General features: G+C 41.6%; 1 pseudogene; it reads left to right on the plus strand.

Moving 5' to 3' along the window:
- The first annotated feature begins 53,211 nt into the window (after window positions 1-53,211).
- Window positions 53,212-53,311, plus strand: LOC127220511 (uncharacterized; annotated as a pseudogene).
- The last annotated feature ends 18,778 nt before the right edge of the window (window positions 53,312-72,089 follow it).

Here is a 72,089-nt window from a genome sequence, read left to right on the forward strand (position 1 = left end):
TTCAGAGGTTTAGACCATTATCATCATGGTGGGAATCTTGGTGGCTTGAAGGCAGACATGATGATGGAGAAGGAGCTGAGAGTTCTACATATTGATCCACAGGCAGCAGGAAATGAATTCTGTATCACACTGGGTGTATCTTGAGCATATATGAGGCCTCAAAACACACCTCCACAATGATGCACTTCCTCCAACAAGACCACATCTAATTGTGTCACTTTTTTTTTTTCATATCACTGTGTGGTTTAAAGTTATTTTTTGGCTATTTTTAGCAATTACTTTGTAGAGTATCATATTTATTGAAAGGGTATTTTATATGTTTTTGTTTGTTTGTTTGCTTGTTAGGCAGGTCATGGTTCCCCACACCTCTTTCCTAAGGGGATTTGAACACATTCCATGTCTTGCTCCTTTCTCTTCTGCCCTTGATACTCCTGGTTGCAAAGGGCCTTTTCAGTGCTGAAGGAGAGTGCTATGCTGTAGACAGCATGCCTTGTGGGGGGCCCAAAGATGGATTTGGACAGATGTTAGCAGCCCTAGGATCTCAGGCCATACGACAAGCTTGAAAAAATGGCCTGTCCTCCTCTTCCTGGATACCAAGTTTTGCTGATCATCAGTGAAACCTTCTAGGGTTGCTAATTTTGATTGTCAACTTTATTAGGTCTGGAATCAACCAAGAGACATGCCTCTGGGTTGGTCTGTGAGGCTGTTTCCAGGAAGGTTGGTATCTTCCCATTAGAACCCAGATAGAGCTTCCAGGAAGATCAGTGCTTTGAGAGCATCTGTTCCTGCTGTTGGCATTCCTGCTAGCACCATCCTCCACTGACATCAGAATTCAGCTTCTCCAGTCTTCTAATGTGGAGCGAAGGCCAGCTGTCTCCAGTAACCCTCCAGGACTTCAGCATCCATCAGATCTGGACTATGGGGCAACAGGTTTGTGGACTGAGTGGCAAGGTTTTCAGATTCTCTAGTGTGGCTGCATTGAACTCACAGAGATCTGCCTGCCTCTGCCTTCTGAGTGCTGGGATTAAAGGCATATGCCACCACCTTATTCTTAAGCATGCCTCTGGCTGGGATTCTTTTATTCTACCTGGATAAGAATAGTGGGTAAGCACAATTCTTTTATGGAAGTGTCAATCTTGGTCCTATCAGTGTCAAGGCCTAGTGGCTTGACAGGCAGAACTAGAGGTTTTTAGCTCCAAATCTTGATGTTTAGAGACTTATTCCTTCAGGCTTTAGAAGCCAGGAACATGTGGTACTTAGGTTGGAGGCTTGTCAGTGCCTCAAATACTTGGCAGCTAGTGAAATCCTCAGCTTTGGCCCATAGTGAGTGATGACAGAGTACCTGCTAGGGTTACAGTTCTCACACAGGCCTCAGGTGCTGGGACTTTCTCAGTTCTCAGTTGGCATCCTCAGTTCTTAAGTGGCCTTAGGGTCTGGAATCCTCCAAGCTACTAGGGTCCACTGTCTCTTATTTTCAGCTTTTTCCAGCCTTCATTGTCTCTGGTCGTCTATTTCTGCCCTGACTGTTCTCTGGAACTCTTTACTATTGCTATGGGTTTGTGGCTCCTTCCCTTGTCAATCATTTGCCACGATCTCAGCCTGCCCTAGTGTGGAGGTATGAATGAGGACAGACCCCATAGGCTCATATATTTGAATGCTTAGTCATCAGAGAGCAGCACTATTCGAAAGGATTAGGAGGAGTGGCCTTGTTGGAGGAAATATGTCATTGGGATTGGGCTTTGAGGTTTGAAAAGCCCACACTAGGCCAAGTCAATTAGTCATTCAGTCTGTGTGTCTGTGTGTCTGTGTGTCTGTGTGTCTCTGCCAATGAATCAGGATGTCTCTCTCAGCTATTGTTCCAGTACTTGTAAGCATGCCACCATGCTTCCCAGTGTAATGATCATGGACTAAACCTCTGAGCCTGTAAGCAAGCTCTCAATGCAATGCTTTCTTTCATAAGAGTTGCCTGGGTCGTGGTGTCTCTTCCCAGCCGTAGAACAGGGACTGAGATAGCTAGTAATGATGCAGACCAAAAACCAGGCGGGAAAAGACCACATGTGAGGAGCCTTTTATTGAGCATAATGTGGCAATACCAGTAGACAACAAAAGGTGTCTCCTTGAGAGCCAAATAGATCAGTATGTAAGAGTGTGGTAAGAGTGCACCAATCATGGGCATTGTTCATCAAGAACGGGCCGTGTTTGTACCATTCACAAGACTTCCACTGGGGGCCACAAGGGAAGTGCTCCTTCCTTGGCCTAGGTGGAAATGATGGCAGACTCACATGCACTTTACTGGGTTGGTGATGGCAAGATGTCCTTTCCTGTGGTTAAGATAGTGTCTTCAGTAGTCAGAGTTGTACAGCAAATAGCTGTAGTTTCTGTACAGCTCCCTCGAAGTGTCTGTGAAGTATTCAGAGCAGCTAACACTGGCATGAAGGTGGTCCATTCCAGCAGTTAAAGCACCAGGGTGGGGTCTGATAGTTGTCAAATTCCCAAGTCTTACATTTTTAAAAGGGAAAATGTCATTTTAGAAGTGCTTGCAATAAAGATCGGTCATCAACAGTGATTTAACAGTGTTTAAAAGTGTCCCAAGAATGCCTATCTCCTGCCTTCCTGCCTGGGGAAAGGTGGATCTGTTAACAGATCTCACTGTTATTGTCCTATGTAAGGCCTGTGAATGACTCTATGAGGATCTCAGGGGGAGAAAAAGTTGCTCAAATTCAGTGTGAGTACATAGCAATAGCAGATGATTTCAGTGCCAAGCACATGTAGGTACAACAGACATTTACAAATTTTAGTGGATAATTTTATGTTCCCAGAAACAGACTTGCAACTGAAACAAGACCTAGAAGATTTAAAAATAAAAATTCCTTTAAAAAAGTATGCCAGTGCTACATTGCTGACATTTTGGATACTTCCAGCACTATTTGTAGAAAATAGGAGATAATGTCACTCATGTTGGAAAATGCATTTTTATACAACTGTAGCCCCAGTGTTTAGGAGGCTGAGGCAGGATGATCGAGGCTAGCTTAGGTTTTGTTACATTGTGTTCAAGGGTAGCCTGGGTGAGAGGGTTAGCTCTTATGTCAATAATTATATATGCCTTCATACCTATGTATTACAAATATTTAAATCCAACAATGCATGTTATTCATATATAAATGTCTTGACATGAGCAAATACAAAAATGACTACTGGATGTATACTCTAATTTAAGAGACCCAATATTAGCCCTTTTAATCATTTATCCTGTCCACTGCCAAAGATAACACTAACACTACTTTTCTTTTTAACATTCTATTGCCCAAACTCTGTTCCAAGCTGCTATTAACATGAGTCAGACACCATTGGGCCAGTGTCAGGAGGGGACAAAGTGTGCAATAATCTTTCTTATATACCTACATCATTGTCCCATCAGGGCTATGTGGGAATCACCTTCCTCTATGTCATGGTGATGTATTCTGATCCCAGTGACAGAAAAAATAAATTGACACGAGGGCCAGGAAGGACTTTCAAGAGAGACTGGTGTGTATCTAAGACTTGATGAGGAGTCAGTGAGATGGCTCAACTGACAAAAAGTTTTCACTACAAAATTGTGAGGACCTGAGTTTGATCCCTGCTAGCCACAGTAGGAGAGAATTGACTCCTGAAAGTGTCCTTTGACCTCTGTATACATGTGTACTTCTGATCCTCCCCAACCCCCCGTCTCTCAGACACCACCACCACCGATAGTGTAGTAGCTGACAAGTGATATGTACTCAACAAACATTGCTGGCTGATGGGGAGAGGGATTCACCCCTTCCTTCCTGTTAAGTTACTTTCTTAATGAGACCAGAGGATCTTCCCAGAATAGCAGCTGGTGGCAGTGTGGTTCAAGGTTAAATTCAGTGCAGCTGTTTAGTGAATGAATGAGCGAGAAGGATGGTTTTCCATGAAAGGAGAGCAGAACATGATTCCCCCAGCTTGTCTTCCTGACCTGCTTGGCTTCAGCATGATCAGTTACAGTAATTATCTAGAGTGGCTGAACTCTTAATTCACTTAGGGACCCGGATGAGTAACAGGCTGAAAGAAAGACAAAGTTCTTCCTCCATTTCAGACCCCATCTTAGATTACTGACAAAGAGAATCTCTCTTCCAGTTTGCACCCAGTAGACCTGCCCCACCTGAGTTAATTTTTAGACTGACCTTCCCTTTCTGTCAGTTGTCAGGGGAAGGTGGTTGCGCCCCTGTTGACTTTCCGGTTGTCTGGATTTTCATCGAGTCTCAGCACAGTTTCAGTTGGTTCTCATTCCTATGTTAAAAGTTTAGTAGAAAGAACCACAAGTTCTAGAGCAGGGTGCTAACCTCCCCTCTCAGATGCTGTGGGCTGTGGGCAATGCCAGACTCTATCATCGCCGATCTATATGTATCAGCTTGTTCTAGCTGTTATTATAAAGGTGACTTAAACACCAGATATGCATTTTCTGACAGTTTTAGAGGCTGAAAGGTCCTGGCAGCGCTGGTTTCTGGTAAGGTCCCCCTTCCTGGCTTGCAGATGGCCGTCTTCTTGTCATGTTCTCACTTTCCCGGAGAGAACAATCTCTACCACTATGTATAAGGGCACAAATATTATTGAAATAGGGCCCCACCCTTATGATTTTCTCTGTGGAGGTTGCATCTCCAAATACTGTGTTAAAATACTGGAGTGTTAAAGAGACACTGGGATAGCTCGGTGGAGGAACACGGCCTCCAACTGAATCACACACATTACAAAACAAACTGTCTTGGATTCTTTTGTGTTGCTGTGTTAAAATACCACAAAGCAAGCAACTTAAAGGAGACAGGGTTTATTTTGTCTTACAGTTCCAGTAGGACACAGTGGACCACGGCAGGCAAGACACGGCAATAAATGGGGAAGACAAGGTGGCGGGAGCAGGAGGTTGGCTGCATCTTATCTGTACCCAGGAAAGGGAATGAGCAGTGTTGTGGAATATTATTTTAAGATGTGTTACATTTGTTTCCCCTGTGGAATATTTGCTTAAAGATGTGAAGATGTGTTGCATTCTTTTATGTTGCATTCCTTTAACTCTATGAAGCTGTGTTACTTTGCCTGTTTAAAATACCTAATTGGGCTAGTAAAGAGTTGAACGGCCAATAGCAAGGTAGGAGAAAGGACAGGTGGGGCTGACAGGCAGAGAGAATAAATTAGAGGAGAAATCTGGGGAGGAAAAGATGAGGAGCAAGAAAAGGAGGAGGACATCAGGGGCCAGCCACCCAGCTGCATTGCAAGCCATGGAGTGAGAAGGAAAGGAAGGATATACAGAAATAAAAGCCCAGAAGCAAAAGGTAGACAGGATAATTTAAATAAAAAAAAAAATCTGGTTAGAAACAAACCGAGTTAAGGCTGGGCTTTTATAAGTAAGAATTAAGTCTCGGTGTGTGATTATATGGGAGCTGGGTGGTGGGCCCCCAAAAGAGTAAAGAGTAAAACAAATGACTACAGAACAGGAAGTGGGGACTGACTATAAAGTCTCAACTATTAGCCCTAGTGACTTACTTCCTTTAGTGATGTTTCCACCCCTCCCCCATCCCCCCTGCCAATCATTCTAGAACCTTCCTGAACAACACTGCCAGCTGGGAATGTCATATATTTGAACATCTGGGCTTATGGGAGACATTTCACATTCAGACCACAACATAAATAAGTGCTTCCCCCCTTCCTGCTAAGAACCTGTGCAGTGATATTTGTTGGACTACCATGGGGTATACTATTCAGGACCACAGAGCTAGCCATTGGGATTACTGTGATGCAAGCCTAAGGTAGGAGAAAGAGACTGAGCTCACAGCTGGATACAGCATGGCTGAGTGGGAGTTTATAGTCAAGGAGCAGAGTCAGGAGGCAAGGATAAAAGGAATTCTGGCTAAAGACCCAGGCCAAAAGTCTTGCTGAAGATTAGCCATCACTATGGGAATGTAGGAGATGAAACACCCAATCAGATATTGCTAAGGTTTGAATCAGTATTCCCTAAAAGTTTGTGTGTTGAAGGCTTGGTCCCCAGCCCGTAGCTGCTAGGAGGTAGTGAAGCCTTGAATAAATGAATAAATCAGTCTTCTGGTCATATGGTGCATGCCCCTCTAGAGGGAATTAGAACCCTGCTCCCAGCTCGTTCTCTTTGGGTTCTGGCTGCCATGATGTTGGCAACTTTACCAGTCTCCCACCATGATACTCTGCCTTTCTATAGTGCCCAATGCAATCGTGCCAAGTGGCCATTGGAAACTCTGAGAGCATAAGACAAAGCAATCCTTTCTTATTTTTCTCTTTTTAAAAAATGTATTCTTCTCTCATACATCCTGATCACAGCCTCCCCTCCCTCCCCCTCCCCTCCCTTCCCCTTCCCCTCCCTTCTTTCCCCTTCAGATCCACTGCTCCTCCATTTCCCTTCAGAGAAGAGCAGGCTTCCCAAGGATATCAGCTGAACAACCTCTCCTAATATTAAGTTGATAACCTCAGGTTTTTTTTTTTTTGTTTGTTTTGTTTTTTATAGTGATCACTTTACATGCCTTAGCCACACAACCCTGGAAGGCATGGACCTACCTAGTTTGTGCTTCTATCACTGTGATAAACACCATGACCTAAAGCAACTTAGGGTTTATTTGGTTTACAGGTTTGGGCCATCCTTGAGGGATGCTAAGGCAGGAACCTGGAGGCAGGACTAAAACAGAGACTATGGAGGAGCATTGCTTATTGGCTTTTCCAGCTCCTTTTCCAATTTATCCCAAGTTTACCCGCCTAGGGATGACACTGTCTACGTTGGGCTAGGCTGGGCCTTCCAACATCAACCAAGAAAATACCTCACAGACATGATCATGATCACAGGCCCATCTGACAGTGGGAATTGTTCGGCTGATGTTATCCCTTCCAAGGTGGCTCTAATTTGCATCAGGTTGACAAAAACTCACCAGCACAGACACATAGTACCTAACTCTAAGAACCTTATCCAAGGACACAGAATTAGTAAGTGACAAGGCTGGGACCAAACCTTGAGCATATGCTTTGCAATCTGCATATTCATCCACTGTGCTGGTCCATCCTGATGATTCAGGAAGATTGCCTGCATCTAAGATAGATCCACTATATGAATCAGAGAACAATTTTGGAAAATATCTGCTCTAAATGTCAAAAAAAAAAAAAAATGTAAGGGGATATATTTCCTCTGAGGAAGAGGAGGAAGCTTTTAGGGGAAAATATGTGAAAAGCCCAAGAAAAGACTCAGTAAAGCTAAATATAACAACTAAAATATACGAGGCTGGAGGCAAAAATAATGTACTCAAAGACACAGAAAAGAGAAATGACAGATGTGAAAATGGTTCAGCCGCACAGCTTCCAGGAATAAGATATCAAAAGTGGTGTGCTAGCTGTTGCATGAAATGCTCTGGAGATCCCAATTCTTTGAATAATAATTATTCTGCAGGGAAAAAATAATCTGACAAAAATATGGCAAAAGGATAGTCAAAGAAATAAGAAAGATGTCATTGTTTCTCAGCAAGTTTTTAGCCTAAAAATAAACCAAGATGGTTGCTTAGCAGGACTAACACAATATCAAACTACTCACTAACTACTCGTGTTTATACCCACAGACAAAGGTTTCTCTCAGCTGTAAACAGAGCAGCCTCTCCCTGCAGTGAACAGAGTTAAAAAATACAAGGACCCCTGGGTGCACTAGATGCAGAGGACAAAGGAAGGTTGAGGACTCTCTAGACAAGGATTCATAGCACCCTCCTAAGGCTCAGGGAACATTTGCTTGAGAGGGGGTGGGAAGGTGGTAAGAGCTGTAGGATGAGGGAGGGGCTGTGAAATACCACCTTCTAAGCAATACAAGGACATGGCAACCACAGATGCATAGCAGCTATGCATGCTGGCACTGGGCCCACAGAAGGGAGGCCTCCTAACCATCAGCTGTGGAGGGGAAAGGGACTCATGGGACCCTACCCCTTACTGCTGATTTATTGGCCACCAACAGATTCCAGGAGAAGGGAAGGCATGGTAACTAGTTGAGTAGCCACTGGTGAGCCCACCAGATGTGTGTGACACAGATGGCTCTGGTTAAACCCTGTGGTACACTAAATGTAACTAAATAGGGAAAAGAGATTTGCATGGAGGAGGGCAGTAGATGGGAGGAGAATAAGGGAGAGTTAGAGAGTCCCTGGCTCCACTTCGACATTTCCACTTGACTCAACCTGATGCATCTGGACTACAAACATCACCCTAAAATCAGTTTGAGACTGTTTTGCTCGAGACAACTCCTGACTAGCTAGCTGTAATGGTGCACCTTCTTATTACACCCTGGCCAGTGTTTCAAATAGAACTACAGTCAAGCATTTTCTGCCACATAGTGACTAGCTACATATGTCACAGCCAGTTCTGTTGAGAAATTTGGTTGCTTAAAATTTTCTTCCTACAGGATCCCATGGAGCAATCATTGTCCCATTTCAGCAGGAAGTAATCTTAAGATAATGACACCCCCTTTCCCTACTCTTTGAATTCAGGGATAATAGTCATCTTCTTTGGGTTGGTTTTAGTTACTTAGGGTTGGGTATGGAAGGTGATGCTTAGACTAGGGTATCTCTTTTAGACAGGGATAGGGTATGGTTGGGAGGTATGGTTTAGGTAGGATATAGGTAGATTAGCCTATCTTCTTGTGAATTATTTAGTAAGAGTGAGATATTAGTATTATACAGCTTACATTGTTATATATTCTTATTTGTGGTAATCTATATAAAATTAAGTTTATATTCCATTCCCAGAAGAATTGTATATTATATTTTGTCATATTGTTAAAATCTTTCCATTTGTGATGTTTTATGCACATTATCCATACCATATTCTATGTATGTATACTTTTAATTATGTTCAAGACATTTTGTATATTGATACAATTTTAGATATTTTTATGATACTGCACTTTATGGTTCTACCTCTAGTCTAGACATCTCTACTCTACCTCTGTTTTAGGGATTTGCATGTATATATAAATACATAGTTATATTGCTTAGGTATTTGTCTCTGCTTTACTCAAGGAAGTTTCAATCAGTTTTTTAGCTAAGTTCATGTGTTTTACAGATTATCTTTACCCATGTTTCCTTTACTTATGGGGTTAGTCAGACATAGATACTTAATCTTCAATCACTTCATAGATATGCAGAATATGGCATTTAAATGCTTTAATATTAGTACTCCATTGACATGAGACACTGTTGCTCCTGACAGCACCGTGCACTTTCCTGAAAATATGTTGGACACTGTTGTTGCTCTTTCTGGAGTCCATCCTTTCTTTGGCTAATGGCTTCTTGGGAAAAGAACTGCCCCCCACCTTGACCACTGATTTGGACATGCGGTCCTATGTGCTTTCAGGAGACAAACATAGAAGACTGCTGAACCTTGCCAAGTCAAGTCAGGGTAAGACAGCCTTTCTACCTCCCTGCTTTTGTTGTGGTCTGTCAAGTACTCTAGGACTTAGCCAAAACTGGGTGTACCAATGTTGCTGTGAGACCTTGGATGACTGTCCAGGTAGCCTGATGTTTCTGTCCTCGCTGTACCTTTTAGAAGTTGCCCATCTGCACTTCCTGTATTGTTATTTTCTTCTCAGGTCTTGCAGTTGAAGATTAAACTTTCACAACTATTATTCTCTTTTCCTAGTTAGATATATTAGGTACTAGACTTAAGCTTTCCAGTTTAGGACAACTGTATTGTAAACTCAGTTATGCCTTTTCCCTAGGACTAGATACGTAGGTCTTAAGTTTATATGTTCTTGATTTTCCTTTTCTTAGAGCACACTTGTTTTGTATATAGTTTTGTATCAAGCCAAAATCTTTTCTTAGACTAAAAGGGGAATTGTAGTGAGATATTCCCTTTGTCTGCTTCTGTGGGTGGAGCCAGGGGCGGAAGTGACCTGTGGAACTAGGTCTGAGGAGGAGCCTGGGAACGCTCTCTTGCTGGTGGGTCGTGGTGAGGAGAGCATCCAGAGGTATCCTTGGGATCAGGAACCTTCTGGTGTTCATCTGTCTAGGTTATAAGTTATCTCTCCCTGAATAAACATCTGTTTGGTCTATTTGTTTATTCTGATCCTTATTAAACCACGATAGATAGATAGAGAGTGAGTGTGGGGGTAAACTGACCAGAATGCATAGTATACATGTATAAAATTGTAAAAGAACAAAATTTAGTAATAAATGGTGGAATTCTGGGCTGTCCTGTTCCTACCCGAGACTTGACTCCTCCTGTAGTTCAGTGTCCTCATAGCACATATAACCATCCTATTAGTCACTTACATTCTTCTTGGTTATCAGGTGACTGGCTGTCATGGTAATATGATGCTTGTGTTGAAGTCACCATTATTTACTTAACAACAGCCCCGAATTTTGCTGTGATCCTGGCAATTTTGTTGTAGAATATAATTATAATCACTCCATTTTATTTTTAGTTACTCTTGTACTATCTCTCACCGTACCTGATATATTATTTAACTTTATCACTGATAAGTATGTATAAGAGGACACTATGCACAGGTCTAAAACTATCTGCAGTTTCTGTCATCCACTGGGAAGTCATGGAATGAATCCCCCGTGGATAAGGGGGATACTGCAGTTCATGGTTAAAAATAGAAAAATAATGGCGAAATAATTAATAAAAAGACATACAGTGGAAAAAGAAGGCATATTTTGTTGCTGGAGATTCTTCTTGTCCCACCAGGTCCTGCTGCTGCTTTAGTCCCAACTAAACACACAGGTGCAATATTAGTTATAAAACTGTTGGGCGATGGCTAGGGCTCCTTATTAGCTAGCTCTCTTAATTATTAACCCATTTCTATTAACCTATGTATTTCCGGGTGGTCTTGGCTTACAGGAGAATGCCTGGACTTGTTACTCCCTTGTGGTCTACATGGAAACTGTGTTTGGCTGGCTCCCTCTGCCTACCTTTCCCAGAATTTTCCTTGTCTCCTTGCCCGGCCTATCTTAGTGCCTCTATTTGCCAAACAGTGTTTTATTCATCAACCAATGAGAGAAACATGTATACAAGATTTATAGTGTGAAAGTATTGGCTCCCTTATTTCTTTTATTTTCTTTATTTCTTTATTAGGCAGGAGTTTTGGGTTATAAGCAGCAGAAACATGTTATTTTATACAAGTTTGAAGCGTGGGCCAGTCTAGATGTGGCTGATTTAAAGACTTCACAGAACTTAACCCCTCCATTTCTTTCTCATTCTCCTTTTTCCTGACTTGATTATTTCATTTTCAGGCAAGCTTTACCTTGTGACTCTGAGAATAGCCACTGCCCAGGCTCTAGCTCACCCCATTGGATTTGGGGTGTCAATGAAGATGTCATCTCTTTCCCTGTTACTCCACCCAAGTCACAGGGGTAAATTGTTGTGAGTTGGGAGTTGTGAGTCCTCTTTGAACAAAAGAGTAGGTGCCTCCAAATGAAGAATGGCAAGTAAAAGAGGCCAATAATACCATACTATGATGTACTATTAATATAAGCTGGGCACCCTGCTATTATGCACATTCTACTTTAAACCTCATAGAACACTTCTTGTCTTCATGGCACCTGGGAGGAAATGATGAGAGATGAAGCAACTGTTCCAAGGTCTCATAACCAGTGAATCACTCAAGGTAAAGACATACGTTACTTCAGAGTCTGTCATCTTAAAAACTAAAGAGGAGACCACTCATAACTCTTCCATTTAAACATGAAGCAAACGCTTCTGTGTCTTTCTAGTGCCAGCTGCAGTGAGTGCTTCTGTGTGGCTTTGTCACTTAATTATACGTTTCCTGCTGTCCTTTCCTAGTTGTAAATCTTTTATACTAGATTGAACTGGCCCCGTCAAAGGGATTATTCTTTAATGCATCTAATATTGCTCTGTTCCTATGAATTGAAATTCTTTCTGTATATTTTTCTTTTTTACTTGAGTAAATTCTTTCATTAAATTCACTTTCACCTCTTTTTAAAACTAATTCATTATTAGTGTGTGTGTGTGTGTGTGTGTGTGTGTGTGTGTCTGTGTGTATATGCATGCTTGCTTGTGAATGTGCATGCATGTGCCATGGTATGCTTGCAGAGGTCAGAGGACAATGTGAACTGAGTTCCTCATTCCACCTTTGCTTGAGTTCTGGGGATCAAACAAAGGTTGCTAGGCTTTTGTGGCAAGTGCCTTTATCTGCTAAGCTATCACACATACAGGTCTCCATTTGACCTCTTATTTATTTATTTATTTATTTATTTATTTATTTATCTATCTTATTTTACACATTGATCCCTGTTCCATCTTCCTCTCTGTTTCCTTCCCTCCCATGCCCCACGAGCACCCTCCCATCCCATTCCCCCCCACTCCACAGGGAGGGTGGTACCTTCCAGGAGGGGTCATCAAAATCTTTCCAAAGTCATTTGGAATAGGGAGTAGGCCCTCCATCCTGTCTCTAGGTTAAGAGAGTATCCCTGCATGGGGAATGTGTTTCAAAAGTCCTTTTGTGCACCAGGGATACATCCTGGTTCCACTGTCACAGGTCCCTTAGACTTCCCAGGCCTTATAACTGAGACCCATGTTCAGGGGATCTGTGTTGGTCTCATGCTGGTTTCCCAGCTATCAGTCTGGGGGTCCATTAGCTCCTACTTGTTCAGGTCAGCTGTCTCAGTGGGTTTCTGTAGCCTGGACTTGTCCTCCCTCTCTGCATCTGGATTGCAGTTTGTCTCAGTGTTTAGCTGTGGGTGTTTGCTTCTGTTTCCATCAGCTACTAGCGGAGGGCTCTATGATGGTGGATAAATTAGTCATCAATCTCATTATCAGGGAAGGGCATTTATGGTAGCCTTTCCACTGTTGCTCAAATTGTTAGTTGGGGTCAGTCTTTTAAGTCTCTTGTAAGTCTCCATCTTTTATGCTATCTCTCTCTCTCTTCTCTGTCATCTATTCCTCCCCTGACTCAATCTTCCTAGTCTCACGTGCTTTCCTCTCCTCTCCTTCTCTTTCTCCTAGCTCCCACTCCACTCACTGCCCCCCCCCAGATATGCTCAGGAGATCTTGTTCCTTTCCCCTTCTGTGAAGGATCTTGTGTGAATCTCTTATATTCCTCCTTGTATCCTAGTTTCTCTGGTGGTGTGAATTATAGGTTGGCGATCCTTTGTTCTATGTCTAAAATCCATATGTGAGTGAGTACATGCCATGTACTTTTTGTGACTGGGTTACCTCATTCAGGATGGTTTCTTCAAATGCCATCCATTTGCCTGCGAATTTCAAGATTCCATTGTTTTTTTTTTCTGCAGAGTAGTATTCCATTGTGTAAATGTGCCACATCTTCTTTATCCATCCCATTTGACCTCTTTAATGTTTGCTTATGTTAATATTTCCTTTTTTGATAATATAAATTATAAAAACATATATAGCAGTTGGTCTCAACTTTCCTAATGCTATGATTCTTTTATTCAGTTCCTCATGCTGTGGTGACCCCAACCACAAAATTATTCTTTTTGTTACTTCATAAGTATAATTTTGCTACTGTTATGAATGTAAAATTTCTGATATGTGATCCTCAAAGGAGTTGTGACCCATAAGTTGAAAACTGCTGATATATAGGAAAGAAAACACATAACATCTATCTTTAAGTAATAACAGTAGAATTAACATGTATGTGTCCACCCTGTGTGTAAAGAATGTTTCCAGAAATTCTAGAAATTCTATTTGGTTCTTCAAACCTATTTGGCAAATGTCAGTATCCCAACACCCTCCTCTCTCAAGTGGATTAATTTTGTAGTCCAGCCTAAAGATGGTGGATTCCTACTCCTTTGCTGGTAAATGTGGCCATTTGTGATAAATGGAGAGTGGGATTTAGATTATAAATACTAGGAGGTGGCTTCCTGTAGACTCCTATGAGAGGCTGATATATACCTTGCATTTATTCTCTCCCTTCTTCCATCCTATAAGAGGCCATAATGCTGAGATCATACTTGAGGATGATCTCATTGAGGGTGGTTGTAGTTTAGTCCTCCAGAGATGGCCAACTGTACTGCTATGCCTCTGAATTTTTATACTGGAGAGAAATAAACTATCCTGTTTAAGGTATTACTATTTATTTTTTTTCTGCATGAAATCTGTCATTAAGTCCAATTCTGAGGTATTAAGGTTCAGGAAGACTATTTAACTTGCCAGAGCTATGTTATTCAGTAAGAGGTAGGGTAAGGGTTTGAACCGTAGTGCTTTACATTGTCTGAGTAAGACAAATGGTTTTGGATAGCTAAATCACAGCTGTATCAGGTAAGTCCTTCTTGGCTTTTAGAGCTCCCTTAATTCCCCCTCAACTTTACCTATTTATCTATCTTCCTTCCCTCAAGCTCTGTACCACTGGTTTCTTTATGCAGCCTAGAATTCTTATGACCCTTGTTTTTGCTAGTACTGTGTTGGCTTGGATGAGAATCCTCCCACCCCACTACATGGACTCATATCTTTAGATACTTGTTGGAACTGGTTCAGAAGGATTAGGAGCTGTGGCTTGTTGGAGGAGGTGCGTCACTGGGGGTGGGCTTAAAGACCTTAGGCATTCCCAGTTAGTTGCAGATAAAGATGTAAGTACTCATCAACTGCTCCAGTGCCATGCTTACCTGTCTGCAGCCTTACTGCCTGCCACCAGGTCATGGACTCACCCTCTGAAACTGTAAAGCTCAATAAACCCTTCTACAAGTTTCCTCAGTCTTATCATGGCAATTGAAAGAAACCAAGGCAGGTATCATTTATGCTTCTAGTCATAGTTCATATGCCAAACATTCCTTGCAAGACCAAGGAATAGTTCAAGCAAAACAGAGATGAAGAAAGAGAGAGCTGTCAGAGAGAGAGAGAGAGAGTCAGGATTTGGATGGAGAGCTGGACAGCAAGAATAGAAACAGGAGGAGGGTCTATTAATTTCCCCAGTAAGGTGCATGCCCCACCATTCATTTGGGGCCTGGTAATTACATTTTATGTATGAGGGAAACCACATTAACGTTAGGAAGGAGATTGGTGAGCAGACTATTCCTTTAATGGTAATGAAACCTTTCAAGACTCAACCTTACTGGCTTTAAGTCATTGTAAAGGCTATGAAGACAGCACAGGTTACTGTGGCAGCTTTGCCCCCGACAATTAATTTCCTGTTGAAATGGACAGCGGAGCCATGCTGATATGAACTGCTGTTAAAAACATTTTTTTGACTTAATTTTAGCTCCATTTATTACATCTTTTTGGCTTTAAATATTACCACACAATCTATAACTGAGGTTTTAGGCTAATTTGTAAGATTTGAGAGTGGAAGTAATGACTTTGGGAAATGTTTCTTCTTCTTAATTTCATTTTGTCTCTTGTTACTGTTTCTCAAATGACCGAAGGTTAGAAATGTTTAGCTTGGTGATAATGGTGGTTGCCTGGCAGTGCTGAATTCTATAACCCAACTCTACAATAGGTCCATGAGGCTGAGATCATAGGTGTGGACATCCCTGTCTCTCTAGACAGGAAGTAGTGATGGGATGATTCTGAAGACTGTCTTCCTCTAAGAACATGACATGTTCTGCCTGACGAAGGTTCTCTGAAGGAGACAGTAGTGCCAGAAAATGAAGGGAAGGCTAGTAAAAAAGGACTGGCCCTGGAGTGATGACTGGAGAATGCTGTCGGCTCTACCCTCCTTTTAGAGAGTCACAATTCACCTCCACATATTAAGGGCCTGGAAAATTCCACAATCTCAAAGTCACTATTATTAGTTTATATTTTATTGGTTTATAGGTGTCCATTTGCATTTATTCAAGCGTATCTTGCATTCTGACCATATTTACACCATCCTCTCCCCCTTTCCCCCTGCCTCCTCCAGTTTTTTCCTTCAAACATTTCCCCCTCTCCTTTCATGCCATAAACATATTATTTATGTGTATATATATATATATACATATATATATATATATATATATATATATATAGCATCTAGCATCTAAATTGTAAGAGGAAATGTATCACATGTTTTAAACACTTTTATTAATTCTTTGAGAATTTCCCATAGTGTATTTCTCCTTCCCCCCAAATCCTCCCATAACCAATCTCTCTTTATTCTTATCCCTTCCCACTCAACTTTGGGGTTTTCTTCTTCTTATTTTCACTCACTGAGTACTGTTTGAATTGCTCATCTAGTCTTGGGAGTGAGGCCTGCTCTGGTGGATGGATAACGTGCAGAGGGTCACATCACAAACCTGCCCTTTTTGACTTTCTGAACTATTCACTTAGTGTGATGATTTCCAGTCACACAGTTCCCTGAAAATTATGTAATTTTACTCTTCTTTATGGCAAAAGAAAATTTGATTGTGTGTATGCATCACCTTTTCTTAATCCATTCTCTGTTGCTAGGTATCTAAACTGATTCCATAGCTTGGCTCCTCCAAATAGTTACAATAAGTTGGATATGCAGCTAATTGTGGTGAGCTGACTTAGAGCTTTGGACCTATTCTTTTTATTTAATTAAGAAATTTCAAATAAAATATGATTATATCACTTCTTCCTTTCCCTGTCCTCTTTCTAATTCCTCCCATGCCCCCTCCCTCCAACTCTTCCATTTCCTCCTTATTTCCTCTCAGGTCAATTATTATTGTTACACACACACACATATAGATAAATGAATACATGTATAAATAAAATCTGATGAGTCTTTTTAGTGGCTTTTGTGTGTGATTTCAGGGCTGATCAATTTGTACTGGATCACCAGTTAGGGGCTCATCCCCAGTAACATTGTATTGATGACTAGATTTGACCTATGACTTCCTGAGGGTGTAATATTCAGGCTATGGCTGGATCTCACACAACTGCATGCAAGCTGTGTCTTGGGTTTGCAGTCTAATCCAGAAGCCCAGCTGGGTAGAGTCCTTTCCCAATCTCATTCATATGGATGGGGACGAGTCAATTTCTGGAAGGTTGCTAGATTGAGGACATCCGTTTCTTGCTAGTGGTTAGCCAGAGGCCCCTATTGGTTCTTTGCTCTGTGTGCCTTTTCTGTGCCCATCAGAGTAAGCATATAGAAAGGCAGAGTATAAATGAGACAGAAGTTCATCTTTCTTGACCCAACTTTACAAACGTCATCTCATTTCTCTGGCTATGTTTTATTCTCAGGAAGTGAGTCATTAGGTCCAACACAGAGAAGGTGGCTATGCCAGGGGGGTGAACATGAGAAGACAGAGACCATGGAAGGTCACACAGATTGCTGCCTATTACCTACCATCTCCTCTTTTAGCAGCTCACACGCTGTCTTAGTCACTGGCGTGTGAGTGTAGTGAGCCCCTGCTCTTTCCTCAGACGTCAACCAAGGAAGAAAATCAGAGTGTGAGTTGTAGTTATGACTGTAAGCTCAGTATGAGGCCATTTTCTCTCCCTGGCTTGGTTTTTGGAACAAGAACAATTTAATTGTAAGTATATGGAACTGGTGAGCCGTGGAACTTTCTTCACACTCGCTTGTCCTCGGTCCACTCCTGTTTAGTTCTGCAAGTACTATTTTAATCTATGGGAAATAATACATCTTCAGTCTCCTCACCTGCAGGAAATAGCTTTGTCTCCCCTTGCACAGAAAAGTAAGATGTGTTTTTGGTTTGCATTCCCTACCCATCTTCTCTCCCATTTTTCTATTGAGAAGATAGAAAATTATTCCTCCTGTCCTCTTCTCTGGCAAAATTTCCTTCTGTTCTTTTCATACCTTGATTACTAACTTATTACTCATGTTAAGATCACTGAGAACCCTCTAGTAAGGGGTCCATTTTCTTTTTTCTTTTCTCCCTGGATGATGAAAAATTTTTAAAAATATTTCAAAGTAAGGCACATTATAAAGATGCAGGGTCAAATGAGACTATGTCATCAAACTTGACTGTAGGAAACTCAGAACTGGGAAGTCCTAGGAAGAGCTGCCCAGGGAACTTCCTGGGTGGGTGGGATAAAGTTACTGCATGAAGGGGAGAAGGAAAACCATGGTTTCTCTTTTCCTGAAATGATGCAGGGTGGAGCTTAGCCATGGGTGCCATTTTTTATTCCTCGGCTTACTGATCAAATAAGTCACCACTTTCTGCTGAGCTAGAGTAATACAACAGGTTGAAGAAAACTTGAATTCTCATGAACTAAGGTGATTCTCCCATGAGGGCAAAGTTTGGAGTGTTCCAATCCCACGGCTCTTTCCAGCTGTACATTAATGCTATCCTTTCCATCGGTGTCTTTTTTTTAGCCAATTAGTGGTTTCTCTTTTAAAAAATGATTTCCCAGGGTAAGAGTGATTGTTGTATTTCAAATAACTCATATAAAAAGCTCATATAAAAAGCTGGGCGTGGCCTTTGTTTGTGCCTGTAACTACAGTGCTATGAAGGGGATGGTGGTGGAGGCAGGAAGATCACTACCTAACTTCAGGTTCAGAAAGGGACTCTGTCTCAAGAGAATACAGAAGGGAGTAACGGAGTAGGGCAGCCAGCATTCTCCTCCAGCCTCTGAGCATTCATGGGCATGTGCACACACATGCGAGCGCGCGCGCGCACACACACACACACACACACACACACACACACACACACACTGCTCCCTCTAGTCAAAAATGAAATTTCCTGTGTATTCCCCTCCATTTACAGTCACCATTCTTAAAAAAAAAATCAGACTTAAGAATTTGCTTCCTCATTTCCCATGCGTTCCTCATGCCAATGGATGTTGACTTCTGCTGTCATCACTGTAGAAATCGCTTTGGCAATGGCCACTAGTGACTTCTTACTTGTCAAAGCCAATGGGACTGTGTAAGTACTAATTTGACCTGACTGTTCATTATGTATACAGTGTTTTACATGCATTCTGCACACCAGAAGAGGGCACCAGATCGCATTACAGATGGTTGTGAGCTACCATGTGGATGCTGGGAATTGAACTCAGGACCTCTGGAAGATTAGCCAGTGCTCTTAACCTCTAAGCCAACTCTTTAGCCTGATTTCTTTTTTAAAAAATATTTAATCCTCTTGGCCACTCCATTTCTTTAGGAAGGATCACTTATGTATTAGCCAGCGTTTTATCACTATTATAAAACACATGATTAAGGCCAGTTATATGGAAAAGATGTTTTTGTACCTCACAATGATGGAGGATGGCAGATGCTGTACTTCCTGGTGGGAATACACTAAGAGTGAGCAGCAGCATCTTCAGTCAGGAGTAGAGGCAGACTAGCAGCCTACAATTCCTTCCGAGGGCACACCCCAAATGATATATGGGTCTCCTGATTAGCCCCACTCCGAAATGTCCCACATCTCAATAGTGCCATCCTGTGGACCAATCCTTCTGTCACAGTGGTGTCTTGAGGCATTCACACCACACCCCAAGCTACAGGAATGTGAAATGAAGGACCCTGTCATGAAGACCCAGCCTTCATTACTGGGTCCTCTCCCTGCGGTCTCCATTAATGCTCTCTGGGCTTTTCTTTAAGTCTGGGCTAATTCTGTCGGATTCGCTGTCCTCGGCTGAGTGGTTTTCTTGGTGCTCAGTCACCTAGTAGTAGTGACTCACAGATATTCATCTCGAGTCCAGATCTCAAACTCCAGATCTGAGCAGCGCACTGCTGACTCTGACCACTGCCTCCTTTCCCATTCTCAGTTTCTGCTGCTCCCCACGTGCTCAGTGTCGTCTGTTCTCGCTACCACAGACCTAAGCGCATGCGCGGCTGGCTCCCACCGCGGGAACGCTTTTCTCTGTGAGAGGCATACAAGGGCGTCCCTTTTACTTTGTGAATCTGCTTATTGTCACTGTTTTGACGAGACTGTCACTTATTACTTCCATTCTGGTATGGTGGGATATGGATTATTCCTCGAAGGCTCATCTGCTCACCCAGTGGTTCCCAGCTGGGGGCTCAATTAGGGAGATGGAGGAAGTGGAGTCTAGCTGGAGGAATTAGGTCACTGATTGAAGGTTATAAGCAGTCTCAAACCTCTCCCTTTCTTTCTGCTTCTCACCAGTCTTGAGGTGGACAGTTTCCTCTGCCATGTGCCCCCAGTACCAGGTGTCACTGAGTGGAGTAGGCGGAGCCAAGGTCTTCAGGCTGAAATCTCTTAAGCTGTGAGCCAAAATAAGACCATCCTCCTAGTGTGTTTCTGTAGGATGTTTGGCCACAGCAAAGAGAATAGAAACTAACACATGTTCATTTTGTACATCATCACGGAATTTACCACTGTTTGTGGTGGTTTGAATAAGAATGGTCCCATAGACTCCTATCTTTGATTGCTTAGTCATCAAGGAGTGGCATTTGAGAAGGGTTAGGAGGCGTGGCCTTAATGCAGGAGTGTCACTGAGGGTGGGCTTTGAGTTTTCGAAAGCCCATGCTATCCACAATTTCTCTCTCTGTCTGCCAATCAGGATGTAGCTCTCAGCTCTGCTCCAGAGGCATGCCTGCCATGCTTGCTACAATGCTTCCTGCCATGATGATAATGGACTAAGCCTCTGAAACTTTAAGCAAGTCCTCAATTAAATGCTTTACTTTATAAGAGTTGCCTTGGTCATGTTGTCTGTTCCCAGCAATAGGACACTAAGACACCAACAATACACACGCACACACTGAATATGCCTAAAAGAATAGAAAGTGCTAGAGGCTAGAGGGCAAGGCTTTCATATGGGTTGTTCAGTCTGTATCTCTAACAGAGATCCTAGCAATATTTGATGAGTAATTGAATTAATGCTTGCTTGAATCCTGCCTTCATAATTCATCTTCTCATGAACTCCCACAAGCTGGTTTGATGCTGACATACCTGTTTATGGTTATAGCTTCAAATGCCGTCATTTAGGTCATTAGCTCTCAACCTTCCTAATGCTGTGACCCTTTAACACAGCTCCTCATGTGGTGACCCCCAACCATAAATTCATTTCTGTTGCTACTTCATAACTGTAAATTTTCCACTGTCATGAAATGTAGTGTAAATATGTGGGGTATCTGATAATTGATCACCATGAAAGGGTCATTAGACTCTTCCCCAAAGGGATCATGACCTATAGGCTGAGAATCACTGATTTAGGAGCTCCCCCCAAATTAAAAAAAATCTGTTAATTGAAGCTGGGATAACGTTTTCCTTATAGAAGTTCCTTGGCAAGTTAAATACAAGTTAAATCCCTTACACCAAGGCTGCCCCCAATACTTTTACTATGTTTCTGCCATCCCTGGGTTGCACAGGCTGACACTGCAGGGCATCTCTGTCTTCCATCCCTTGCTTTCTGATTTGCAGTTTAGGCTCCACTAGTCCTGCCCTAAGCTTCTGCAGGAGGGACTCTGGTCCTGGGGGTCACACCTTAAGGACCCTTCCCAGGTCTTCCTTTGAGTTTTCCATGCTTCATGAGTGAACAGTTCTTGAGATCAAAAGCATGTAACTACTTGGAGCCCATATTTCTCTACATATATTAATTTTTCCATATAATATATTTTGATTGTGTTTTGTCTGTCACCCATACGCCTTACTTCTAGAATGAATTATGAGATGCAAGACCTTGGCGCACCCCCCCCCCCCAACTTTCAGGCTCCATGGGTCTTGTTCTAGAGCCCTTTGGAACAGTATGTGCTGCTGGCTGTATAGTCACAACTGGGCCAGAAACATCCAAAACATTGACTGTTTCAAGAATCATGATGGAGCTTGGCATGACCTACATTGTCGCTTTGTGTGTGTATCCTGGGCTACTTATAGTGCAGGAAGGAGCTGGGAATGGGAGAGAAGGGTGGGGTGGGCACTTCTTTTTTGTATTTTTTCCAGACAGGGTTTCTCTCTGTGTAGTTTTGTAGACCAGGCTGGCCTTGAACTCAGAGATCCACCTGCCTCTTCCTCCCGAGTGCTGAGATTAAAGGCATGAGCCACCCTCACCCCTTGCTTGGGGTGGGCACTCCTACAGCACGGATTTTGGGAAGTCTGAGGTATCCGAATTCAGGTATATCTATCTGTCAGGGCAGAGCTGTAAACACGTTTACTATTGATGCTAACTGGGCATGCAGCTTTTAATTGGGCAGGTGTGGGACGTGTACAGGACTTCATCTGTACTTGTGGCTGAAGTTTGGCCACTATTAGTGGTGAACCTTGTCTCCGCAACTCAATTAACTGTAGCACCTCCTTAGACTTAGGTCTCAGTGGACACGAGACCCAGTGAGGTGATTACTATACTGTGGAGATGGCGGCTGAGATTTTAGGTACCGCCTTCTCACCAGGGAGCAGTTACAGCAGTAGAATGGGAGATGACTGGCCAGGAAGGAAAGACTTGGAGCTCTGTTTATTCGGGGCTCCTTGCTCACAGCTCTTCCACCCCTTCCTTGGAGAGTTTGAGGCACACTTTGGTCTCTCTGTCTTCACAACAGTTTGAAAACTCTGGCTGTGACTAGGTTCTCACATGGGTGCTCTGTGGAGTGTCCCTGACAGGGATGACACTTAGTCTGAGAAACCAGGCCATTGTGCAGCCTCCTGAGATCTTTAGATTTATTTTCAGTCAGTGTGTGTGTGTGTGTGTGTGTGTGTGTGTGTGTGTGTGTGTACCATTGATCTCATGGCACTGGGGGAGGGGGAGGAGAGGGGAATCTCACTACCCTCTTCAAGAACATATGCTTCATGACCTAAGATCTCTTATCAGCCTCCATTTCTTGATGGTTTCCATACCCTCAACAACTCAAAGCTGGGGCTAAGCCTTGAACACCTGGGATCTTGGGGAACTCTGGGACTCACTGTGTAATTCAGGGTAGTCTCAGTGTACTGTAATTCTCCCATCTTAGTCTTCAATGTGCTGGAATTACAAGTGTGTGCTGCCAGCCCAGCTAACACCCTAGCTTTTGTGGATTTTTAACAGCACTGAGTCCATAGTGTTTGAACTAAGAGTTGGGTGTGCCCTTCCTCCTTCCTTCAGATTAGGACTTTGTGGCATTCATTGTCACATCTTCAGTACACTGTTATGTCATTTAATACTTATGACAGGCAAATGGAATAGTTTCTCTTTGGATGCTTTTGACTTCCATCCTGAACAGAGCTTTAGAAGCAGGTATTTCCCTTTTTTCCCCAAATCTTGAAAGGATTACAGGTAATTGAGGAAGAAGGACAAGGAAGAGAAACCACTAGTGTTTTCATTTACTTGATGTAGTGAGTCCTTAGGAATATGGTGAGACACTGTAAACAATCAGCTGTGCAAGGCATTTGACCTGTTTCCAGCAGATGCCTCCAGGCTCTCACATCTCTAGCATCTTCATCTTGTAAGTCTGTCGGTGTGGCACCATGGGTGCCATGGAAACCCACTGGGGCTCAACACAGAACAAGCTGGGGATAGGAACACTGGAGCTGTGAATTTTGCTCAGTGGGCATTGGGAACTGGCAGATAGATATTTCTCCTGCACAGAGTTTGAAAACATTCTTTTCTTTCCATTCATCCAGGACTCCTGCCTGTGATAGTGTCACCAATATTCAAGGTCACCCATGCTCAAGGTAGGTCTCCTTTCCTCTGTTAAACCTTTCTGGAAATGCCCTCATTGATACAGCCAGAGGTCTGTTTGTACAGTAATTCTAAATCACCTCATGTTGGCAGTCAAGATTAACCATCACACATTGCATTGTTAACTAACTGTTGCCACGGAGTTGTACAATAGAGCCCTTGAACATTCCTCCTGGACAGCTGGATGAGCTCTTTGACTAACAGCTCTCCATTCTTTTCCCACTCTAGTCTCCAGGAACCACTGCTCTACTCTCGATTCTCTGAGCCCAACTTCCTGAAATTCCACATGTACTCAAGGCCCTACAGTGTCTGTCTTCTTATGCCTGACTCATTTCATTTTACCTTCATCATCTGTGATGTCACAAAGGACAGGGTTTACTTCTTGTTTAAAGTTGACTCATACCCCACTTGATTTTTCATTTCTCTTCATCCATCTGTTGAGGTTAATTCTGAATCTTGACTGTCAGATAGCTGTTTAAGACTGAGAAGCCACTAATATGTGGCTGAGGCATTTGACAATGTATGTCTGTGGCCAACCCTCCTTCTCATTGGCTTTGACAGCCACCAGTAACTTTTCCTTGGAACTATGTGTCTCAGAGGAGGGCTCATGTGTGTCTTGGTCTTTGTGACATATATAGAGATGTGGTCTGGCTGCAGAGTATTTCCTGTTCTTCCCAAGGATCTCCTGCTGTTCAATTGGTGAGTCCTTCATGATGACCTGGAGGGGGTCATTGGAGAAGGGGCTGGTAGTCTTGTAGAAAGGGTATTTTCTGACTCTGCTGTGCAGTGCTGTCTCTGGGAGTGGGTGCAACTCGGAGCACACAGAGCATCTGCCCCTCTGTCTGATTAAGGATTCTCATTTCATCAACAGTGTCACAATTATTTCTCAGTCTGTGTGTTCAGGGAGGCAATGTTGTCAGCTCTGATTTGTAGGCTAGCAAGTGGATAGAAACTCATGTCAAACTCCTTTTTGGGGAATTAATTATATTTCCTCAAGATGGTCATTTTCTTGTCTTCAATCTGATTATAAACCTTTCAAAAATAAGCTTGAATTTTTTCAGTTTCGATTCAGTTTTTCCTGGTGTCTCCTGATTGAGAATTTTTTTTCTCCTTCCCATAGAATTTTATGGAAACCTTTATTTTAAAATTTATTACAGCTATTTGCTAACACAAGACACTCAAGGTTACTTTTTCTATCTATATAAGCCTGAGGCCTTGTTCAGCATTTGAACATATACTATACAGAACTGTGACCTGCCCTCTAGTGATCAGTTTATTCTGGAACTTTTTTTTTTGTAACAGATTACCATATATATATATATATATATATATATATATATATATATATATATGAGATCCCATTATAGAAACCAACAGTTATTGTTTGATAGACAATGACAATCAGATCTGACCTTCCTTAATCTTCCTGGAAGCTGAAAAAATTTATTGCTTACAAGAGGAATTTATAGCAATATTAACGAAGTTGTGTGTAACGGGACAGATAATTCCATATTGCTCTTTCCTCTCTTGATTGATACTTCAGAGGCAGACATTAATAAATATCAGTGTCGTGTTTCTAAATAGCATCACAATGTTGTGTGGGATCATCACATATGCATCATTTGCAAAGCTACAGTGACTGCTAAATAACTTCTCAGTGATGCAGACTCTAAATAGACCTTACTGCAGGAGGAATCTCAGCAATCAGTGTGCCTGCACCACACAGTAAAGATGCCGTCTATGAAAGACAAGGCATTTATGGCTGGGGATGTGTGTCAATGGTATAGGGCTTAGCATACTCAAGCCTTTGGGTTCAGCCTTCAGTACCGGGAAGGGGTATGTGAAGATGAAAGCCATATGGTACATAGGCTTGAGGCTTAAAGGTAGGTTTAGTAAGGGATAATTATTATCTTTTAGATTAAGAAATCTGGATGGGGACTGGAGAGATGGCTTAATGGTTAAGAGCACTGGCTGTTCTTCCAGGGGACCTGGGTTCAATTCCCAGCACCCAAAATTGGATGGTTGAGATGGGGGAAGGACAGAGAGGGAGAGGAAGGAAAGAGATATCTTGATTGAGGGAGTCATTATGGGGCTAGTGAGAAACCTGGCTCTAGGGAAATTCCTAGGAATTCACAGCTAAGACCCTAAGCTTCAGTGGAGAGGGTGCCTGAACTGGGTACCTGTATTATCATCATAGAACCTTCATCTAGTAATTGATGGTAGCATATGCAGAGATCCACAGCTAAGCACTGGGCTGAGCTCCCAGTGTCTAGTCGGGGAGAGGAAGGAGGGATAATATGAGCAAAGGTGTCAAGACCTGTTTGGGGATACCCACAGAAGCAGCTGACCTGAGCTAGTGGGAGCCCATTGACTCTGGACTGACATCAAACTAGGCCCTCTGAGTATGGGTGACAACAGTGTGGTTTGGGCAGTCTGTGGGGCCACTGACAGTGGAGCCAAGATTTATCCTGAGTGCTTGAACTGGCCTTTTGGAGCCCATTCTTTTTGGAGGACTACCTTGTACAGCCTAGATATAGGGGGGAGGGCCTTGGTCCTGCCTCATAATAATGTGCCAGAGTTTGTTGACTCCCCATGGGAAGCGTTAATCTCTCCAAGGAGTAGATGGGGAGTGGAGTGAAGGGAAGGAGGAGATAAAGGAGGAGGAGAGGGAGTAGGAACTGGGATTGGTATGTAAAATAAGAAAAGATTGTTTTTAAAATAAAAAAAAATGATTAAAAAAAAAGAACTGTTGATGGACCAAAAGGCTAGTCATTGTTAGAAGACAAAAAACAAAACAAAACAAAACAAACACCTGGGTGAGATGGATAACTTTGATAAGGAAGGAAAAGGTTCGTGCTCCAATTTGACTGACCTTGAAGGTTGAGTCGGAAGAAGCAATCTAAAGGATTCTCAACATTTTTGTATTTTGCTCACCTTTGTGTCACTGAGACTAACAGGTTATCAAGCAGATGGTAGACAATGTGACAGGTGTACAGGATGCTATGGCAGAGAGTCATGGTCTTTGGCTCAAATAGAACTGTGTTCCTATCTTGGATCTCTGGTTCATCACCTGTTTGTCCTTGGGAGAATTGATAACCTATCTCATCTTCAGTAACCTTGTCTCCAGGAAGGAGGATGACACATAACACCAGGTTTCACGAAGACTGAATTAGATTTTGTCTGTAATGGGCTGATAGACAGAAGATGCCCAGTCAACCGTATTTTATTTGCTGAATAAATATTTGATGACTAAATAGAGATCAATGACTCTTTTTCCTGCTGTTTCATATACTCTTGTACAATTTTTGCAGGATAAAGTAGGTATGCAGAATAGCTAGAATAGTTTTGAAGAAGATAATGTGGTGGGGGAGAAATCGCCAGACTTATTTTTAACACATACGAACACTACATAGAGCAAGGCTGTGTGATGCTACAGGGAACATAACAGAGAAACAAAATAGCTTTTAAATAAGAATTTTAAAAAATTGTATAGTGCTCATTATTGAGTACAGGATCTTGTAGATGTGAGCAAGTGCTGTGCCACTGAATTAGAGTCCCGAGCCTCCTTCAGTTTGTGACACAGTCTCACTAAGCTTCCCAAGGGCAACCCAATGGAAGAATGGTTAGTCTTGTTTACAAATGGAACAGGGCCAATTGGGGATCCATAGGGGAAAGAATGAACTTAATCTAAGCCTCCCATTTAAACATTAACTCAAGATGGATCATGAACTTAAATGTAAAATGAAAAGCTACAAAACTCAGGAAACTAGTGGAAGTGCTTTGAGACCTATGTGACAAGCTCATAAGTTTGACACCAAAAGCATGAAAAGAAACTTTGATAAATGAAATCTTATGAGAATTGAAGTCTGCTGTGCAAGAGACCCTGTGACTAGGATAGGAAACAAGCCCTCACTCTTGCAATGGTTCTGGCTCAGAGTAGAGTTTGGAGAATACAGGGGAGGTTTCAACAGTGTGCAAAACACACAACCCAATTAGAAATGGCTATAGAGATGGCACACAAGGACCCACAAAGGTGGCCAGTACCAAGGTGCACTGGGAAATGAAAATGACAGCCCAAAAGATCTTAGTGCATTCTTCATAGGATGGCAAACTAAGAGGACCTCTGATACCAGATACCCAACTGTCAATTTCTTCAAGCACTAAACATACATTTACCAGAGGATCCAGCGATTGCACTTTCAGGCATGCATCTCAGAGGAATTAAAACTATGTTTAGTCAAAAGATGCACACAAATTCCCACAGCCATTGAATTCATAATAGCTAAAAACTGGAGATAACCCTCATTTCCTCAACTGTGTGAATGGTTAAACAAATGGTATATCTGTATAGTGCAATACTGTGCAGCAATAAGAGGAATGAACTCAACTAGCTGGATGTGTCTCAAGGTGATCACACTGACTGAGAAAAGGCCAATCTCAAAATGTTACATATTGCATAATCTAATTTGTAAAACATCCTTGAGATGATAAAGTTATAAATATGCAAAAAAAAAAAAAAACAAAACAAAAAACAAAAAACAAAAAAACTAACAGGAGGTTAGAAAAGAGGGAAGGAGGTGAGTATTGTGTAAAATGGTTACAGGTCAGATTCTCTTGTGTGTGTGTGTGTGTGTGTGTGTGTGTGTGTGTGTGTGTTCATGAGTGCACTCACACATTCCGTGACCTTATGTAGAGGCCATGGAGTCAGTTCTTCTACCTTGACATGAGTTCTGGTATCAGCATGAGGTTGTCCCACTTGCACCATGGGGTAGCCAGTGTCTTTATCTGCTGAGTGATGTCACTGGATCCAAGTGAGATTCTTGCAATGGAGCTGCTCTGAATTTCATTTGGTGGTCCATGAATTTACATGTAATAAAATTACACAGAACTCTCTCTCTCTCTCACACACACACACATACACACACTCAAACACACATATACAGACTCACACAGACAGAAATAGCATACACAGACATATACATACACACATGCATGCACATACATATATAAATAGTGCAGGATAAATTTGAGTAATCTGTAGATTATTTTAATGCTAATTTCCTGATTATGTTACTGTATTACATATAAAATGTAACTGTTGGGGAACACTGGGTGAAGAAAACAGGGGAACTTTCTTTGTCATTTTTATAATTGCATGAAAACCTACCTGTACCTCAAAGGAAACTTAAAATATATTTAGGCTAAGGAGTTGTGTCCTCCACTACAAATAAAATGCAGGCTCAATGGAATCCCATTTTGCACGGCTCTAATAGTCAATATTCGATTGGGTTTGAAGATGCAGTGAGATCACAAAATTCCATCCAGCTAGAGTAGCATTGTCTCCTAGACCTGTCTGTGATGATGAAAAGGCTATGTATCTGCTGGCCAGTGTGGTAACCTCTGTCCATGTGTGGCTGGTGAGCATTTGGCATATGGCTGAGGAATCAACCTACAAACTTATCCAATTTTAATTGATTGACATTTAAATTTACATAGCATCTGGGGTGGTACAATCATCTTGGAGAAATATTTGCTTCAGAAAGTGGGAAGATAGCAGGACATGGTGGCTCATACCTTTCATGTGGGTGCAGAGGCAAGCAGATCTCTATGAGTTCAAGGCCGACCTGTTCTACACAATGAGTTCCAGGCTAGCCAAAGTGATGTAGGGAGACTCTATCTCAAAAATAAATAACCATGCAAATAAACTAGAAACTCTTAGATCATATATAACTCAAGAGGGTCAACCCAAACTATGGCTACTCACGGAAGCCCAGGGGCGTTTTGGCTGAAGGAAAGTTTTTGAGTAGAGTTCTGGAAGTCACTAAGGAAAGTAGTGACTTTCATTTAGAGCTTTAGACCTAGAGTAGAGAAGTGGGACCTAAGGACGTGGTTTCTCCCATGATTTACAGTAATGTCTTTGCACAGAGCTTGGGCATGATGGTGTGCTAGAGGACTGAAGGAGACTATGTGAGCATATTATAATCAACACTGGTCAAAACTGAGGAGTCTGTAACCTTGAACCCCCATTCACTACTCTTCTCTTCATGGCACTGTCTCAAAGTGGGAGGAAGTGGATGAAGGTGGAATGCCACATGGTCAAGAAATCTGATGAGAGATTTCCACACAGGGTTTGGTCTGCTTTGTGGTATCACTGAATGCCTTGTTTGCCTATTTAAAAAGTGATTAAGATTGGAAAAACTGGACTTGATCTAGAGATGACAGATGGCAAAATAGGAGTTTTTCCCTGAGGTACTTTTGGGAATCTTGAGAGCTGCCCCTTAGTAGGCACTTTGCATATATACCATATTTAGGTTTCTTAGACTTGAAAGCTTTTTCCTGTCCTGCAGTGTCAATTCACACAACAGGCTTCCCGAGACTGACGGAAGCAAGAGGTATTCAGTAATTCTTTTGACCAATACAATACAATCACAGACCTCTTTTGTTTGAGGACCTCAGAGTACTTTGTTGTCACTTTCCTGTGAGGACTGAGCCCTTCTCCCTATTGTCCCCTTAAACTCCAAAGCCCCCAGGATGACTTACTGGAGTTTCTTCTACTAATTTCAACTTCCTCTCTCAAGTTAGATTACAAGCAACTGTGAGCAGACTGAGCAGATGGAGATCGAATTAAGTCTTGAGAACTCCAAGAAGTGGTTGGTGGGGAGCTCCTGGCTGTTAATTGGGAGTCAGGTAGATTTTAGTTGGAAAGTATCATGCTACTAATCCTTACTCTATGGATGGTCTGCAGGTACAGTAGCCTGGAGAGAGCAGGGGACAAGCCAATTTCCTGTGTATTGCTTCGTCCTGCCATTGGCCATTGACCTCTTTTCTTGTAGATGAATCTGATTGCCTTCAAGGTCCTAATCTACAGAGTGCTGACGTCTTAGTCTAACTGACTTTAAGCTAGTGCAATCATGTATAGACACCGCTTTGAACTTCCAGTTTTCTAGATCTCCTGGCTCAAGCAGTGAATATCCAGTTCAACTATTTAGCTTGTAAAAATAGATGTCTTTAGGTAAACAGAATTAACTTCAAAAATTATCAGAATATACATGGAACATGACTTCATGTCTATAGGTTAAAATGATGCCCTGGTCAGTCTAAGTAGATGGTGCTCTGGCATTTTTACTCTTGGACTTTGGGGTCTTTTGGTTTGAACTCTCTCTCTCTTCTACTTGGGGGGAAGGCAGAGACTAAGAGGACACATTTGTCTGGGTTTTTCTCTCCTGTGTTTGCTGACTTGTATCTCTGAATCTTTATTTCTTCTGGCCATCTTCGTCCTTGGCCAATATTTTATCTGTTCAGTAATTAAGCTTTACATGTCATGAGCAAATGCAGCAGTGCTACAAGGGAACCTAGTTATTTTTTTATTGAACTAATTATTTTTGTTATATGTATTGTATGAGTTTTTATGTGTTTGTGTCTCTGGGCTCATGCATGTGAGAGTGTGCCATGAGGTAACTCTATAACAGAACATACAGAGATATGCTTAAAGCCAAATAGAAAGTCTTTACCCCTTGGCTTGGAGGCTGCACAAGGAACTGTCCCAGTCAGCAGCTGCAAGCCTTACTGTTCTTGGCTTTTTATGCATAGAAACCACATTTTGGTTGACATAACTCAACTAACAAGAACAACGAGAAGCAGAGCTACAAAAGCACAACCAGCAAGGTTAGTGCATTTAGGGACTTTCCTAGAACTATGGACTATGATGGATTAGGTTTTGTTTTAGTTTTGGCAGGTGTTGTGTTCTTAGGTCAGAGTGGTGCTTCTAACATGGTGTCAGCTGTGTTAAGGCCTTGGGGCCTGTTACAGTATTGACCAGAGGTCAATGTCCATGTTTATCTATTGCTCTGTATTATTTTTATATCTGTCTGTCTATCTATCTATCTATCTATCTATCTATCTATCTATCTATCTATCTATCTGGTGTGTGTGTGTGTGTGTGTGTGTGTGTCTGTGTGGGTACATGTGCTAGGGTAAGCATGTGGAAGTCAGAGGACAGTATGTGGGACTTTGTTCTCCTTCCACCATATGGGGTCAAGGGATCAAACTTAGGCCATCAGGCTTGGCAGCAAGTACCTTCACTGGCTGAATCATCTTACTAGCCCTTCACCTTTTTTTGAGACAAGGTTTCTCACTGAACATGGAGCTCACTGATTTGATAAGACTAGCTGGTCAGCAAGCCCCAGGGATCTCCCTGTCTCCTCTTCCCCAGAGCTAGGATTACAGATGGGTACAACCAGTCCTGGCTTTACTATGAGTTCTAGGAGTCTGAAGTTGGGACCTCATGCTTATATAGTAAGCCCCCCACCCCGCCAGTCCCTAAGCTGCTGGAATCCAGTTATTTTAATGGTGCAGAAACCATTTTTAAGACCTGTCTTGCTTTCATTGAGCCATTTTAGAGGTTAGGAAGGGAGTAATGATTATCTCTTGGGATCCCCTCAGCTTCAGTCCTGACAATGCATTAGATGATGACACAGAGAGCCATGATGCACATTCTCCACTGCCAGCCTTGCAGACTTTCTGTTGGTGTCACTCTTATGTTACTGTGTTAGTTACTTTTGTACCAGTGTGACTAAACACCTGACAGAAACAGCAAGTTTCATTTTGGCTGTCAGTTTCGAGATTTCAGTCCATGTGGCGAGGAAGGCAGGGTTGAGTGGGTCCCTCCATGGTGGCAGGATGTGAAGTGAGTAGACTGTTCATATCATGGCAGATTAGGAAACAGGAGACCAAAAAAGGGTCCAGGAGTAAGACAGCTTTCAAAAATTTGCCTCTAGAGACATACTTTGACAGGCTCTAATTCCCACAGCCTCCTACAATGCTGCCATCTGCTGGAGAACCATGCTTAGAACAGGAACCTGTGGGGGACAGTTCAGAACTGTCCCTTAATCACAGCCCCAGGAAACAGGCATTACAAGGCCACACCATGGCACTTATTTTCGTTACTGTTTATCTTCACTGACCATGTTTTTGGGCAGTGAATTTTCTCAACGTCTATTTTGAACTTTATGGAATATTACAGATGAAGTTTCAGGAAATTTTGCTCAGTTGTTTGGGAGATTTCCAAATGCAAGACAAGAAGAATTATCTGTCAGCCATTCAAAAAATTATTCAGATTCTCTGTTGTACTCAGAAACCCTGAAAATAGATCAATTTACATATGACATTTATTATGGTTATTTATAGTTTGATTTACAAAACATGCTCAGCATGCAAACTTGAGGGGCCCAGATGAAGAAATGAATACTTAAAGAGGTGTTCAGCTGAAGATCAAGCTGAGGTTGGCCAGGCTTGATTGATCATGTGCATTGAATTCAATATATCTGTCAGTCAAAACAGACAAGGGTCAGATGATGCTCAGTGACAGGACACTTGCCTAGCATGTGTAGGGCCCTGAGTTCAATCCCCAGTGCTTAAAAGGTTATGTCCTTATAAAAATGAAATATTGCAGTCTGAAACAAGCTTAACACAGAGGTCTCCACCTTTAATATTCTTCCATCTGATTTTAAAGTCTGATTCAGGTGAAGTGATCTCAGATAGTGGAGGGAATATGAAAGATGCATATAAGATCAATTTCCTCTTTTGGAATTTTGTGCTTTAGTTGGAGAGCTTTACCGGCCAGCGTGAAACCTTTACTGGAGGCAAGGGAGTGTTATCTGGAGGCGCACTCTGATGCAGGCTGGAGTTGCTAAAGAACCAGAGAAGGGAGGAGAGGGGAGTGAGAATTGCAGTGATTAGAACAAAGTGCCCAGCAGTAATCGTGCTGTCTCGAGCAACTTCAAGTTCAAACTTTCTAGATTTGAGTTGTCAAAACCAATTTTCCACCATTATGGCTGAATTCCTGTTAGATGTGTGTCCACCTTTTTCATTGTTTCCTGTCTCAGATCTCTGCCTTATGATCAGTCCCCTCTCTGTCTCTGAGATCAGCATGGAGAACTTACTCCTGTCTCCCTGTGTGTGCAAGATTTCCCCTTTCCCATGCTTACTCTGCTGTTTAATGAGCTTGCAGAATTTTATAATCTCCATAGCTACACATGTGCTTTATAATTTCCATAGCTACAAATGTCTTTTGCTCGTGGAAGCTTTCAACGTACTTTTTTCTCTTCTTTCCTGTGTTTAAGTTTTGAATGGGGTACAGCTCTTAAGATTTTGTTCCTCATAGCTTCCTTTGCATCCTTAATGGCTTTGGACATAACTATTTTATGGTCTCATTCAGATTGTTTCATTATCTGAACTTACCAAGGATCAGATTCTGCAGCGTGTCTCACTGTGGTGGGTGGTTTCTGAGTGTTTTCACGGGGTAAGGCATTGCTCCTGTAATTGATTGAACTTGGAGTTCATCTTCATTGGCGCATTGTCTGTGGGACTCCCATGGGGCCTGCGAGATCATCTTTCAGAGTTGTTTTATATTAACAGTCTATTAGCATGATTTTTTTTGTTTATTTTTGGATAAAATTTATATAGTTTTTAGTTAGCATGGTTATTATAAACTTAAAAAATCCTCATGTGTTGGGACCAGGTGATATATCTATATATACCTCCATTGATAACACTCATATATCTATCATCTATTTATTTATTTTATCATCTGTATATTTATTCCTAACTGAGAATAGTTTTTTCCACTGAAGGCTCGAGACAACAATGGTAATAATTTTTTTGATGGCTCACCTTGCTGGCAGTTTATTCTCCCCTTCTGAGACAGGGTTTCTCTGTGTATCCCTGGCTGTCCCAGAATTCACTCTGTAGACCAGGCTGGCCTTGAACTCACAGAGACACACTGCCTCTGCACCACCATGCCTGGTAATGGCAATTGGTTTGTTTTCACCACCAACCCTCTATTTTACAAGGGTTGATTTAAAAGGCTTCTGTCTTTAAAGTGTGGCTTAATCCTAATCTCTACATGGACCAGAAAGAAAACAATCAAAAACCCCATTGAGTACCCAAAACAAGGCCACGGGTTCTCCCTGCCTCTGGGGAGCAGCTTCTATTTGAAGATTGCCTCTCTCTAATTTTTAGAGCCCTGTTTAGAGAACTTGAAATTTTTACTTTCTTGAACATTTGCTTACGCTCTTGGAAAGAAAAAAGCCATTACACTTCCTCCGGAATTTTAGATAAAAGGTTTTCAGGACATTTGAGAGCCTTTCCTGTAACTGTTCTCCACAGTGGCTACTCATCTTCTCCTGTGGAGTGTCAGGTCTGTAGTGATCTCTTCATCTTTTCCCTCTAGCTTATCAGTGCATCTCTCTTTTGTGGGTGTCCTGGCTAGTTTTACATCAACTTGACACAAGTTAGAGTTACCCGAGAGGAGGGAACCTCAATTGAGAAAATGTCTCAATAAGATTGACCTGTAGACAAGCCTGTAGGACATTTTTGTAATTAGTGACTGATGGGGGTGGTGTCTAGCCCATTGTGGGTGATGCCACCCCTGAGTTCTATAAGAAAGCAGGCCAAACAAACCATTGTGAACAAGCAGCATTCCCCCCTCCCCCCATGGCTTCTGCATCAGCTCCTGCCTCAACGTTCCTATTCTGTTTGAGTTTCTGCCCTCACTGCTTTTGACCATGAAGTTTTTATGGAACTGAGAGTGGGACACCCCCCCTCCCAGCGTTTGGCCATGGTGTTTCATTTAGTAATAGTAACCCTAATTAAGAAAGTGAGTATCTTTTCGTTTGTCTAAAATAAGCAGAGCTTTCTATTACTCCTGACTCACTTCTTCCCTGCTTTTCACAACTGAAGATGTTGCTAGAGTGTTTTATTAAAATGCTCTAACAGAGCTGTCTGGTTATCATCCCATTCCTGAAGATCTTGTAATGACATTTGTCTTCTCTCCGCCACCTAAGTGATTCTCTTCCCTGTCACCAATGACAATGTGTTTGCAGCATCTGAAGCTGTACCAGATAGATGGGTTTTGTAAAGAAACAGGACTGCTGGAATGAAACACTGACACACGTGTGTGAGCACACGAGCACACGCCACACCCACACATGCACATACCTACACACATATATATACACACATATGTGTTTGCAGCATCTGAAGCTGTAGGAGACATATGGGGTCTCTAAAGGAGCAGAACTGCTGGAATGAAACACACACACACACACACACACACACAGGTGTACACACACATGTACACATACACACACACACACACACACACATTCTGTTTATTAGACTGGCTAACAGGATGTGGTCTGGGTAGTTCAGGGCTTGTCTTACACTGGAGACAGAGAGAATCTGGTAGTTCGGTCTGGAATATCTCCGGCAGTCCTGGTCTGATTCTGAAGGCCTGGAAGCCTCCTGCAGCCACTAGTTTACAGCCTATGGTTCTAATGTCAGCCCCAGCAATAGGGTGGATGAACTGCAGTGAGATTGAGGGCAAGCAGGCAGGAAGCAAAGCTTCCCTCCTCTACGTCCTCTTAAATGAGCTGCCACCGGAAGGCGTTGCCTGGAATTAGGGTACGACTTCCTGTTTTAAATAACCAGATGAAGAAAATTCCCTCTTGGGCATGCCCAGAAACTTAGTTTTTTTGTTGATTCCAGATGCGGTCATGCTGACAAACAAGGTTAACCATCACAGAGCCTTGTTTCATCCCTCTGTCTCACACTGTTGTGCCTTTCTGTGGCACCTGTGCCAATCACCTTCCCTTTAAGCCTATTTTGGTGTTTCTATATTGTTTTGCTCCACCACCCTGTGATAAAATACTGACCGAAACCAACTTGGCAAGGATAGGGTTTATATATTTGGATCACAGTTCATCAATAAGGTAAGTTGAGGCAGTAACTCAAGTGAGACCCTAAAGGCAGGAACCGAAGCAGAGAGACCACGGAAGTGGTGCTTCCCGACTTGCCCAGGTACCTTTCTTATATAACAGACCCACCTGTCCAGGGGTAGCATGCTCAACAGTGCCATTCAGACACGCCCAAAGGCTAGTCTGATGGAGGCAATTCCTCATGTAAGGTTCCTCTGTTTGTGTCAAGTTGACAAAACTAACCAGCACATGTTCTAACTCTCTGGTTCTCATCCCAGACATCCAGACCCATTGCTCTGACTGCATACTTGAGTTCCTTCCTTCTCTCCACCCATTGTTCACAGAATGCTTTTCACTTCCTAATCCTCTGGCCTTCTTTCTCTAACTTACCTTCTCTTCTGTGTGCCCCTTTAACTGACTCATACAGCTCTATTTTTAGCTTGAACTAAAATACCCATTTTTTTTTTCAGTTGTGAGGAACTTTTCCTGGACATTTCTGACATGCCAAAAATCATTGGGTTTTTCACAAAGTATTTCAAAAATGGCATGTTTTTCTAACCAGCTAGGTCTGTCTACAATGTCACTTTCTTTTTCTGCTTCCTGGGCTTAAAAAAGAGAGAGAAAGTTGGTTCTTGAAATGTTCTTTCTAGCTTTTTGGATTTGTCTTTGTTTTCTGGTTTTGTTGCCTCTCTTCCTGCCCCACTTATCTTCTAGTAGTTTACCCACACATACTTTCACTCTTACAGGCTAGTCTCTGGAATTCATAAATGTCCATGTCTCAGCCCAAACTACCACCTTTTGATACTGCAGCAGGATTCATGCTATAGAACTATGCAATGAGATACAAAAGAAACCACACACACACTCTCACACACACAAGTTTCATCATGGTTTAAGCATATTTATGATTTTGGTTGGGTAGCATTCATAGCTTTTCTTGGCCACAATTACCATCTGCATCTGATCCTGAGCTCCTTATTCTGCTGGCAACAAAAGCCGGGAGGATCCAGGGCTGTTGTTCTAATTCTCACTTCAGCTCTGCGTCTAATTTGGTTTGTGAGCATGGTACCATCATTAGTTATCAGGGAAAAGGTATTTTTGCTCCAAAATGAAGTGTGAGCACACACACACACACAAAAAGGTCAAAACACACTTCTAAAATGATGACCAAATGGCTTAATAAAAAATAAATGAATGCTTTAAAATGGTGAAATATTACCATGTACCATGTATTCCTAAAACAGATTAAATAGAAAAGGCATATCACATTTTGACACGAATGTGCAGTAAAAAATTTTTTTTACACCCCTGTCTTAGTCTGGGTTACTATTGCTGCAATGAAACACCATGACCTGAAGCAAGCTGGGGAGGGAAGGGTTTATTTGGCTTATGCTTTTGCATCCATAATCCATCACATGGGAAGTCAGAATAGGAACTCAAACAGGGTGGGAACCTGGAAGCAGAAGCTGATGCTGAGGCCTTGTTGGGTGCTGCTTACTGGCTTATTTCCCATGGCTTGCAACCTGCTTTCTTACAGAGTCTAGGATTGGCACCATTTCCAACAGGCTGTGCCCTTCCACATTAACCACTAATTAAGAAAATGCCCAACACTGGATCTTTTGGAGGAATTTTCTCAATCCAGATTCCTTCCTTTTAGATCACTCTAGCTTGAGTCAAGTTGACATAAAACTAGCTGGCACAACCCTTGTCTATGAATAAGCAGTTTTAACCCCAGGCACATGTATACATACAGTTATCAAGATGTGCACAAGAAGGCTCACATCAACACTATTCAAGTTAGACCCAAACTTGAAAGGACTGCAAGAGCATGAGATGTGGCATAACCACACACAGAGTGGATTCAGCAGGAGAGAGAACAAACTATGTTCTGTGGAGGAGTCATGTGATAAGATGAAAGGAGCCAGACACAGGGATATAAACCATATGATTTCATCTTTTTAATGTAAAAAAACAAACAAAAAAAAAAACCCAAAAAGTTCAACATGAATCATTGCTATGGTTAGTCCTGGGGGTGGGGTTGCATTTCAGAAGAAAACACCAGAAGGGTCTCTGGTCCCCACATATTCTTTTCTTTGGTTTTGAGGTTAGTCATGGGGGTTAATCGCTTAAATTTGAGTAGAGTACCTATTGCACTAGTTAGCTTTACATCACTACAACAAAATGCCTGAGATAATTGATTTACAAAGATGAAAAAGGGTTCTTTTGACCTATAGCTTGAGATGCCAGGCTAAAATGTTAACTCTGTGGTTTTAGGTCTTTGATGAGGTAATATATCATGTTGGAAGCACATGGGTTGTCCTCTGATCTCCATATATGTGCCCAGGCATGCCCTGATATGCATGTGCCCATGTACATACACACATAGTGAAGGAATGAAAGATTGAGTGAATACATGTTAAAGAAAACTCTAAAAGTAGAAATGGACCCCCACCCCCTAAAAACCAGAAGGTTTATTAAACTCCAGGTGCCATAGATAAGTTGAAAGAGTGTGATAAATAGCATGTTCAGGATCCCTTCCTAAATATTAGAGGGTAAATTTGCTTCATGAAAATTCCATGACAATTATCTCTATGTAAAAGTGACACAAGGCCGAGACTAAAGTAGCTGCGAATAAAGAAAAATCAGTGACCCTTGCAAAAGGGCCCTGGACCTTAGCATAACTGACTCCATGATGGAAGCACCATTCAAGCCATAACACTCAGCAATAGACAGCACCACCTGCCTAAACTAAAACAAAGACCCAGCCCACCACAGTCCATAGTTACTGGAATGACTCCAAATGTACTAACCTTGCTTTTTGGCTTCTGTATTTCCACTTCTGGCTGACTGTTCTTGTTAACTGAAGTACATCAACCCAGAACATGGTTTTTGTACTTAAAAGCTCACCTCCCCCCTAAAAGGACTACACTGAGATCCTGAGCACCTAGTGTAGTTTCCAGCCTGTAGCAAGCTTTTTGTTTTGGGTTATCTAATCAGTTCCCATAGCAGGTCACAGAGGCTTCTTAAGTTATGAATGGAGTTTAATGTTTCTCTTTATCTACATTTTGCCTGGAGGCTTTTTATCTTTCTTTCTATTTGTGCTGCTCTGTGTCGGGGCTGGTGTTTTCCTGGCTGGCCCCAGGGCATCTCCCTCTCTTTCTCCTTCATTCTCTTTTCTGTTCTTCTTTTTTCTCTAAGCCTAGATTTCTCTTTCTCTTATTCTCTCTGCCTGCCAGCCCTGCCTATCCCTCTTCTGCCTAGCTATTGGCCATTTAGTTTTTTATTAGACCAATTGGACGCCTTAAGAAGATGAAACAGCAACACATCTTTACATAATTAAATGAAGTGTAAACAAATGTAACACATCCTTATATTGTTAAACAAATGCGGCAGAAACAAATGTAACACACCATCACACAATTAAAGTAATATTCTACAGCCTTAACAAATGTAACACATCTTTACATTGTTAAAATATTCCACAACACCTCCAGCTAATAAAGACTTTGTGTTGGCTTAAACCCATGTCTGGGCAGTGATACTTCACAACACACTGGTGCTCTGGTCTCATATGGTGCTTCCCACACTGGGATCATGGTAAGACATGGCAGACTGAGAAGCAGACCCAGGAGGATGAGGTGGGAACAGGAGTGAGGGTTCCAGGTGCACTGGAGACAGCCATTATGAGAGTAAAGCCACTGAGATACAAAAACACCAGGAGCACTGCAGAGAGAAATGACAGGGAAAAAGAAAGTATCAGGTCTCAAAGAATCAGAGACCCCCTTAAAGACCAGAAAGACGTGAAGTTTAAAGAATAGCTTCCAGATGCAGAAATCCACAACTAACCATTGGGCCAAGCCGCTGGAGTACAATGGAAGTGAGAGAGGAGCGATAATATGAACAAAGGAGTCAAGGCCATGATGGGGAAATCACAGAATCAGCTGACCTGAGCTAGTGAGAGATCACTCAGGTCTGACAAATGGGGAGCCTGAATAAGATCAAACTAGACTCCCTTAATATAGGTGACAGTGAAGTGAATGGGACAATATATGAGGCCATTGGCAGTGGGTCTAAGATCTAACACTAACGCACAAACTGACTTAGTGGAGCCCATTCTATATGGAGAGATACCTTGCTCAGCCTAGACACAAGGGTGTGGGGGTGGAGAGGTACCTTAGTCCTGCCTCAACTAGATGATGGGACAGACTTAGACTTCCTAGGGGAGCCTTACCCTCTCTGAGAAACAGATGGGACGTGGGAGGGGGTGTGGGAGAATCGGGAGAAGAAAAGGGAGGGGAAACTGGGATTGGAATGTAAAAACTAAATAAAAAATTCAAATTAAAAAGAATAGCTTCCATTTAAAAGAGAAACCGAGTTCATTATTTCTCTTTCTTTCTCTTTGTTCATAATTAAAACTTCATTGAAAAACTGACACTAAACTAGGAGAACATTGTTGTATCCTTTATAAAAATCAAACATAGCTGTATACCTTTAGTCCCAGCACTCAGGAAGCAGAGACAGGTGGATCTCTGTGAGTTCAAGGCCAGCCTGGTCTACAGAGAGAGTTCAGAACAGCTGAAGCTGCAACACAGACACCCTGTCTCAAAAACAAAACAAAACATCAAACATATCTATGCAGAGTAACTGAACTTGATAAGGCTTTCTGTGAAAAACACAAACTCGGGAAGTTATGTGGATGATTGGTGCTGCTTTCTTCTGCACGACTAGCCTTCTGTGGGCTTGCTTTTTCCTCCTCTGGGCTGGCACAACACAGCTAAACAACTTACACCGAGAACCGCTGTCTGAGTATGGCTGAAAACTGTAGTAATCTTGTACCAACCTGGACATTTCACATCCATGAAGTAAGAATGTGGACTCCGAACCAGCTGTTTCTTCTTGTGTTAATTCTTTTCCTCTTTCAAGGAAGACCAAAATACATGTCTAGTGGGAGGCACAGCTGCAGCAGAGGTGGGACCCTGAGGTTAAAGGATGATCTTCTGGGGATGCGGCTTGGGTGAGAAAGGGCAAGATGGGAGGGGAATTATATGCACTGCCTGCAAGAGGAGACTAGGAAAAAGATATAGTAAAAGAGGACACAATGAAACAAGACAAACACGAACCTCCTTAACCTCACATTTTTAGTATCTGTCAAATAAGTAGCAAGCAACCCTCTCACTTAAGTATTAGGGTTTTAGAGACAAAGCTGGAATTAAACTAGGAATCAAAATACTGCAATATGGTACAAATGAACCAAAGGAAAAATTTATAGTTCTAAAAACCAGGAAATGAATTTACATGCAAATCAACTGAAGGAAAATTCCACCCTTGAAAAACAGCCATGAAGCAGAAGAAAATTTTAGGTTTACATTCCCAATTCAATTAAATACATTGAATCAAGAATTTGGGATAACCCCTCCCCAAAAGCAGTTCACCGCCCAAGGCAAAACAAAACAAAACAAAAAATTATAGCAGTGATAAAGAATAAATTGTAGGAGACACAATACACGAAGGTTTGAGAAGAGCAGGGAAACAAGAAAGCAAGGGAAGAAAGACGAATAAAAAAGTAAGATGTCACAGCATAAAGTGAAGCGGGCAAAGACCAATAATATCAAGTTAGTGGAGCCCTCACACAAGAGTAGAGGGAAAAAGTGGGCAGAGCTGATGTTTAGAAGTGTGGGGAGAAGCTTGGCAACACCAACTCAGGACCAGCAGTTGTCAGATGTAGCTGGGGACAGCTTTTATTTCCACAGTAAAGACAAAGGTCCCCAGAGAAATAGACACAGATTACAGAAGCAAGAGCCTTTCAAGACTGGTGATCAGATTAGTAAAGCAAGCCAGCCACACTGTGGACGTTTTTGAATCCGTATAAAACTCCTTTGCTTGGTGAAGTGATTCAGAAACACACTTCCTGATCATATTTGCTAGAATTCGCTGGGTGTACCTGAGATGGGCTTGGTTAGGGCTAATTAATTATCCAGCCCACTGAGACAACATGGTCTATAGTGTTCCATCTAAGGCCCCAAAATGGTCTGCAATACTCCACCTAAGGCCCAAAAATGGTCTGAAGTATTCTACCTAAGGCCCAAGACTGTCTGCAAAACTCTATCCTCCTTCCTGGCCACTACACCTCCCCCATCAGGAATACCTGAAGCCTTAAGAGCCAGGAACAAAATAAAACCTTCCTCTTATGTTGTTTCTACCAGTGATTTTTGCCACAGGATTAAGAAGATAACAGACTAACTGTAACACAGATCTTCCTAAGACTCTTAGGACACCCTCCCATTAGGACCTGGGATAAGTATGGATGGTGTTCTCAGAGCTTACAAACCATGCCACACTGAGGACTTATCCTGGAGCAGTGGGTTCCCAGTAAAGCAGCCCAGACCAGGCGATAAGCGTAGGGCTGGCTGGTTCTGAAACAAGACAGAGCCATAGATGGTGTGAGGTGGGCAGCAGTAGAAACATGGACTGATAACAAATCTGCCCATTTCTCATCTTCCAGGGCTAACATTTTGGATTTGGGGTCTGTTTTACTTTACTCTGGTTTCCTTTGGAACAAGATTCAGGGATCACATGCTTTAGTCCTACTGAGCCCAGAGCAAGGAAGGAGGAAGGGTCCCAGGTCTATGATGGTGAACCAGAGTACTAGGCTGCATTAAGATCAGTTTTGCTTAGATAAGTTGTTCAAGGGCCCGAGTTTTTACTTGTGAATTTCATGGCTTCAGACAACATATTTAACCTCTTTGAACCTTTAGTCATAAAATAGGGAGTGATTCTATTTCTGTGAGGATTATTGAAAGAGTTAAATGAGGATTTCTGTACCTGGTGTGGTACCTAAAATGTAAACAATTAAAAATGTAAACAATAAACACTTGTCCTGTTTATCTCTACACACTACAAAGTACAAAACATATTTACAGTGTGCAAAGATTGTTGCACAGCAGTTTCTCGTTTACTTCCCTCTGGCCCTTTGGGAAGAAGGTTAAGATGCTTGCCCCTCTAGACAACGTCCAGCTTTTAGGACATAGAATCAGGAGATGATTGATGGAAGTGGAAGTCCTGACATGAACTCTTTGCTCCATCTTTGGCCATTTAAATGGGTGCCTGACTTCTACATTACCTCCTCATGAATAACAGTTATAAATGCTGCTGTGCTACCACACCTCAAAGGAGCAAACAAGTCCATGTGGAGATGTGTAAATTGGCTGGAGTGGTACAAACAGAGGTTGCTCATATTTAGACCCAATAACTTAGTAACTACACACATATTATCTTTCATGCTCTGATACCTTTGGGAACCCAGAGGCACAGTTTTGGTTTTGTCTTTTTGATTGATTTTTCCTTTTACCTTTATTATTTTCTTTCTTCTATCTGCTTTGGTTGTAATTTGTTCCTCTTTTTCCAGCCCCTTAAGGTAGGAAGAAAGTGATGTATGATTCTTCTTATTTTCTAATACAAGCATTTAAGATTATATGGTTCCTTCTGAACACTGTTTGGCTTGTATCCTGTTGTAGTTTCAGTTTTATCCAACATGTTTTCTTATTACTTTGATTTTACTTAAACTGTTTAATTTTCTTCTAATACGTGGTAATTTCTCAAATACCTTGCTGTTACTGATTTCTAGTTTTGAGTCCACTATGGTTATAGTAATCTGTTTTGCTTATTTCATTCTTTTACAATTGGTTGAATTTTAGCTGAGAACATAGCCTGGGTGGTGAATACTTTGTGTATACTTGAAAAGAAGGCTTTTTTTTTTTTTTTTGGTCCTGGGTAAGTCAGCAATTGAATCAAGATGGTCTATAATATTTAGATTCTCTATAACTTTGTTCATGTCCTAGATACTTGTTCAATCAATTCCTGAGACACGAATGTTGAATTCTCCTCTGTTGATGCCACATTGTGGATTTCTTTATTTCCCATCTGAATAGATTAGCTTTTCAATCCTGTACCTTGAAACCTGTGTTAGGCACATATATCTTAGTGCTGATGTCTTCATGGTAGATTATATTATCATGGTATAAAATCATACTTATTGTAATTTTTTAAATCATATAATGCTCTTTTTAAATCTTATAATATTTGTTTTAAATTATGTATTTTGTGATTAAGCTAATTTGGTATATCTTTAAATTCCTTTTTTTCGCTTACTCCCTTTTTATAGTCAGGTCTTGTTACTTTCTGATTTGTTCTCTGCCTTCTAATAGTTAGATCCTATTTTATTTGATGTGACAATAACTGTGGTTGGATTTAAATATGCTATTTCTGTCATTTTATTTTTCCCTTATTTTGCCTTTTCTACTTTATTTTGGATTGTTTGATTTCTTAAATACCTTATTATTGGATTGTTATTACATATATTCTTATTGTTTAGTGGTTGATGTAAAATGTATAGAATACATATCATTATACTAATCTACTTTAAAATTATATATCATTTTTCTGTTGAATAAAATCTTTAAAATTACACTTTTCTTTCTCATCCTTTGCACTTTTTAAAAAATTATATATTTATTTAGGTTATTTGTATTGATGTTTTGCCTGCATGTATGTCTGTATGAGCTGCCATGTGGGTGCTGGGAGTTGAACTCAGGACCTCTAGAAGAGCAGCCACTGCTCTTAACCACTGAGCCATCTCTCCAGTCCTGTACTTTTGTTTTTTTAATCATATGGCTCCTCCTCTATATGATATAAACTATATAATACATTATTTTGCATTTGTAAATTTTCTTCTTAAAACACCTACAATAAAAAAAAAAACCATCATATGTTTTGCTTTTCTCCAAACATTCTTTGTGTGTGTATGGCATACATGTGTGTACAAGTGCACATATATGTGTGTTGACTTTAAGTGTCTTCCTCAGTTGCTCTTCATATTATTCTTTGAGACAGGGTCTCTCACTGCACCTAGAGCTCACTGCTTTGGTTGTTAACTTTGTGTGTCACTCATGACTGGACAGGGAGGGATCATCATAACCTGGTTTAATTTTCACTGTAAGTAGAATCTGCTCCTCTGGGCCCCAATGGTAGTATTTTATCTTGCTTCTGATTCATTACAAGACTGCTTTGTATTTGGGGTCCGTTTATACAGTCATACTTTTCTGCCTTTAACAGTTACAGGATGCTACTTTATCAATACAGGATTCTGGGCCGGAGAGAGTTTCTCACCCTTCTAGGGGCTTTCTTAGGACACCAGTAGAGAACTTGACTTGTGCTTCTCAGGAGCAGCAAGAGTCTGTAAGGGCTTGAAAGTGGCAGGCACTTCTGCCATTTCCCTGCAACTTTAAATGTTTGCTTCATCAGAGGGGGTCTGCTAAGTGAGTGCATCTTTGCATTCATAACAGTACAGCAGGTACCCACAAGAGCATTTGTGCCACACTTAAGGCCCTAAGCAGTGACATGAAGCAAAGAAAAATTGCTCTGTGGTACTCCATTCTCAGGAGGATACTGACCTGAGGGAGGAGTCAGGAGAGGTGCCGGCTTCCCCACACTCTCTATCCCATAGAGACTTGCTTCCCTTTTGATTAAACTCATCTAGAATTGTGAGCAGGAAGTCAGGTGAGTCGTGTTAGTCAGCCTTCTAAGACAGGGGAGATGGGGAAAACTAGTTGGAAGATACACAAGAAGGGAGCCAGTCTGAGGGGTCTGGGGAAACACACAAGGCAGCCTTGTCAAGGTGTTTGTGGTAGATGGCCTGGCTCTTCAAAGTCCCACCCAGATGATTGGAGCTTCTTAGTGGCTTGAGGCTGACTCAGTATGATCTTGTATTCTTCACTCAAGCTTCCTGATCCTGGACTTCCTCATCATCTGAGGGGGGTAAGCTGGATGACTGGTGCTTGTCTTGGCCTCACAGGCCAGATTTCTCAAGATTCATAACTTGAATTTTTTTCCGAGGTTGAGCCCAATTCTGTGAAGAAAACCATCAGTGTTGTCGATAGTAATTATACCTTTATATTCTAGCTGTTAAATTTCTAAAATATGTGTTTTCGTGGTTATCAGTCTCTTTTTTAATGTAGTAGATTTGTGATGTTTATGTTTCTTATAATTTAAATGTCTCCCACCCCTTTCTTTGTCTGTGTTATTTACATAGTTCAAAAAATCTAAGAGGAATATCCCTTTTCTTCCTTCCTTCTCTCCCTCCCTTCCCCTCTCTTCCTTTGACAAGCTCATTGATTATATTGCAAGAAAGCAGTAGCATTAGCAACAGAGGAACCACCTGCTTTCACTTTCTACATTAAGCTTTTGTCAAGTACTTGCCAGTATAGTTTCTTGTTGTTTGACATTTTCTTTCAGGTTCTATTTCAGGATAGGATAGGACAGGAGAGAGAGAGAGAGAGAGAGAGAGAGAGAGAGAGAGACAGAGAGAGAGAGAGAGAGAGAGAGAGAGAGAGAGAGAGGGAGGGAGAGAGAGAGAGAGGAGAGAGAGAGGAGAGAGAGAATTAGAATAAATGAGATATCTATCTATAGATAGAGATAGGTAGGTAGATAGATGTAGATAGATGGTAGACAGACATGGACCTATGCATCCTCCAGCCACCGAACAACCATAAGGTTGCTTACTGACTTTCTTCTGCCCTTTGACATCAGAGGTGTTCTCCCTCAGGGGCTGCAGAGACTGGAGACTGGAATGGTGATGGCTCTGTGGGTAATGGCTCTGTGGGATCTGATGTTGTAGCCCAGATACAAGAGCTGGCTTTTAGCAGAGGCCACGAGGCTGATGATCTAATATTGTTACACACCAGGGGAGAATGATATGGAGTCAATGAGACCTCCTAGGGTCTAGAGGGTAAGGTACTGTTTTTGTGTAGTGTTCTCATTCACTCTTCTCATTACACAAATCCACTCATCATTTTCCTCCTCTCAAAGAATTGGCAGGTAATACATCTTCACAGACCACCCTCTGATGGCAAGTCATCTCGCAAGGAAGGAGTTAGAAATGGTTAAAATGCCAAGATAATGGTACAGGGACGACAACACCTAATGTAGGGACAAGAAATCAAATTCATGACAGATACATGCAGGAACATGTCATGATGCTCTTTTGCAGATTGCATCAGGACTGTGCTGTGTGCTTAGAAACCAGATGCCCTTATAGGAAGTGGCAGAGCAAGAGATATTGACATTGACTCAGGCAGGGAAGAAAGAGTGAAAACAAGGATAGAAACACATATCATATATATGATAAGTATTTAAAAGGTTAGGTTAAGCATTCCCGAAGAAGGAGAATAATAAAGAGGCCTTCAGCTGATTAATGTCAGTGCACTTTCCCGGTAAATTGAGGCCTGACTCAGCCAGCTGCACACACCGTGAGGTCATCATTATCTGGTGGAGGCTGAGGGGATTAGTGAACATGGTGGTGTGCTGTGTAGCCCTGATACATTGAATACTTGCTTTCCATGCATGTCAACATTTTGGTTGAACTCTGTGCTTTCCTGGTAAGCGTAACGAATGGCCTCATCCAGGAAAGCTTTGATACCCGTTTCCTTCCTTGCACCAAATAAATCCTAGAAGAAGCAAATGTTTTGATGTAAAAATGTGGATGTATAAAAGCATAAGAATAAAACTCTCAGGAATTAAGCAAAATCTTAGAAAACAGGTATAGCTCTTTTAACCCTAACCATAAAGGAAGGGAAAAGTGGGGTTGCCCACAGAAAAGGGTTCTGCTTGAAAAATGCCAGGAGTGAAAAGACAGCCTGGCAAGAAAATATGGCAACATTTGTAACAAAAGAATCATTTTTTTCACACTACCAAGAGCTCATGAAAAGGGGAAGGAGAAAGACTGAAAATTCAGAGAAAAATGGGCAGAAAGAAGGAAGCCACAAAAAGAGGGAGATGGGGAGAGGGAGGACTCATAAAAGAGAACAGCGAGAGGGAGGATAGGAAGAGAGAGGATGTAAGGAGAGGACAGGAAGGAGGCCACATAAAGAAAGCATATCTAGTTCATAAACAAGTCATGTTCGATGACAGTGAAAGAAAAATCAGCCCCGCCCCCACACTTGGCTACAATCCTTGCCCTGTCCTCCCCCCCCACTTATTGGCATGAACATTTAAGATACATTTGGCAATGCTATAACAATTTAAAATATGATTCTTTGACTCATCATTTCTACTTTTGTGGATTTATTTTATAGGTAAATGTGCTTACGTTTCCAAAGCTGTGTGTACAGGCTGTTCCTTGCTGTTTCCTAATAGCAACAAAAGGATAGCAAATAAGGAGACACTACAAAGTAGTCTAAAGTCATCCATGGTAGGCGTTTATCAAGGAATGTTAGCACTATAGATTATGGTTATTAAAGTTACACACCCACCCACCCACCCACCCACACACACACACACACACACACACACACACACAGAGAGAGAGAGAGAGAGAGAGAGAGAGAGAGGGAAGGGGGGGAGAGAGGTAGAGAGAGAGACAGAGAGGTGATTCACAAACTAAACTTGAAAACAAGTTGCAACATAGTATTTGTGTTAATGATTCAGAACATCCACCATGCTGGAAGTGGACTGTTTTTAGTGGTTACTCTGTTGGTGCAAGACATTAGGTTGTAGGAGGAGATAGAAGATTACTGCATTTATAGGCTTCTGCACTTAACATTTTAAAAATGAAATTAATAAAAGATTTTGCAAGAAATTCATAAATATCTGGTTGGTATTTTGCTTTTGCCAATTCCAGTTGTCTGGTTAGAGGAATCACAATAAAAAAAAAATGCCTCCATAAGATTGACTGTGGGCAATCTTGTAGTGCATTTTTCCTTTTTCTTATTTTTATTACTGATTGCTATGGAAAGGTCCAGATCACTGTGGATGGTGCTGCCCCTGGATAGGCGGCCCCAGGATGCACAAGACAGCAAACCAAACAAGACTAGTTAGCAACATTTCCCTCTGGCTTCTGCTTCAGTTCCTACCTGCTGCTCCTGCCCTGACGGTTCCTTCATGAAGACCACACTACAAGAGGAAACGCACCTTCTTAATCATTATCTTTCCCACAGCAATAGAAATCTGAATAAGATACCTACCATGAAAAAAATTGTATTTGCTTTGCATGTTAGATACCCCCATTTGTGTGACATGGAGAAATTGGGGAGGCTTCTGGCTTTGGGAATGCTCTTAGTTCAACCTGACTGGTTGTTTTTTGACAGGGTCTCACCATGTTGCTCAGGCTGACTTTAAATTTTCAATCCTCTTGCCGCTCAGCCTCCCAAGGGCTGGGACTATAGGTGTGCACCCCCACACTTAGTTCAACTCTACCTTTTCTGTTTACACTCTTGCTTTGTGGGGAGGCAGTGGCATCTGTGTGAAGGGGTTAAACTCTCCCATCCTCATAACTAACTGAAACTCCCCTTAGCCATGCATGAAAGAAGCCTGCACACTCTTCTCGGGATTGTTGCCATTTTGTGCAGGTGAATGATCCTGCATGTGCTAGACTATTAATACATGTTCTTTGCTTTTACATACTCTTTGAGTCTGGGGCCCTTAAATGTGTATGATGCCATTGAGGCTTTGATAAAATCCCAACTGTATTTATTATCTGTGTCACCCAGAAAAATTCCCTTACCTTTTGAGACTTGTAAAAAGGGACAAATAACTGAGGCCTCCCAAACAGTGCAAGTAAAAGGGATAGAAAGTGAACCAGCAGAGACATTCCACATGTCTCCAAGAATGTAGGCCATGTGGGAACAACTGGGAAAATGAAACTAGAGGTCTGATGTCATCAAGCCAGGGTGCTCTATGTAGGATATTATGAAACACTCTCCTTTGGGGCCCATTGCCGCCTACCCTAAGCCCTATGCGTTGCCATTCTGTAGTTTTCTGAACAAATCCCCCATCTTCTGGACTCAGGGGCTTTGACTTGATTGTGTCAGTGTTGAGTGGCCTCTGTGTCTTCAGTGCAGCATCAGCACTTAAAGCATGTTGGCCTTCAAGGAGGTTCTATACAACACAGGGGCAGAGGCAGCATAAGAGAACCTTAGGATTAACTTTCTAGAGAAAAATTGCAACATTTGGAAGTGGAAAAGAATCCAGTGGCTCTTATGATAATGAGTATATCATGTGATGGAGGAAACACAGAATTTAAATTTGGGGACATAGTGTATAACTTGATGTTTATCTCTTACCTTCCAGTTCCCAAAGAACCCACCCAGAGGCTTAATATTAATTACAAACAATTTGGCCTATTAGCTCAGGCTTATTATTGACTAGCTCTTACAACTAAATTAATCCTTTTCTATTAGTATATGTTTTATCACGTGGCTTGTGGCTTGTTACCTCTTATCTTGCTTCCCTGGTGGCTGCTGGTGTCTCTTTTATTCCATTCTTCTCTATCTCTGCTTGAATTTCCTACCTGTCTCTATTCTGCCTGGCTATTGGCTAAATCAGCTTCTTTATTAACCAATGGTAATGAGACATATTCACAGCATACAGAAAGACATCCTTCTTTAATATTGTTCTGTAATAAAAAATTTTAAGATAGAGTTAACTGGATTTTTTTTGGAGTGAAAGGTCAGTACAAGACCAAACAAAATTACTCGTATTTCTTTTTTTCTGGTTTGATCTTATGCGGCCCATGTGACCTGGGCTGCTATCTGTTTATGTGTGAGAATGCTTTCTGTCATGTCTGGCAAACAATGGCTTGCTGCAGATATTTACTCCCTTTGTCACTTACAATCTTTCTACTATCTCTTCTGAGATGATCCCTGAACCCAGCAGGAGTGGGGAAAGTACGGTGCAGATGGCCCATTCAGAGATGAGCTCTCCACTGTCTTATTCTCCATATGTTGACCAATTGTGGGTTTCTGTAGTAATTGCTACCTAAGGCAAAGAGAAGCATCTCCTGTGAGAGTGGAGGGATGCAGTAATCTATGGCCGTGCCTCAGCCACTGCTGTACTGCTGTAAAGAGACACCATAACCAATGCAACTCTTCCAAGAAAGCATTGAATTGGAAGTCACTTATAGTTCATAGGGTTAGTTCATCAGGGCAGGAAGCAGACAGGCACAGTACTAGAACAGTAGCTGAGAGCTTTATGTCCTGATCTGCGGGTAGCAGGCAGACATGAGAGAGAGAGAGAGAGAGAGAGAGAGAGAGAGAGAGAGAGAGAGAGAGACAGAGAGACAGAGAGACAGAGAGAGAGACAGAGAGAGGAGAGAGATAGAGATAGGAAGAAAGATAGAGAGAAAGACTGGACTTAGTATGGGCTTTTTAGACCTCAAAGCTCACTTCTACTGACATATGTCCTTCAACAAGACCCCATCTCCTGATCCTGATCCTTTTCAAACAGTTCCACTAACCTGGAACAAAGTATTCAAACATACAAGCTTTTGGAGTACCATTCTCATCCAAACAACCACAAGGTATGAAGCTAAGAACTTAAGGGGCAGTTTGGTAGTATATTGGCTTAATAGAATAATAGTATGAGGCTCTCCCCTAGAAGATATGACCTAGCCAGCCATGGGTTTTTGGCCCAGTTAACAGCAACAGACATGTACTGCATCTTGAGGAGTAGCTTTAAATCTAATCAGCAAGTGCTGGGTTACTCCCATAAAGTTTGTGATACTATTGCACCAGCAAACATATCTTGCTAGGACAGTCATTAGTTTTGCTTACAGGGGTCACAGCAGGGTAAGACTGTAATGACTTTCCCCCCTGGTAGTGTGCATAGCACCTTCCAGCACTGTGGAAGTTGACCGTAGGGATGAAACTTCTAGCTGGATACCAGCTTGATTTTTCTGCAGGCTATGACTTAGGAATGTGATGTCCTTAGCAACAGGGTTTTACCCTCATGTTCTAGAGGGTAACCAAGAGCAATGGCTGTAGCCTGTAATGTGGCTGCCCCTGTTTCAGTAGATGATCCTATACACACAGCAGCAGCACTAGGCAAACTCAGTGGGTTTACAAAAACACACATGAATATGGGAGGAAAAAAGGGTTAGGGGAAGAATTAGAGGAGAAGGGATGGGGGCGTAGATTTGACCAAAAGATATGCATGTGTGAAGTTCTCCAACAATAAAAAAGAGAATGGGCAACCATTAAAAAAGCACCCATATTTCCGTTTCCTGAGTGAAGGGGAAAACAGCTGAATTAGCCTCTCATTCCATTTAAGCAGTTTTTGTTGCGCATCTGCGAGTTGACACAGCATTGATCCATTCAATCTGGTTCCAAATTGTTCTGCTAAATGCTACGCAACTTTTGTCAGAGAAGCTGTCCCCCTTCCTTCAAGAGCGATTGTCTATAATTAAGGAGGAAACCAGAAAATAATGATAGGGTTCTCTTCTGCCTTTCTAATGGCTTTCTTATTAAGCATGTCTGAAACAGCCACTGAGATGTTGATTTTCCACGTAACCAAAAGAAGTCAGCCGTTACACAATTATTTCTTTTTTAAAACTACAAAGGGAAATGTGTCGGAAAGGCTCTCAATGGGCTAAAGACACCATGAAGCACAAAGAGGGGAGGGGGACCAACAACCTTAACAACAGCAGCAAAAAGCTGAGAATAAATGCCTTATTAAAGAAACATCTAGGATAATTCTGATGAGGTGTCTGTGCATTGCATGAGGTGTGATTGTGGCAAGAGGAGGAGTGTAGGGGAAGGACATTGTGGCTGTGTGGGGTATGATGGTATGCCTTTTTATGGTAAAACATTGGAGGGCCTTGAGATGTTCACAGGTTGATACTTAATCCAGACCCTGGAGGCATTGCTGTAGACGTCTTTGCTAGATAGTAGCAGGTGTTTCTAGATTACCAGCTTATTACAATGTCGGCCACCTGTGAGGATGTGATTAAATTCCAAGAAGCACTCTCTTCCCTCTTTATTGCCTCTTTGTTTGTTTACTTTCCTTTCTAGGTGTAATAAAGGGAGAGATGATTGTGTTGCAAGTTTCTTACTGGCATTGGTGAGAGGTGACCAGTGGTAGCAAGAACAGGTTTGTCTTGCAGATGTTTTACTGGGAGGTGGAGAAACCTTTCCAAAAATTACCACATACACACTCACTTCAGCAGCCCATATACTAAAATTGGAATGATACAGAGATTAGTGTGGCCTCTGTGCAAGGATGACATGCAAATTCATGAAGTATTTCATATTTTAAAAACATTACCAATACAAGTCAAATAATCCCTGCTTGCTACTGGAAATATTTCTAAGATTATTTTCAATCCTGAAATATTTATGTGTGTACAATAACACCATAAGAAACTAGGGCCCACATCTAAACAAAATTCATTTGTGCTTCATACACATTATATTCCACAGTCTGAAGGAATTTTAATCCATTAGGCAATATTTTTAGTTCCCCTGACCACAAACTCGCTCATTCATTCAAAGTGTAGAGCTTTCCACTTGTACCATGCTGATGCTCGGCACTTTGGATGTTGGAACATATTGGATTTTGGATTTTTCACATCAGGAACATCTAACTTGTGTCCTAAAAAGCTGGAATCTCATTCTTAGGTTCTCATTTTAGGCTCTGCCTCATGAATCTTTTCCCTGAAGCCCCTTTCCTGTGATCCCAGATTTGGCACAACCCCATTCTGGTCAAGAAGAGCTTCAATACTAACCCAATCAAATGCCATTCTCTTCTATAGCAAACCTGCCTTTTGTTCTAGGACACTGTGGGATGCTTTGCTAATGTTGGAGATGGTTTTCCTCAAAGGTAGATTGTGAGCAGGGTAGAGGCAAGATTGGGACCACCCAGGAAGTGACAGTTGCTCTAGGTTGGATCTAGAATTTGTCACAAAGACCCACATGTCAAAGGCTTGCATTTCGTCTATGAGCTATTGGAGCAAGTGGGACCTTAAGAGTAGGGCCTAGTGGAAGAAAGTTAAGCCAATTTCTTGAAGGGATTGTGGGACCCTGGGCTCTTCCTCCCTTCCATTACTGCTTGGAGATCATAAGGCAAGCAGCTTCTGTTTGCGCTCCCCCCACCCCCCCAATACCTGACATGATGTCCTGGGCCACCACTGCCCCAAAGGCTGATGTGGGGCCAAGTGAATAATTGATTGAAGTTTCTGGGTCTGTGAGATGAAAGAAAGCCTTCCTATTTTCAAGTTGATTTATCTCAGGTATTTGTATACCAATGGGAAAGCTGACTGACACATACGTATTGCTAGTATTTTTCTGAAAAATTTTTTTATTTTTCTTATTTTACATATTGATCCCAGTTCCCTCCTCCCTCCCCCTCCCTTTCTTCCACCCTCTCATGCCCCCCAACCACCCTCCCATCCCATCCCCCCACTCCGCAGGTAGGGTGATGCCTTCCAGGAGGGGTCATCAAAGTCTGTCAAGTCATTTGGAGTAGAGTAGTGACTAGGCCTTCCCTCCTGCCTCTAGGTTAAGGGAGTATCCCTGCAGGGGGAACGTGCTCCCAAAGTCCTTTTGTGCACCAGGGATACATCCTGGTTCCACTGTTACAGGTTCCTTAGACTGCCCAGGCCTTATAACTGAGACCCATGTTCAGGGCATCTGAGTCCGTCCAATGTTGGATTCCCAGCTATCAGTCCGGGGGCCCATTAGCCCCTCCTTGTTCAGGTCAGCTGTCTCTGTGGGTTTCTGTAGCCTGGACTTGTCCTCCTCCTCTGCATCTGGATTGCAGTTTGTCTCAGTGTTTAGCTGTGAGTGTTTGCTTCTGTTTCCGTCAGCTATTAGATGAGGGCTCTTTGATGGTGGATAAGTTAGTCATCAATCTCATTATCAGGGAAGGACATTTATGGTAGCCTTTCCACTGTTGCTCAAATTGTTAGTTGGGGTCAGTCTTGTAGGTCTCTGGACATTTCTCTAGAGTCAGTATTCTCTTCAAATCTATAATGGCTCCCTCTTTTATGATCTCTCTCTTTCTCTCTCTCTCTCTCTCCTGTTGTCTATTCCTCCCCTGACTCAATCTTTCTAGTCCCACGTGCTTTCCTCTCCTCCCCTTCTCTTTTTCCTAGCTCCCTCTCCACTCACTGCCCCTTCCCCCCCTCTCCCAATATGCTCAGGAGATCTTGTTCCTTTCACGTTCTGTGAGGGACCTTGTATGAATCTCTTAGAATCCTCCTTGTATCTTAGTTTCTCTGGTGATGTGAATTATAGGCTGGTGATCCTTTGATCTAGGTCTAAAATCCATATATGAGTGAGTACATACCATGTTCATCTTTTTGTAACTGGGTTACCTCATTCAGGATGGTTTCTTCAAGTTCCATCAATTTGCCTGTGAATTTCAAGATTCCATTTTTTTTTTCTCCCAGAGTAGTATTCCATTGTGTAAATGTGCCACATCTTCTTTATCCATTCTTCAGTTGAGGGACATCTAGGTTGTTTCCAGGTTCTTGCTACTACAAATAATGCTGCTATGGACATAGTTGAACAGATATCTTTGTTGCATGGATGTGGATCATTTGCCTGAGAGTGGGATTGCCTCCTCTTATGGTAGATTGATTCCCATTTTCCTGAGGAACTGCCCATACTGATCTCCAAAATGGCTGTACAAGTTTGTACTCCCACTAGCAGTGGAGGAGTGTTCCCCTTTCTCCACATCCTCTCCAGCATAAGTTGTCATTGGTGTTTCTAATTTTAGCCATTCTGGCACGAGTAAGATGGTATCTCAAAGTTGTTTTGATTTGCATTTCCCTCATAGCTAAGGATGTTGAACACTTCTGTAAGTGTCTTTCAGCCTTTTTGATTTCCTCCTTTGAGAATTATCTCTTCAGTTCTCTATCCTATTTTTTAATAGAGTTATTTGATGTTTTGGTGACTAGTTTCCTGAGTTCTTTGTATATTTTTGAGATCAGCCCTCTGACAGATATAGGATTGGTGAAAATCTTTTCCAAGTCTGTGGGCTGCCATTTGGTCTTGTCAACCGTGTCCTTTGCCTTACAGAAGCTTCTCAGTTTGAGTAGGTCCCATTTATTAATTGTCAACCTCAGTATCTGTGCTACTGGAGTTATGTTCAGGAAGGGGTTCCTGTACCAATTTGTTCAAGGGTACCTCCCACTTTATCTTCTAAGACATTCAGTGTGCCTGGATTTATGTTGAGGTCTTTGATCCATTTGGATTTGAGTTTTGTGCATGGTGATAATCATGGGTCTATCTGCAGTCTTCTAAACACTATCATCCAGTTGTGTCAGCACCATTTGTTGAAGATGCTTTTCTCCTCCCATTGTATATTTTTAGCTGCTTTGTCAAAAATCATAGGTGTGTGGGTTAATATCAGGATTTTTGATTAGATTCCATTAGTCTACCTGTCTATTTTTGTGCCAATACCAGGCTCTTTTCAGGACTATAGCTCTACAGTAGGGCTTAAAGTCAGGGATGGTGATGCCTCCTGAAGTTCCTTTATTGTACAGGGTGGTTTTGGCTGTCCTGGGTCTTTTGTTTTTCCATATAAAGTTGATTATTATCCTCTCAAGGTCAGTGAAGAATTGTGCTGGGACTTTTGATGGATATTACATTGAATCTGTAGATTGCTTTTGGCAAGATTGCCATTTTTACTATGTTTATCCTACCTATTCAAGAGCATGGGGGATCTTTCCATTTTCTGGTATCTTCTTCAATTTCTTTCTTTAAAGACATAAAGTTCTTACTCTATAGGTCTTTCACTTGTTTAGTAAACATTTCCCCAAGATATTTTATGTTACTTGTGACTATTGTAAAGGGTGATGTTTCTCTGATTTCTTTCTCTGCCTCTTTGTCATCTGTATATAGTAGGGCTACTTATTCTTTTGAGTTTATCATGTATCCTGCTAGTTTGCTGAAGGTGTTTGTTAGCTGTAGGAGTTCCCTGGTAGAGTTTTTTGGGTTGCTTATGTAAACTATCATATCAGCTGCAAATAGAGACAGTTTGATTTCTTCCTTTCAAGTTTGTATCCCCTTGACCTTTTGTTGTCTTATTGCTTTAGCTAGAACTTCAAGTACCATATTGAGAGAGAGGCCTTGTCTTGTTCCTGATTTTAGAGGAATCGCCTTAAGCTTCTCTCCATTTAGTTTGTTGTTGGCTGTTGGTTTACTGTATATTGTTTTATTATGTTTGGGTATGTTCCTGTTATCCTTGATCTCTCCAAGACATTTATCATGAAAGGGTGTTGAATTTTGTCGAATGCTTTTTCAGCATCTAGTGAGATAGATGATCATGTGGTTTTTCTTTTTCAGTTTGTTTATATGGTGGATCCTATTGATAGATTTTTGTATGTTGAACCATCCCTGCAATCCAGGGATAAAGCCTACTGGTCATGGTGGATGATTTCTCTGATGTGTTCTTGGATTTGATTTGCCAGTATTTGATTGAGTATTTTTGCATGAATGTTCATGAGGGATATTGATCTATAGTTTTCTTTCTTAGTTGTGTCTTTGTATGGCTTGGGTACCAAGGTAATAGTGGCCTTGTAATAAGAGTTTGGTAATGAACCTTCTGTTTCTATTGTGTGGAACAATTTGAGGAGTATTGGTGTTAGCTCTTCTTTGAATTTCTGATAGAATTCTGTACTGAAACCATCTGGCCCTGGGCTTTCAAACCAACTCTTTGTTGCATTGATTTTTTTGTATTGTTTTCCTGGTTTCTACTTTATCGATTTCAGTCTTCAAATTGATTATTTCCTGGCATCTAGTCCTCCGGGGTGAGTTTGCTTCTTTGTGTTCTAAGGCTTTCAGTTGTGATGTTAATTCTCTAATGTGTCTATCCTCAGTTTTCTTCATATGGACACTTAGTGCAATAAACTTTCCTTGTAACACTGCTTTCAAGGTGTTCCATAAGTTCGGGTATATTGTGTTCTCATTCTCATTGAATTCTAGGAAGTCTTTAATTTCTTTATTTCTTCTTTGACCCAGCTATGGCACAATTGCACATTGTTCAGTTTCCATGAGTTTGTAGGGTTTGTGTGATTTGTGTTGTTGTTGAATTCCAACTTTAAAGCATGGTGGTCTGATAGATACAGGGACTATTCCATTTTTTTTTTGTATCTGTTCAGATGTTTGTTATGTTGCCTAGTGTGTGGTCTTTTTTTGAGAAATTTCCATGTGAAGCAGAGAAGAAGGTTTCTTCTTTTGTGTTTGGATGGAATGTTCTATAGATGTCTGCTAAACCCAATTGAGACATAACTTATGTTAGTTCTTTTGTTTCTTTGTTGAGTTTCTGATTTGTGGTCCTGTCTAGTGGTGTATTGAAGTCTCCCACTATAAGTGTGTGAGGTTTTATATGAGCTTTGAGTTTTAGTAGTGTTTCTTTTATGAATGTGGGTGCCTTTGTATTTGGGGCATAGATGTTCAGAACTGAGACTTTGTGCTGATGGATTTTTCTTGTGATGAATACAAAATGACTGTCTTCATCTCTTTTGATAGATGTTGGTTTGAAATCTAACTTGTTAGATATTAGGATAGCTACACCTGCTTGCTTCTTGGGTCCATTTGATTGGAAGATCTCTTCCCAACCCTTTACCCTGAGGTAATGTCTGTCTTTGAAGCTTAGATGTGTTTCTGGTATGCAGCAGAAGGATGGATTCTGTCTTCATATCCATTCTGTTAGCCTGTGTCTTTTTATAGGTGAGTTAAGACCATTAATGTTGAGGGAATGTAAGGACCACTGATTGTTAATTCTTGTTTGTTTTAGATTTGTTGTGGGCAGTGGTATTGTGAATAATTCCCTGCTTTATCCTTTGGGTTCTGGTGAAGTGGGATTATCTATTGCCTATGTCTTTGTGAGCGTGGTTAGGCAGGTCTAGTGTGCTCAGAGCAGATCCAGGAAATTCCCTGGAGGTGGAAGAATTGTTGGGCCCGGCCTCTTGCCCTCAACCAGAGCAGTGGGGCAGTGGGCCAGTGGGTTCAGTAGGGCACAGGGTAGGGGGAGGGCAGGTTGTGGGTGGAGGGGGTCTGTGAATCGGAGTACTAGGAGTGTTCTCGCTGGGGACAGGATATGGGGGGAGCAAGATATGGGGCTAACCCAGGGAGTTCTTAGGGAAGGGTGTGTGTGTGGGGGATTCGACCTGAACTGGTCCCAGACTCATCTCCAGCAGAGGCCTGGGGATGGGATCAAAGATCAGGGAGGAGGGGGACTCAGGGTGGTCCCTTTTGGATAGGTGGGTCTAGTGTGCTCAGAGCAGATCCAGGAAGTTCCCCGGAGGTGGAAGGATTGTTCCTGAAATATTTTGCAAGCATGTCTTCTTCATTGTGGTGGAAAGGCCTTGAGTGGGCAAACCCAGATTATAGCCCTCGAAAAGCCCTTGAACTTCTCAGTTTCTTTATTCATCAAATGGGGTGAGACAGGCCACTTGAAAAATACTTTGTGTTTATTGGAGTTAAAAGTAGTTCACATAAACTTTTATATTATACATGCAATAATGGTAAGACATTAGAATCAGAACCTTTAATAGGTGATAGATACATAGAACGATAGTCACAGATGAGAGGTTGATGGTTGATGATGACTGACTGATGGCAGATATTACATAACTGATGGATATATATGTTGATTATGAGACAGACCGATAATACATAACTTATAGATAGATAGGTTAACAATTATGACAAACATGATATATAGCTCTAACTTCCTATTCAGTTAAAGTTACCTTCTCAGCAATATAAGAGGAGGCCAACCAATATTAATTTGAACATTCTTGGGATGAGATCAAATTATCTTCATAAGCAAGCAACTTTGGCTCTTTGAACAACCCCATCATATGGCCAAATACACATGCTTTTAGTTGGCCTTGCAATTGGAATTAGGTCTACTCCTTGACCTTTCTTGCAGTTAACTAGGTCATTGTTATGGTTTGAATATGCTCTTCATGGACTCATGTTGTGAACACTTATGTCTTGGGAGGCCATGTGGTGTTTAGCGGTAAAAGTTGTGTGCCTTTGAAAGATATACTGTGTTCCTAGTTCTGGTACCACTTTCTGTTTTCTGGTATGCTTTGGTATGATGGGCCTTCATCCACAGGCAGAGTTGTTCTGTTGTACCTTGTACACTGTTAGACTGGAATCTCTTAAAACTGTGAGGAAAAATAAGCCTTCCTTCTGTTGTGTGTCAGGTAGGGTTCACAGTGACACAGGTGTAATTAATGTAATTACAGTGCCTAGACATTGATTCAAACTCTAGTTGAGAGGCTGCTGTGAAGGTGTTTGTAAATAAGGTTAACTTTGAAGCTGGTGGATTTCAAGGAAAGCAGCTCATCTTTTATAATGTAAGTGGGTCCCATTCCATAAATGGAAGGGCTTAAGAAAATACAGGCCCAGATTCCAGGACTTAAGACTGTCTTCAGACTCCATTTGCAGCATCAGCTCTTCTCTAAATGGTCCTCCAACTTGTTGATCTACCCTGCAGTCTGCAGACTTGGAACTTTTCAGTCTCTATAAATGTGTAAGCCAATTCCTTAAAATATTTGTCTGTTTATATGATCCATCCATCCATCCATCCATCCACCAATCATCTGTCATCAATCTATCTATTCTCTATGTATCAGCCTATCATCTGTCCATCATCTATTCATCTGTCAATCATCTATCATCAGTCTATTCATGATCTATGTACCTGCCATCTATCCTCAAACTATCTCTGTCATCTATGTATCAATCTAGCTATCATGTATCTGTTCATCAATCACCATCTGTTGTTTATCTATTCTTATCATCTAAGATTGTAAATAAGAATGAATCATCTGATATCAATCTACCTATCTATCATCTATTTATCTATCATTTGATTCATCATCTGTTACTGTCTAGAGGTCTTGATCTTGGTTGGGAGTCTTCATTTCTAGGAGCCTTAATTTTCTCTGGCAGTTAACAAATTAAAAGGCAGGGAAAATCTCAAGTGTGACAGGTGGCGATAGAGAAATCTCAGACATTGCAGACAGCAATAGACAGAAATGACAGTTGAAGAGAGGTGTTAGAAAGAGAGGTGTTGGGGGTGAGGAAACACATGCATGCAGCAGGCACACACAGAAAAAGACCCTCTGCAAAGCAGGGTGTGGAGGGAGGTTTGGGAAGCTGAACAACCCAGTCTCTTCTGGAGGGCTGGTTTTGTTTTTGTTTTTGTTTGTTCCCTAATTTAGGGTTGGTCAGTCAAAGAAAGATAACATGGTTTCTTGGCCTACAAATTGTGTATCGCGTTCCATTCTGGCCTTGAACTTCTTAAGTCAGCCCATCAGATATGGCCTACTGACTATAGAAAAAAGAGCCTACATGGCCTTTTAAATCTGCCAGGCTTCTGCCTCATGTCAGGAGGGTGAGGAAGAAGCCAGCTATTTTGGAGACTTGCCATCTTTGCTACTAATCATGGTTCCTCTCCTTATCTGCCTGTCTAACTCCTGGTCCTTCATATCTATCAATCAGTCATCATCTGTAATCAATCTTTTCATGAAGTCATCTATCTATCTATCTATCTATCTATCTATCTATCTATCTATCTGTCATCTATTTATTCTATCATCTATCTATCCATATTTCTGTATGTCTGTCTATTTATTTATCCACCTATCTATGCATGTCCTATTGGTTCTGTTTCTCTCAAAACCATGAGACTTGATACTTAGGACAATATGTAAGACTTGAAAATTTCAGAGTGTTCATATAAACCACATGCTAAGTTGGGTCCTGAGCTTAGGTGCATGGTTTGATGGGACTTGTTCTAGGCAAAGAAAAACAAACTCCCAGCACTAGACTTAAAAGGTGCAGAGACAGAGTGCCAAGAGAGGTGGGAAAACAAAGAATGTAAATTACTGGAGGGGTCAGCACTGAGCTTCATATCTAGTAGGGCCCCTTTCCTGAGAACCGTTACCATAATAAAGACACATGGGCAGCTGGCCAGGCAGCCACCAGAGTCTTCTGACATTGGTAGACTTCTTGGACTATCACAATATTTGCTTTCATGCTCAGGAGATAATTGGCACTTGGCTGTCACAGCAACAGCTGTAGGAACAAGACCCACATCACATAGGGGAAGCGGTAGGTCTGGTTTTCATCTGCTAGATCCGGGACATGCCCAAGTGAATGAAAAGCAACAGCCAGGGATGGCTCCTCGCCTGGACATCTGTCGTCACTCTGTCTGGTAGCTGTGCTTGCTTCCGCAGACATGAATGATGGGACTGCGGGTGAACTGGAACATTTTTGCCACAGGGAAGCCAAGGACAGTGTTCCCGAGGAAGCACTCAAAGTCATCTGCAGTTCCATTCTTCCCACGAGGGCTGGTTCAATGCTGCAGTTTGCAAACTGATAGGCACAGGAACAAATCTGGTCTCTGTTCCACAGCAGGATGCTCTAGACCTGCTGAATTTGGGGCACCAAATACTTGGAAAATAAATTATGATCAAAATCTTATGAGCCCACTCTAAGTACACTTACTCTTTTTTTGGAGACAGGATTTCTCTATGTAGCCCTGGCTGTCCTAGAGTGCACTCTGTAGACTAGGCTGGCCTCCAACTCATACATTCGCCTGTCCCTCCTTCTGAATGCTGGGATTAAAGGCACATGCTGCCACTTCCCTGGCTAGCACAACTATTTCTTATATTTAAAAATTTCTATTGGTGCTTACGATGCCTCACCCCTCGCTGTGGTACTATTGGCAGTTACTAGTTGCATGGGAGAGAATGTCATTTTCTTTAGCAGTGTCCATGTTCCAGGAAAATTAGGAGGGAACTTTTTGGGGAAAAGAATTTCAGAAGGAGAGGGTGAGGGAGAGAGTGATGTGATAACAGATGTGAAATTGACCACAATTCACTATTTGCATGTATGAAGCTGTCAAAAATTGACTATTTTTTCCCTTTGGTTTTCACACACCTTCCAGTATAGCTAAGTGTGACTGGAGTCAGTGCATCAAGAGAATTCTGTACAGGATAGGTTTCCACTCAGAGTTCCATGATGAATGTGTCGGCACTTTATCTGGTCTTCATGAATACCATTTTATAGCTGTCCAATTATTTCAGAGTGGTTGTGTGTGGGGAAGTCAGCCATTCTTTGTTGTTAAATTTGCCCAGTATTTACTTTTTAAAATTGCACCAAATTTGTGTATGTGTGTGTGTGTTTAAATGGTTTTCTTCCCTCTCTTGAGCAATTGCCATTAGCATTCTCCAGAATGAGTCATGAGAATGAGTATCCTTTAAGCCTTGACATTGATTGCTATATTGTTTCTTGCAAAGGTTTGTATTGCTTTGAAAGATCAAAAACAATGTATAAGAATGTCACTTCTGCCATTATCAGTTGTCAGAGTGGGTATTAATCATGGTGAATACGATGTGATTTTGTAGCATAGTTTTCTTTTCAATTTTTTTATATCCAAAGTAACCAGTTTTTCATATATTTTACTTTTTTATTTCTCCCATGTTGACTATGTCTCTTGGGATAATAAATTTTACAAATCAATTTCACTGAACTCTTGACATACTAGCCAGAATGAACAGAACTAATTTTCTAGTCCCTTATTTTATTTTTAACTGCATAATTTCTTTATGTGCTTTGTGTGTAAAAACTGAATTATGGAGTTAAAGTCTTAGTAGGATTTCCAGTTGTCTTATCCAGAGCAATGCTTCAGCCAGCCTCATGTTTGCATGCACTTTTATTTTATTTTTGTTCTTGTTTGTATCTGAAACTTAAACTTATTGGAGTAGAATCCAATTTCTAAAATAATCTTGACCTTCAAGTTTAGCTCCCATTCAAAATGATTCTCACTACCTCAGATACAATCAACCCACAGCATGATATACTACAATAAGGATGAACTCATTTTAATAATAGATATACAGCCGATAGTCCAGTGTTTGCATTGAAGCATAGCTCAGTCCTCTCACCCTTTATTACTAAGCCCCCTAAACCACTTCTTTGTCTTTCATAGGTACAGCATCTGTATTTGCCAACAGAGGAAAGCCTTTAAAGGTAAGGCTTATGTTCTCAGTTTACTTGGTGCTGGCTCTCTGTCATGTCTTTCTGGAGGCATTGTTTGGGATGCCCTTTGCCCTGGTTACTATTTGGATCCACAAGTTGAGACCACTAGGGAACGATAAGCAGGTGTGTAGTTTAGGATTGAGTTAATAGCTGATAGGTGAAGACACAATCCCTTGGTTCTGAATTGTAAAATTGCATCTTTGATTGTTAAATTGGGGTTCTTGACTCAACAGAAAATGATGAGGGGACTGTCAAGGACGAGATGAGCAGGACTCCACACTAGGGAGGCAGCTGTAACCCAGGATGGTGTGGCTTTGAAAGAGTCTGACTCCCAGGAAGGAATTAGAAGCCATCAAGAAGCCAGAATCTTGATAGTTTGTACTTGATGTGTGATGCAAAAGAGAGCAGGGAAGTGAAAGCATGAGATATATTAAAGAAATCAACTAAATTAATATCACCAGAAGCTATTATTTAATATGAGTGGAAGATATTTTAGACTACCATTCCACATAATATCTCAGCCCCAATCACTTGACACATGGATGTGGAACACACACGTACACACACGTACATGCACAAATTCAAGTGCACGTGCACGCTCACACATGCACACACACAACACACACACACACATCTTGTTTGCTTATGACTTTTCTTGACTGCATGAAATATCTTGGGGGGACTCTTAAAGACTAAATGGAGGGTGACCCAACCTTTTTACATTGCAACATGGTGTTGCTATATGCCAAGGTGATGTTCCACTTTTATAGCTAGCCTGGAATGCAGTCAATATAAGTGTTTGTAGGTTGAACATATCTGGTGAGATAATTAGAATTTTAGCTCCCAAGAGATGGAAGGCTCTTTTTAGCATGGTCACTGTCTCTTTCACAGTTCTAGTCTTCTTAACCACCGGTTTCTTTGGTGGAAGGATATTGATGTTTCCACATAGATTTGGAGCAAAAAAAGGCTTGGTTTTATTCATTTTTTTTCTCTTAATGAGGGAAGCTTTTCAATATGAACACACTGAACAGCAAATTATCATCCCATTACAAGCTTAAAATTATAGACAGCTGAGCCAGACATGCTACCCATCCCTTCCCTCTCCCCTCGATCCAGTCTTAGACACAGTTACACATTCCAGATGATCATTTTGCTTAGCTGTGATGGTAATTCACCAACCCCCATGTTTTGCTTTGCAATGGTTTCTCAAATTTCATTTTCAAATGATGGTGTCCAATGCAGGCACCTTGGCAAAAAGTCTTCCATTTGGACTCTTGTGTGGTTCAGGATTTGGGTGTCCAACAGTTCTGGATATCAGAAAGGAATCCACAATACTGGTCACAGCTCCCTGTGGAATGGTGGTCTCATGGTGTCCTTCTGCCCGCCCACCCATGACCACTGCTTTTGCTTTCTCTATAATACCTTTCTATGTGGAATGCTAGCACTATCCACTACAGTAGAGTATGATAACAATGAAGACAAGAGATATGTTATCATACTTGGTACCTCATCGATTATTTATTCAATTAATTCAAAATTTACTGACCACCCATGGTGTTGTGAGTACTGTGCCAAGTGCTGTGCATCAGAACAAAACAATACAAACAAAGCCAAACAAAAAGGTAAGAAACAATCATTACCCTCAATGAAGCTCACGATGAGGTAGGATACAGATGTATAAAGAGAGAAAGGGAGTGCAGTGACTTATAATCAAATCAGGGATAAGGTACCACATAACTTCTGAAGATAAGAAACCTTTCAGCAAGTGCTTCTCCATCCTCATGGTTATTAGGCAAGACTGTGTAGTTGTGAAGGTTCAATGAGTTGCAATCAGGATGGGCAAAGTCTCTAGAATCCCAGCTACTCTTCTAACCCCTTACCCACACAGTACACACCATATAAACTGGACTTACTCAATACTTCAGGACATATATTGCCCTGCCCTCCAGCAATGCTATCTGGAGGCCTCCTCTCTGTTGCTTTGCTTCAAGGTCAGACTCACCTTGTCCCAATCTCCTATACTACTAGGTGACATCCAATATGTAGCTCAACATGCATGTGGCATTGCATGTGCTCGACTGTGACCTCTGCAAGTCTTACAGTCCCTTGGAGACCACAATGTACCACATCCATTTTTCACTGATGGGTTGTTTACTGAATAGGAACAATTTATATTTTTATTATGTTTTAATTAATTATTATTTTTGTGCATGTGTATGTATATGGGTATGCATGTCATGGAGTGCACATAGAGTTCAATTTGCAGGAGTAGATTCTAGCCTTCTATCATGTGACCCCCCCCACCCCAGGGATTGACCTTAGGTTGTTAGGCTTGGAGGCAAGTGCCTTTATCTAGCTACTGAACTATCTTCCCAACTGATAAGGAGAATTTGATACAAGATGAGAGAATTCAGTTTTGATTTTTCTGTATGAATTCATAATAGGATCCTCATCATATGTATAGTGGGAAATACTGCTAAACTTAATACCTTTTCTCATTGATTGGAGACAAAAATGGTTTGCATGTGTATGTGTGTGGGGGGGGGAAGTGATAAAAAAAACATTGCTTTTAGGCTATTCTTTCAGGGTAGAAATAGTCTAAATAATTGTATATGTGGCTAGGAAAAAAGAGAATTTGCCTTCCAACAGAGACATAGGCTCAAAGGTCTATAGCAGCACTTACTGTCCTAGGAATTTTTGTCACCAGACTGATTTAGGCAGTGGTAGCAGGAGGACTGTTCTGGCAACCAAACACAGCTTTTCTCCTGGTGTTCAGCTGCAAAGACCGGACAGTGAAGGCCGGATCCAGGTAGTTAACAGATGTGATTTTGAGTGTTGAGATCATGAAGTACAGGTCACCCTGCTGAGATTTGACAACCTTTGTTTGCATCCCTGTTGTCTCTCAGAGTTTCATGTTGTAAGGCCTGGTTTCCAGTGAGACCTTATTAGGAGACTGTGCAATCTCTAAGAACTGAGATCTAGTGGGAAGCCTGGAGGTCATGGGGATGTACTAAAAAGTGGGGGAGGGTCAATGGGACCCCTAGCCTCTTCTTCCTCTCTTGATCCTAGAGGTGAGGTTTTTCTCCATTTCCAGTTTTCATCACGATGTGTTGCCCCTAAACAGCCCTAACAAGTCTGAAGAGCAATGAATCACAGACCAAAACCCTGAAACTGAGCTTAAGAAGGCTTTTCTGAGTTTGTCATCTCAAGTGTCTGTTCCAGTAATAGTGCTTTGAAGCAAAGGCATGTGGCTCTTAGCTTAAGAGTTTTAGGAATTACAGGAAAAGGTGAGGAAAACACAAATCCCAAAGGAGTGAAAACAAAGGAGACATGGACCACACATACTCAACACCCAGGGCTGTGTCAGGTGGTCACTGGACTGAGTGGGCGTGCCCAGGCCATGCACCGAGAATCATCTCTTTGATCAAATCTATCATTATTTATTTATTTTTAAAATTTCATTTACTTATTTATTTTTATGTGTATGGAGTGTCTTTCCTGGGAACCATCTCTGTGTCTGGTGCTTTTGAAGGCCTTTTGAAGAAGAGGGTTCTGGATCCCTTGGAACTGGAGTTACAGATGGTTGTGTGCCACCATGTGGGTTCAGGGATCTGTTGGAAGAGTAGCCAGTCCTCTTAACAGCCAAGTCATCTGTTCAGCCCCTCCAGCCCCTTATCTTGATACCAAGAAATCATGTGATTGGTTTTATTGGAAATTATAGGTGCATCCAAGAGCCTGGAGTAGATGTGGTTGAGATGGTGTCTGGGATTGGGGGCCACAGTGGGCAGTGATGATGGCTATCACACTGACTTCTCATCACTGTAATGAGCTGTCTGGGAGAATTTAGGGGGCAGAAATTCATTTCAGTTTACAGAATGTCCATTGTCACTGGGATTCATGGATTCTGGGCTGTGGTGAGACATCCAGGAGGCACGTGAAACATGGGGCTACTCATCTCATGGTGTCTAGGAAGCTGAAAGAGAGGAGAGATACCCTTTCCAGGCTATCTCAATAGTTAACTACTTCCTCCAAGTAGACCACACTTCCTAGTTTCTACTACTATCTAATACTGCCACCAAACTAAAACCCATAAGTGGATTAATCCAGTGATGAGGATTGAACCTCATGATCCAATCCCTTTGCCAAAGTCCATTTCATGACAACCAAGGCTTTAAAACATGGCCCTCTTAGGGGATCATTAATGTGAAGTAATGTGTGTGCATGTGTGCACACACGTGTATGTGGAAGCCAGCAGTTGATATTGTACATCTTACTCTACTGCTTCTCATCTTATATTCGACACAGGATCACTCAATGAAACTGGAGCCTGTCATTGTAGGCAGGGCTGGCTAGCCAATGAAGCCATTCCCATCTTCCTCCTCAAGGCTGGGATTATGGGCAGTCAGCAGCACCAAGTCTGGCTCTTTCTGTGGGTGCTAGGGATGCAAACTCAGGTCATCTTGCTTGGGCAGGAAGCATTTCACTGCCTGAGCCATTTCCCTGTTTCCTGTCTGTTGATAAGTTTAGTCCCAGCCCGACAGAATGATATCCTGGGGGAAATTTGAGTCACCAGCCTTGGAGCCTTAAAGTCCATGAGTGAGGGTGACACAGTTATGCTAAGAACTGGCCATCCATGTCCCCTTTCAAAACCATGGTTCAGGTTATTCATTTTTATTCATTTGTCTTTTTTTTTCCCAGTCTGCTGAGTTGGCAACTCTTTGGCATGGCACAGTCTTGGGGGAGTCTTGAAAAGTCTGTTGCATTTTAAAAATGATGTTGGAGATTCTGAGATGTTTTAATCATCTTAGAAACAATCTGCTTTAGAAAGGGAGGGGCAAGTCTGGAAACCATGCCGTCATACCTCTTTAATAGCTGATTATACTGCAGGCAGGAAGATGGCTAGGCAGTAATGGTTAGAATGAATATTAACATTAAGTAGAATGCAAGCCAAATCCATATCATCTTATTGGATTGCAAGTCAGAGACAGAGAAAAGCTGAGAATTTGCCTGAATCTGATTAGAGAAATAAAATTTCAGACAGAGGCGTGATAGATGATGTGGTTGATTAACTTAGGTCTCTTTGGGAGCTAAATGTCCTCAGAGGATGCATGATGGAATTTCAGAGCTGGAGAGAGAGAGAGAGAGAGTTCAGGCATTTAATCCAGATGTTCATGTGTACAGATGGCAAAGAGAGGCTTAAAGGAATAAAGAATGTGACAAAGGTCTTAGTAGCTGATTGGAGACTGAGTTTCAACTTGAATCAAGAGCTCGTTATTAGAAAGCTTTAGGCAATTTGATAGGTCACAGTGTGCCCCTCACTGACAGATTTGCTGCAGTAATTGCTCAATACACACGCCTGTCAGACTATAGGGGTGCATGTTCTAGTGTCATCTAAGTTGCTCTGCCAGACACCTGGGAATCCTTCCAGCACATCAAGCAGCCACAAACAGCCCCTGCATTAGTTACTTTTCTATTGCTCTAATAAAATACCACATCCAAGAAAACCTAGAGGAAAAGAGAATTTATTTAGGGGTTACAGTTCTAGAGGTATGAGTTCATCATGTCAGGGAGACATGACAGCAAATGGCAGACATGGTAGCAAGAGCATCAAGCTGAGGGCTCACATCTTCAACTGAGAGCATGAGGCAGAAAGAGTGACTTAGAAATGATGTAAGGCTTTGAACTCTCAAAGTCTACCCCATGGAAATGCTTCCTCCAACAAGACTATACCTCTTAAGCCTCCCAAATAGCACCACCAACCCCATGGGAACCAAGTATTTAAATGCCCGAGACTGTGGAGAACTGTATTAGTTGGGGTTCTCTAGAGGGACAGGACTTATATAATAATATGTATACATATATTATATTCTATTATATTCTATATATTATATATAGAATACACACACACACTCACACGGGATTTATCATAATGGCTTACAGGCTGTAGTTCAGCTAGTCCAACAATGGCTGTTTACCAGTGGAAGGTCCCAGAATCCAGTGGTTGTTTAGTCCATGAAGTTGAATGTCTCAGCTGGTCTTCAGTATACACCAGAATCCCCAAGAAGCATGTGTGCTAATGCCAGCGAAGAATGTAGTCGCCCATGAGAATGAGAGTGAGCAGGCAAAGGAAGCAAGCGTCCTTCTTCCATGTCCTTTATATAGGCTGCCAGCAGAAGGTGCGGTCCAGATGGAAGGAGGGTTTCCTCACCTGAATAGATCAGTGTTAAAGGTGGATCTTCCCGCCCTAAAAGATCCAGATTAAAAGTGGGTTTTCCCATTTCAAATGATTTAATTAAGAAAGCAATCCTTCACAGATGTACCCAGCTGCTTAGGTTAGTTGATTCCAGATATAGTTAAGTTGACAACCAAGAATCACCTCTTAGGGACATTCTGATTTAAACCATTGAACCCTCCTTCCTTTTTCTTACAGTACAGTGACACCCTGAGCCAGGTGACACCTCTCTTGGCTCTCAAAGCACCCAATGTCCATGCTGACTACTTTGTTTTGGTTCTGTGTGCTGAACACATCACCACTGTGCACCTTAATGTCTGCTCAGAGATAAACCTGTCATCTGGACCCAGGTTACCTATCCAGAGGCCAGAGAGCACATCCCCAGAAGTCAGAGAGCCTGCAGGGGTGTTTCTTTTGGTGTCATTCATCAGTGATAACTTTATGATGCAAAGGCATTATCATTGCTTCTATTCTTCAAGCCATTTTCTTAGACCAGGGACAGTGTATTCCCTGCATCCTCTCTGGACACTGAGAGTGTGATTTTCCCTGTCACTTGTCTCATTACTACTGTTTTCCCATTAGGCTGAGATGAGGTCTTCCTCTGTCTTTTGGAGCAAGGCTAAAATGTTATTACATTCACTTTCAATCTTCCAATCCTAGAGATAGTTAATAAATGGTCTCTCCTTGGACATACAGAGATGTTGTAGATTAGCATGTAAGCAGGCCTAATTCACAGGGACTGGTCAACTTCTTCCTTCCTTCCTTTCTTCCTTCCTTTTTTCCTTCCTTCCTTCCTTCCTTTCTGTCTGTCTATCTGTCTTCCTTCCTTCCTTTCTTTTCTTTCTTCCTTTCTTTGTTTGGTTGGGGAAGCTAACTGTATTTTTTTTTTAACTGACACACTAACAGGAAACTTTGGGAAGTAAGAAGCAGGCTAGTTTTCAGTTTAAAAGACTATCATCTTTGTTCTGATAAAAATGTTTTATTTACAAAAAGGGTTCATGCTGATTTTTTTTTCTTTTCTTTTTCTTTCTTTCTTTTTTTGTCTCAAGAGGTTTTGTCACCTTTGGAAGATTCCCGAGTCTCCAGAAATGCATGTTGGAATATAAGAGAACAATAGTTTTTTCAAAAATGTACCTTTTTGCCATAATAGTCCACCAAAAATCTGAGGTTTTGGTATTTGCTTGAAGATGAAGGGTTGCTTCAGTAGCTCTTAAAAGCCGTCTATGGGGCAGGTGACCAGTTACCGGGGGAGATATATTCAGGGTAGGTTTGGGAAGATGCACAGCCAACACCTAAGTTTTGCTTCTCCTTGCCTTGGCTCCCCTGTGACAGTATTACAAATGAACTGAACTTAGACACTGAACTAGGTGAGAGGTGTTCAAAATTGAACAATATCCCACCTTACACTATAGGCACAGATTGATTTCAGATCTAATTCAATCTGATTTGAAAGGTAAATGAATAAAGCTGTGTGAACACAGTTGACCATTTCATGACCTTGGAGTAGACAAAAGGTTTCTTTTAAGTGGTACTTTAAAAGAACCAGTAATGAATAAAGGAAAATGATTGTATTACATTAAGATTAAAAATTTTATTCATTAAAAGACATTAGAGAGTGAAAAAAACAGGTGAAAAGGATAGGAAACATTATATCATCTATCATCTCTCTATCTCTCTATCTATCTATCTATCATCATCATCATCTATCTCATTTGTCATCTATCTTCATCCTATCTATCTATCTATCTATCTACCTATCCATCTATCAGATATCTACTTATATCTATCCTC

Source organism: Phodopus roborovskii, unplaced genomic scaffold (genome assembly GCF_943737965.1).
Source record: "Phodopus roborovskii unplaced genomic scaffold, PHOROB, whole genome shotgun sequence".
NCBI lineage: Eukaryota > Metazoa > Chordata > Mammalia > Rodentia > Cricetidae > Phodopus > Phodopus roborovskii.